The sequence below is a fragment of the Homo sapiens genome, chromosome 16 (assembly GCF_000001405.40).
Source record: "Homo sapiens chromosome 16, GRCh38.p14 Primary Assembly".
Lineage (NCBI taxonomy): Eukaryota > Metazoa > Chordata > Mammalia > Primates > Hominidae > Homo > Homo sapiens.
Genome location: NC_000016.10, coordinates 34,042,926 through 34,115,014, shown reverse-complemented (window position 1 = coordinate 34,115,014; position 72,089 = coordinate 34,042,926). Strand labels below are relative to the sequence as shown.

At 38.0% G+C, this 72,089-nt stretch overlaps 11 annotated features.

The window, feature by feature from the left end:
* Positions 15,335-16,175: an enhancer, noted in NCBI's record as "OCT4-NANOG hESC enhancer chr16:33901307-33902147 (GRCh37/hg19 assembly coordinates)". NCBI's record gives its function as "activates a minimal SCP1, AML or CMV promoter by ChIP-STARR-seq in naive H9 embryonic stem cells {active_cell/tissue: H9 hESC(naive)}" and the evidence as "EXISTENCE:reporter gene assay evidence [ECO:0000049][PMID:30033119]".
* Positions 16,505-17,128: an enhancer, noted in NCBI's record as "OCT4-NANOG hESC enhancer chr16:33900354-33900977 (GRCh37/hg19 assembly coordinates)". NCBI's record gives its function as "activates a minimal SCP1, AML or CMV promoter by ChIP-STARR-seq in naive H9 embryonic stem cells {active_cell/tissue: H9 hESC(naive)}" and the evidence as "EXISTENCE:reporter gene assay evidence [ECO:0000049][PMID:30033119]".
* Positions 44,805-45,329: an enhancer, noted in NCBI's record as "OCT4-NANOG hESC enhancer chr16:33872153-33872677 (GRCh37/hg19 assembly coordinates)". NCBI's record gives its function as "activates a minimal SCP1, AML or CMV promoter by ChIP-STARR-seq in naive H9 embryonic stem cells {active_cell/tissue: H9 hESC(naive)}" and the evidence as "EXISTENCE:reporter gene assay evidence [ECO:0000049][PMID:30033119]".
* Positions 47,055-47,571: an enhancer, noted in NCBI's record as "OCT4-NANOG-H3K27ac-H3K4me1 hESC enhancer chr16:33869911-33870427 (GRCh37/hg19 assembly coordinates)". NCBI's record gives its function as "activates a minimal SCP1, AML or CMV promoter by ChIP-STARR-seq in naive H9 embryonic stem cells {active_cell/tissue: H9 hESC(naive)}" and the evidence as "EXISTENCE:reporter gene assay evidence [ECO:0000049][PMID:30033119]".
* Positions 47,572-48,089: an enhancer, noted in NCBI's record as "OCT4-NANOG-H3K27ac-H3K4me1 hESC enhancer chr16:33869393-33869910 (GRCh37/hg19 assembly coordinates)". NCBI's record gives its function as "activates a minimal SCP1, AML or CMV promoter by ChIP-STARR-seq in naive H9 embryonic stem cells {active_cell/tissue: H9 hESC(naive)}" and the evidence as "EXISTENCE:reporter gene assay evidence [ECO:0000049][PMID:30033119]".
* Positions 48,568-49,324: an enhancer, noted in NCBI's record as "OCT4-NANOG hESC enhancer chr16:33868158-33868914 (GRCh37/hg19 assembly coordinates)". NCBI's record gives its function as "activates a minimal SCP1, AML or CMV promoter by ChIP-STARR-seq in naive and primed H9 embryonic stem cells {active_cell/tissue: H9 hESC(naive and primed)}" and the evidence as "EXISTENCE:reporter gene assay evidence [ECO:0000049][PMID:30033119]".
* Positions 49,325-50,082: an enhancer, noted in NCBI's record as "OCT4-NANOG-H3K27ac hESC enhancer chr16:33867400-33868157 (GRCh37/hg19 assembly coordinates)". NCBI's record gives its function as "activates a minimal SCP1, AML or CMV promoter by ChIP-STARR-seq in primed H9 embryonic stem cells {active_cell/tissue: H9 hESC(primed)}" and the evidence as "EXISTENCE:reporter gene assay evidence [ECO:0000049][PMID:30033119]".
* Positions 50,083-50,839: an enhancer, noted in NCBI's record as "OCT4-NANOG-H3K27ac hESC enhancer chr16:33866643-33867399 (GRCh37/hg19 assembly coordinates)". NCBI's record gives its function as "activates a minimal SCP1, AML or CMV promoter by ChIP-STARR-seq in naive and primed H9 embryonic stem cells {active_cell/tissue: H9 hESC(naive and primed)}" and the evidence as "EXISTENCE:reporter gene assay evidence [ECO:0000049][PMID:30033119]".
* Positions 50,840-51,598: an enhancer, noted in NCBI's record as "OCT4-NANOG hESC enhancer chr16:33865884-33866642 (GRCh37/hg19 assembly coordinates)". NCBI's record gives its function as "activates a minimal SCP1, AML or CMV promoter by ChIP-STARR-seq in primed H9 embryonic stem cells {active_cell/tissue: H9 hESC(primed)}" and the evidence as "EXISTENCE:reporter gene assay evidence [ECO:0000049][PMID:30033119]".
* Positions 51,656-52,554: an enhancer, noted in NCBI's record as "OCT4-NANOG hESC enhancer chr16:33864928-33865826 (GRCh37/hg19 assembly coordinates)". NCBI's record gives its function as "activates a minimal SCP1, AML or CMV promoter by ChIP-STARR-seq in primed H9 embryonic stem cells {active_cell/tissue: H9 hESC(primed)}" and the evidence as "EXISTENCE:reporter gene assay evidence [ECO:0000049][PMID:30033119]".
* Positions 63,391-63,541: a silencer, noted in NCBI's record as "fragment chr16:33853941-33854091 (GRCh37/hg19 assembly coordinates)". NCBI's record gives its function as "represses an EF-1alpha promoter that drives an FKBP-Casp9 reporter gene in an ReSE screen in phorbol 12-myristate 13-acetate-treated (for megakaryocytic differentiation) K562 erythroleukemia cells {active_cell/tissue: K562(+PMA)}" and the evidence as "EXISTENCE:reporter gene assay evidence [ECO:0000049][PMID:32094911]".

The window sequence follows — 72,089 nt, the reverse complement described above, 5'->3', positions numbered from 1 at the left end:
TATCCCTTTGCAGATTCTACAAAAAGACTCTTTACACACTGCTCAATGAAAAAAATGTTTCAACTCTGTGAGATGAATGCTCACATAGCCAGGATGTTTCTCAGAAAGCTTCTGTGTAGTTTTTATGTGAAGATGTTTCCTTTTTCACCATAGACTTCAAAGGGCTCACAAATATCCCTTTGCAGATTTTACTAAAAAAGAGTTTCCAATCTTCTCAATGAAAAGAAACAGAAAACAGACACATCTGGGAGATTAATGCACATATCACAAAGCAGTTTCTCAGAAACATTCTGTCTAGTTTTCATGTGAAGGTATTTCCTTTTTCACCACTGGACACAAAGCACTCAAAATTGTCCCTTTGCAGATTCTACAAAAAGTCTGTTTCCACACTGCTCATCAAAAGAAAGGTTCAACTCTGTGAGATGAATGCACACATCAAAAAGAAGTTTCTCAGAAAGCTTCTATTAAATTTTTATGTGAATGTTTCCTTTTTCACCATGAGCCTCAAAGTGCTCACGTATATTCACTTGAAGAATATTAAAAAAGACTGTTTCCAAACTCCTCAATCAAAAGAAAGGTTGAACTGTATGAGATGAATGCACACATCACAGAGAAGTTTCTCAGAAACCTTCTTTATAGTTTTTCCGTGAAGATATTTCCTTTTTCACCATAGGTCTCAAAGCCCTCACAAATATCTCTTTGCAGATTCTACAAAAAGACTGTTTCCAATCCGCTCAATAAAAACAATTATTGAACTTTGTGAAATGAATGCACACATCTCAAAGAAGTTTCTCAGAAACCTTCAGTCTAGTTTTTATGTGAATATATTTCCATTTTCACCATAGGCCTCAAAGTGCTCCAAATATCCATTTGGAGGTTCTACAAAAAGACTGTTTCCAAACCGCTCAATAAAAAAAATTATTGAACTTTGTGAGATGAATGCACACATCTCAAAGAAGTTTCTCAGAAGCCTTCAGTCTAGTTTTTATATGAACATATTTCCTTTTTCACCATAGGCCTCAAAGTGCTCGAAATATCCATTTGCAGGTTCTACAAAAAGACTGTTTCCAAAGGGCTCAATGAAAAGAAAGTTTCAACTCTGTGAGATAAATGCACACATCACTAAGAAGTTTCAGAGGAGGCTTCTATCTAATTTTTATATGAAGACATTTCCATTTTCACCATAGGCCTCCATCTGCTCACAAATATCCCTTAGCAGATTCTACAAGAACAGAATTTCCAGACTTATCAAAGAAAACAAAAGTTTTACTCTGTTAGATGTATGCACACATCATAAAACTGTTTCTCAGAAACCTTCTTTATACTTTTTATGTGATGATATTTCTTTTTTCTCCCTAGGACTCAAAGTGCTCAAAAATATCCCTTTGCAGATTCTACAAAAAGATTATTTCTAAACTGCTCAATCAAAAAAAAATAGTTCAACTCTGTGAGATGAATGCATACATCACAAAGAAGTTTATCAGAAACCTTCTTTATAGTTTTTATGTGAAGATATATCCTTTTTCACCATGGGCCTCAAAGTGCTCAGCAATATCCCTTTGCAGATTCTGCAAAAAGACTGCTTCCCAACTGCTCAATCAAACAAATGTTTGAACTCTGTGAGATGGATGCACACATCACAAAGAGGTTTCTCAGAAATCTTCTGTCCATTTTTTATGTGAAGATATTTCCTTTTTCACCATAGCACTCAAAGTCCTGACAAATATCCCTTGCAGATTCTACAAAAAGATTGTTTCCAGACTGTTCAATCAAAACAATGGTTCAACTCTGTGAGATGATTGCACACATCACAAAGAAGCCACTAAGAAAGCTTCTGTCTAGTTTTTATGTGAAGATATTTCCTTTTTCACCATAGGCCTCAAAGCACTCACAAATATCCCTTTGCAGATTGTAGAAGAACAGAGTTTCCAGACTAATCAGAGAAAATAAACTTTTACCTCTGTGAGATCAATGCACACATCACAAAGCTGTTTCTAAGCAACCTTCTTTGTACCTTTTATATGAATACATTTCCTTTTTCACAACTGGCCTCAAAGCACTCATAAATATCCCTTTGCAGATTCCACAAACAGTTTCCATATTGCTCAATCAAAAGTAAGTTTCATCTTTGTGAGATAAATGACCACATCACAAAGAGGTTTCTCGGAAAGCCTCTCTCTAATTTTGATGTGAAGATATTTCCTTTTTCACCATAGGCCTCAAAGCCCTCCAAATATCCTCTTGCAAATTCTACAAAAAGAATGTTTCAAAACTGCTCAATCAAAAGAAAGGTTCAACTCTGTGAGATGAATGAACACATCACAAAGATGTTTCTCAGAATGCTTCTGTCTAGTTTTTATGTGAAGATATTTCCTTTTCCACCGTACACCTCACAGTGCTTCAATTATCAACGTGCATATTCTACAAAAAGAGTTTTTCAAAACTGCTCAATCAAAAGAAACGTTTATATCTGTGAGATAAATGCACAAATCACAAAGAAGTTTCTCAGAAATCTTCTGTCTAGTTATTATGTGTAGACATTTCCCTTTCCACTAGAGGCCAAAAAGCACTCCAAATATCCACTTGCAGGTCCTACAAAAAGAGTGTTTCAAAACTTTTCAATCAAAAGAAAGGTTCATCTCTGTGAGATGAATGCACACATCACAAAGTTGTGTCTCAGAATGCTTCTGTCTGGTGTTTATGTGAAGATATTTCTTTTGGACATTAGGCCTCTAAGGACTCCAAATATCCACTTGCAGATTCTACAAAAAGTGTTTGAAAACTGCTCAATCAATAGAAAGTTTCAACTCTGTGAGATGAATGCACACATCACAATGAAGTTTCTCAGAATTCTTCTGTTTAGCTTTTATATGAAGATATTTCCTTTTCCACCATAGGCCTCAAAGTGCTCCAAATATCCACTTGCAGATTCTACAAAGGAGTGTTTCAAAACTACTGAATCAAAAGAAAGTTTCAACTCTGCGTGGTGAGTGCACACATCATAAAGAAGTTTCTCAGAATGCTTCTGTCTAGTTTTTATGTGAAAATATTTCCTTTTGCACCATAGGCCACCAATCGCTCCAAATATCCACTTTCAGTTTCTACAAAAAGAGTGTTTCAAAACTGCTCCATCAAAAGAAAGGTTCATCTTTGTGAGTTAAATGCACATATCACTAAGAAGTTTCTCAGAATACTTCTGTCTAGTTTCTGTGTGAAGATATTTCCTTTTCCACCATATGCTGCGTAGCGCTAGAAATATCAAGTTGCAAATTCTACAAAAAGAGTGTTTCAAAACTGCTCAACCAAAAGAAAGGTTCAAATCTGTGAGATGAATGCACACATCACAAAGTAGTCTCTCAGAATGCTTCTGTCTAGTTTTTATGTGAAGATATTTCCTTTTTCACCATAGGCTGCATAGCGCCCCAAATACCCACTTGCAGAATCCACAGAAAGAGGGTTTCAAAACTGCTCAATCAAAAGAAAGGTTCAACTCTGTGAGATGAATGCACACATTACAAAGACGTTTGTCAGAATGGTTCTGTCTAGTTTTTATGTGAAGATATTACCTTTTCCACCACAGGCCTCAAAAAGCTCCAAATATCCACTTGCAGATTCCACAAAAACAGGGTTTCAAAACTGCTCAAACAAAAGAAAGGTAGAACTCTGTGAAATGAATGTACACATCACAAAGTAGTTTCTGAGAATACTTCTATCTAGTTTTTATGTGAAGATAATTCTTTTCCACTTTAGGCCTCAAAGTGCTGCAAATATGCACTTTAAAATTCTACAAAAAGAGTGTTTCTAAAATGCTCAATCAAAAGAAAGATTCAACTCTGTGAGATGAATGCACACATCACAAAGAAGTTTCTCAGAATCCTTCTGTCTAGTTTTAATGTGAAGATATTTCCTTTTCCACCATAGGCCACAAGCGCTCCAAATATCCACTTGCAGAATCGACAAAAAGAGTGTGTCAAAACTGCACAATCAAAAGAAAGGTTCAACTCTGTGAGATGAATGCACACATCACAAAGTAGTTTCTCAGAATGATTCTGATTAGTTTTTATGTGAAGATATTTCCTTTTACTCTATAGGACTGAAAACGTTCCAAATATCCATTTTCAGATACTACCAAAAGACTGTCTCCACACTGTTCAATCAAAAGAATGGTTCAACTCTGTCAGTTGCATGCACACATCACAAGGGAATTTCTCAGAATGCTTTTGCCTAGTTTTTATGGGAAGATATTTCCTTTTCCATCATAGGCCTCAAAGCGCTCCAAGTATCCACTTGCAGATTCTACAAAAAGAGTGTTTCAATACTGATCAATCAAAAGAAAATTTCAACACTGTGAGATGAATGTACACATTAAAACCAGCTTCTCAGAATGCCTCTGTCTAGTTTTTATATTAAGATATTTCTGTTTCCAATGTAAGTCTCAAATCGCTCCAAGTATTCACTTGTAGATTCTACAAAAAGTGTGCTTCAAAACTACTCAAGCAAAAGAAAATTTCAACTCTGTGAAATGAATGCATAGATCACAAAGAAGTTTCTCAGAATGGTTGTGTCTAGTTTTTAGGTAAAGATATTTCCTTTTCCACTATTGGCCACAAAGTGCTCCAAATATCCACTTGCTGACCCTTTAAAAAGGGTGTTTCAAAACTGGTAAATCAAAAGACATTTTCAACTCTGTGAGATAAATGCACACATCACAAAGAAGTTTCTCAAAATGCTTCTGTCTAGTTTTTATGTGAAGATATTTCATTTTCCACTATAGACCTCAAAGCGCCCCAAATAACCATTTGCAGATAGTACAAAAAGACTGTTTCTAAACAGCTCAATCAAAAGAAAAGTTCAACTCTTTGAATGGAATGCACACATCACAAAGAAGTTTCTCAGATTGCTTCTGTCTAGTTTTTATGTGAAGATATTCCTTTTTCCACCATAGGCCTCAAAGCTCTACAAATATCCAATTGCAGATTCTACAAAAAGAGTGTTTCAATACTCCTCAAACCAAAGAAAGGTTGAACTCCTTTTTTTTAAGTTTTTTTTTTCTTTTATTATTATACTTTAAGTTTTAGGGTACATGTGCACATTGTGCAGGTTAGTTACATATGTATACATGTGCCATGCTGGTATGCTGCACTCACTAACTTGTCATCTAGCATTAGATATATCTCCCAGTGTTATCCCTCCCCACTCCCCCAACCACACAACAGTCCCCAGAGTGTGATGTTCCCCTTCCTGTGTCTATGTGATCTCATTGTTCAATTCCCACCTATGAGTGAGAATATGCGGTCTTTGGTTTTTTGTTCTTGCGATAGTTTACTGAGAATGATGATTTCCAATTTCATCCATGTCCCTACAAAGGACATGAACTCATCATTTTTATGGCTGCATATTATTCCATGGTGTATATGTGCCACATTTTCTTAATCCAGTCTATCATTGTTGGACATCTGGGTTTGTTCCAAGTCTTTGCTATTGTGAATAATGCTGCAACAAACATACGTGTGCATGTGTCTTTATAGCAGCATGATTTATAATCCTTTGGCTATATACCCAGTAATGGGATGGCTGGGTCAAATGGTATTTCTAGTTCTAGATCCCTGAGGAATCACCACACTGACTTCCACAATGGTTGAACTAGTTTACAGTCCCACCAACAGTGTAAAAGTGTTCCTATTTCTCCACATCCTCTCCAGCACCTGTTGTTTCCTGACTTTTTAATGATTGCCATTCTAACTGGTGTGAGATGGTATCTCATTGTGGTTTTGATTTGCATTTCTATGATGGCCAGTGATGATGAGCATTTTTTCATGTGTTTTTTGGCTCCATAAATGTCTTCTTTTGAGAAGTGTCTGTTCATGTCCTTCACCCACTTTTTGATGGGGTTGTTTGTTTTTTTCTTGTAAATGTGTTTGAGTTCATTGTAGATTCTGGATATTAGCCCTTTGTCAGATGAGTAGGTTGCGAAAATTTTCTCCCATTTTGTAGGTTGCCTGGTCACTCTGATGGTAGTTTCTTTTGCTGTGCAGAAGCTCTTTAGTTTAATTAGATCCCATTTGTCAATTTTGTCTTTTGTTGCCATTGCTTTTGGTGTTTTAGACATGAAGTCCTTGCCCATGCCTATGTCCTGAATGGTAATGCCTAGGTTTTCTTCTAGGGTTTTTATGGTTTTAGGTCTAACATTTAAGTCTTTAATCCATCTTGAATTGATTTTTGTATAAGGTGTAAGGAAGGGCATTCTTATACACCAACAACAGACAAACAGAGAACCAAATCATGAGTGAACTCCCATTCACAATTGCTTCAAAGAGAATAAAATACCTAGGATTCCAACTTACAAGGGATGTGAAGGACCTCTTCAAGGAGAACTACAAACCACTGCTCAATGAAATAAAAGAGGATACAAACAAATGGAAGAACATTCCATGCTCATGGGTAGGAAGAATCAATATCGTGAAAATGGCCATACTGCCCAAGGTAATTTACAGATTCAATGCCATCGCCATCAAGCTACCAATGCCTTTATTCACAGAATTGGAAAAAACTACTTTAAAGTTCATATGGAACCAAAAAAGAAAGGTTGAACTCTTTGAGCCGAATGCAGACATCACATGGTAGTTTCTCGAATGCTTCTGTCTAGTGTTTATGTGAAGATATTTCCTTTTCCACCATTGGCCTCAAAGCTCTCTAAATAACCTTTTCCACATTCTACCAAAAGAGTGTTTCAAAACTTTTCAGTCAAAAGAAAGCTTCAACTCTGTGAGATGAATGCTCACATCACAGAGAAACTTCTCAGAATGCCTCTGTCTGGTTTTTATGTGAAGATATTACCATAGGCCTCAAAGCGCTCCAAATATCCATTTGCAGATACTACAAAAGACTGTTTCCAAATTGCTCAATCAAAGGAAAGGTTCAACTCTGTGAGTTTAATGCACACATCACAACGAACTTTCTAAGAATGCTTCTGTCTAGTTTTTATGTGAAGATATTTCCTTTTCCACTATAGGCCTCAAAGTGCTCCAAATATCCAATTGCAGACACTACAAAAAGACTGTTTCCAAACTGCTCAATCAAAAGAAAGGTTCTACTCTGTGAGATGAATGCACACATCAGAAAGAAGCTTTTCAGAATGTTTGTGTCTAGTTTTTAAGTGAAGATATTTCCTTTTCCATCCTAGGCCTTAATGTGCTCCAAATATCCACTGGTAGATACCACAAAAAGATTGCTTAAAAATTGCTGAATCAAAAGAAAGTTTCAACTCCGTGAGATGGATGCACACATCACAAACAAGTTTCTCAGAATTCTTCTGTCTAGTTTTTATGTGAAGATATTTCCTTACCACCATAGGCCTCAAAGCACTCAAACTGTCCACTTGCAGATTCTACAAAAAAAGAGTTTCAAAACTGCTCAATCAAAAGAAAGGGTTAACTCTGTGCAATGAATGCACATATCACATAGAAGTTTCTGAGATTGCTTCTGTCTAGATTTTACATGAAGATATTTCATTTTCTACCATAGGCCACAAAGCGCACCAAATGTCCACTTGCAGATTCTACCAAAAGAGTGTTTCCAAACAGCTCAATCAAAAGAAAGGTTCATCTCTGTGAGGTGAACGCACACATTACAAAGAAGTTTCTCAGAATTCTTGTGTCTAGTTTTTATGTGAAGACATTTCCTTTTCCACCATGGGCTTCAAGTCTCTTGAAATGTCCACTTGCAGATTCTACAAAAAGATTATTTCAAAACTGGTCCTTCAAAAGAAGGGTTCAACTCTGGGAGATGAATGCATACATCACAAAGAATTTTCTCAGAATTCTCATATCTAGTTTTTATGTGAAGACATTTCCTTTTCCACTATAGGCCTCAAAGCGTTCCAAATGTGCACTTGCAGATTCTACAAAAAGAGAGTTTCAAAACTGCTCAATCAAAAGAAAGGTTTAACTCTGTGAGATGAATGCACACATCACGAACAAGTTTCTCAGATTGCTTCTGTCTAGATTTTATATGAAGATATTTCCTTTTCTAACATAGGCTGCAAAGCACTCCAAATGTCCACTTGCAGAATCTACAAAAAGAAAGTTTCAAAACTGCTCAATCAGAAGAAAGGTTTAACTCTGTGGGATGAATGCACACATCACAAAGTAGTTTCTCAGATTGCTTCTGTGTAGTTTTTATGTGAAGACACTTCCTTTTTTTCCATAGGTCTCAATGCACTCCAAATGTCCACTTGCAGATCCTACAAAAAGAGAGTTTGAATATTGCTCAATCAAAAGAAAGATTTAACTCTTTGAGATAAATGCTCACATCACAAAGAAGTTTCTGAGATTGCTTCTATCTAGATTTTATATGAAGACATTTCCATTTCTACCAGAGGATGCAAAGCGCACCAAATGTCCACTTGCAGATTCTACAAAAAAAGTGTTTCCAAACTGCTCAATGAAAAGTGAGTTTCAACTCTGTGAGATGAATCCACACATCACAAACAAGTTTGCCAGAATACTTCTGTCTAGTTTTTCTGTAAAGATATTTCCTTTTCCAAGATAGGCCTCAAAGTGCTCCAAATGTGCACTTGCAGATTGTACAAAAGGAGTTTTTCAAAGCTGCTCAATCAAAAGAAAGGTTCAACTCTGTGAAATGAATGCACACTTCACAAAGAAGTTTGTCAGAATGCTTCTGTCTAGTTATTATGTGAAGATATCTCATTATCCACCATAGGCCTCAAAGTGCTCCAAATGTCCACTGGCAGATTCTACAAAAAGTGTGTTTCAAAGCTGCTCAACCAAAAGAAAGTTTCATTTCTGCGAGATGAATGGACACATCACAAAGTAGTTTCTCAGAATGCTTCTGTCTAGTTTTTATGTGAAGATATTTCCTTTTCAATCACAGGCCACAAAGCGCTTCAAATGTCCACTTGCAGATTCTACAAAAAGAGTGTTTCAAAACTACTGAATGAAACGTTTCAACGCTGTGAGATAAATACACACATCACAAAGAAGTTTGTCAGAATGCTTTTGTCTAGTTTTTATGTGAATATATTTCCTGTTCCACCGTAGGCCTCAAAGCGCTCCAAATGTCCACTTGCAGATTCTGCAAAAAGAGTGTTTCAAAACTGCTCAATGAAAAGTGAGGTTCAACTCTGTGAGATTAATGCACATGTAAGAAAGAAGTTTGTCAGAATGCTTCTGTCTAGTTTTTATGTGAATATATTTTCTTTTCCACCATAGACTTCGAAGTGCTCCAAATGTCCACTTGCAGATTCTACACAAAGAGAGTTTCAAAACTGGTCAATCAAAAGAAAGGTTCAAGTCTGTGAGATGATTGCACACATCACAAAGAAGTTTGTCAGAATGCTTCTGTCTGGTTTTTATGTGAAGATAATTCCTTTTCCACCACAGGCCTCAAAGCACTACAAATGTCCACTTGCAGATTCTACAAAAAGAGGGTTTCAAACTGCTCAATCAAAAGTAAGTTTCAATTCGAAGAAATGAATGCACACATCACAAAGAAGTTTGTCAGAATGCTTCTGTCTAGGTTTTATTTGAAGATATTTCCTTTTCCACCATAGGCCACAAAGTGCTCCAAATGTCCACTTGCAGATTCTACAAAAAGACTGTTTCAAAGCTGCTCAATGAAAAGTAAGGCTCAACTCTGGGACATGAATGCACATATCAAAAAGTAGTTTCTCAGAATGCTTCTGTCTAGTTTTTATGTGAAGATAGTTCCTTTTCCACCATAGACCTCAAAGTGCTCCAAATGTCCACTTGCAGATATTTCAAAAAGAGTTTTTCAAAGCTGCTCAATCAAAAGAAAGGTTCAACTCTATGAAATGAATGCACACATCACAAAGAAGTTTGTCAGAATGCTTCTATCTAGTTATTATACGATGATATTTCGTTATCCACCATAGGCCCCAAAGTGCTCCAAATGTCTACTTGCTGATTCTACAAGAAGTGTGTTTCAAAGCTGCTCAATCAAAAGAAAGTTTCAACTCTGCATGATGAATGCACACATCACTTAGAAGTTTGTCAGAATACTTTTGCCTAGGTTTTATGTGAAGATATTTCCTCTTCCACCATAGGCCACAAAGCACTTCAAAAGTCCACTTGCGGATTCTACAAAAAGAGTGTTTCAAAACTGCTGAATGAAATTTAAGTTTCAATGCTGAGAGATTAATGCACACTTCACAAAGAAGTTTGCCACAATGCTTCTGTCTAGTTTTTATGTGAAGATATTTCATTTTCCACCATAGGCCTCAAAGCGCTCCAAATATCCACTTGCAGATTCTACAAAAAGAGTTATTCAAAGCTGCTCAATCAAAACAATGTTTCAACTCTGTGAGATGAATGCACACATCACAAAGAAGTTTGTCAGAATGCTTCTGTCTAGTTTTTATATGAAGATATTTCCTTTTCCACCATAGGCCTTAAAGCGCTCCAAATGTCCACTTACAGATTCTACAAAAAGAGTGTTTCAAAGCTACTCAATCAAAAGAAAGGGTCAACACTGTGAGATGAATGCCCACATCACAAAGGAGTTTGTCAGAATGCTTCTGTCTAGTTTTCATAAGAAGATATTTCCTTTTCCACCATAGGCCACAAAGCGCTCCAAATATCCACTTTCACATTCTACAAAAACAGTGTTTCAAAACTGCTCAATGAAAAGTAAGTTTCAACTCTTTGAGATGAATTCAAACATCACAAAGAAGTTTGTAAGAATGCTTCTTTCTAATTTTTATGTGAAGATCTTTCCTTTTCCCCCATGAATAGTGAGGTTCAACTATGTGAGGTGAATGCACACATCACAAAGAAGTTTGTCAGAATGCTTCTGTCTAATTTTTATGTGAAGATATTTCCATTTCCACCATAGGCCTCAAAGTGCTCCAAACATCCACTTGCAGATTCTTCAAAAAGAGTGTTTCAAAGCTGCTCAATCAAAAGAAAGTTTCAAGTCTGTGAGATGAATGCTCACATCACAAAGAAGTTTGTCAGAATGGTTCTGTCTAGTTTTTATGTGAAGATATTTCCTTTTCCACCACAGCCATCAAAGCGCTCCAAATGTCCACTCGCAGATTCTTCAGAAAGAGTATTTCAAAGCTGTTAAGTGAAAAGTAAGTTTCAAAGCTGTGAGATGAATGCACACATCACAAAGTAGTTTGTCAGAATGCTTCTGCCTAGTTTTTATGTGAAGATATTTCCTTTTCGACCATAGGCTTCAAAGCACTCAAAATGTCCTCTTGCAGATTCTTCAAAAAGAGTGTTTCAAAACTTCTCAATGAAAAGTGAGTTTCAACTCTGTGAGATGAATGCACACATCACAAAGAAGTTTGTCAGAATGCTTCTGTCTAGTTTTTATGTGAAGATATTTCCTTTTCCCCAGTATGCCTCAAAGGGCTCCAAATATCCACTTCCAGATTCTAGAAAAAGAGTTTTTCAATGCTGCTCAATCAAAAGAAAAGTACAGCTCTGTGAGATGAATGCACACATCACAAAGAAGTTTCTCAGAATGCTTCTGTCTAGTTATTATATGAAGATATTTCGTTATCCACCATAGGCCTCAAAGCACTCCAAATGTCCACTTCCATATTCTACAAAAAGAGTGTTTCAAAACTGTTCAATGAAAATTAAGTTTCAAAGCTGTGAGATGAATGCACACATCACAAAGAAGTTTGTCAGAATGCTTCTGTCTAGTTCTTATGTGAAGATATTTCCTTTTCCACCAGAGGTCTCAAAGTGCTCCAAATGTCCACTTACAGATTCCAGAAAAAGAGTATTTCAAAGCTGCTCCATCAAAAGAAAGTTTCAATTCTGTGAGAGGAATGCACACATCACAAATAAGTTTGTCAGAATGCTTCTGTCTAATTTTTATATGGAAATATTTCCTTATCCACCATAGGCCTCAAAGTGCTCCACACGTCCACTTGCAGATTCTACAAAAAGAGTTTTTCAAAGTTGCTCAATCAAAAGAAAGGTTCAACTCTGTGAAATGAATGCACACATCACAAAGAAGTTTGTCAGAATGCTTCTGTCTAGTCATTATATGAAGATATTTCGTTATCCACCACAGGCCTCAAAAAGCTCCAAATATCCAATTGAAGATTCTACAAAAAGAGTGTTTCAAAACTGCTCAATGAAAAGTGAGGTTCAACCCTGCGAGATGAATGCACACATCACAAAGTAGTTTGTCAGAATGCTTCTGTCTAGTTTTTATGTGAAGATATTTCCTTTTCCACCATAGGTCACAAAGTGCTCCAAATGTCCACTTGCAGATTCTACAAAAAGAGTGTTTCAAAGCTGTTCAATCAGAAGAAAGATTCAACTCTGTGAGATGAATGCACAATTCACAAAGAAATTGTCAGAATGCTTCTGTCTAGTTTTTATGTGAAGCTATTTCCTTTTCCACCATAGGCCTCAAAGCGCTCCAAAAGTCCACTTGCAGATTCTACAAAAAGAGTGTTTCAAAGCTGCTCAATCAAAAGAAAATTTCAACTGTGTGAGATGAATACATACACCACAAAGAAGTTTGTCTGAATGCTTCTGTCTAGTTTTTCTGTGAAGATACTTCCTTTTCCACCACATGCCTCAAAGTGCTCCAAATATCCACTTACAGATTCTACAAAAAGAGTGTTTCAAAGCTGCTCAATCAAAACAAAGTTTGAACTCTGTGAAATTTGGAGTGCTTTGAGGCCTATGGTGCAAAAGGAAAAGTCTTCACATAAAAACTAGACAGAAGCATTCTGACAAATTACTATGTGCTGTGTGCATTCATCACACAGAGTTGAACCTTTCTTTTGATTGAGGAGTTTTGAAACTCTCTTTTTGTAGAATCTGCCAGTGGACATTTGGAGCGCTTTGAGGAGTATTGGGGAAAAGGAAATAGCTTCACATAAAAACTAGACAGAAGCATTCTGATGACCTTCTTTCTGATGTGTGCATTCATTTCACAGAGCTGAACATTTCTTTTGCTTGAGCAGTTTTAAAATACTCTTTTTGTAGAATCTACAATTCGACATTTGGAGGGCTTTGTGACCTATGTTGGAAAAGGAAATATATTCACATAAAAAGTATACAGAAACATTCTGAAAAACTTCTTTCTGATGGGTGCATTCATCTCACAGAGTGAACATTTCTTTTCGTTGAGCAGTTTTCAAACACCCTTTTTGTAGAATCTACAAGTGTACATTTGGAGCGCTTTGAGGCCAATGGTGGAAAGGAAAATATCTTCACATAAAAACTAGACAAAATCATTCTGAGAAAATTCTTTGTGATGTGTGCATTCATCTCACGCACTTGAAACTTTCTTTTGATTGAGCAGTTTTGTAACACTCTTTTTGTAGAATCTGCAAGTGGACATTTGGAGCACTTTGAGGCCTCTGGTTGAAAAGGAAATATCTTCACATAAAAACTAGACAGAAGAATTCTGAAGAACTTCTTTGTGATATGTGCATTCATCTCACAGAGTTGGACCTTACATTTGATTGAACAGTTTTGAAACACCCTTTTTGTACTATCTGAATATGGATATTTGGAGTACTTTGAGGCCTATGGTGGAAAAGGCAATATCTTCAAATAAAAACTAGACAGAAGCATTCTGACAAACTTCTTTGTGATATGTGCATTCATGTCACAGAGTTGAACCTTTCTTTTGATTGATCAGCTTTGAAACACTTTTTTTTGTGGAATCTGCAAGTGGACATTTGAAGCACTGTGAGGCCTATGGTGGAAAAGGAAATATCTTCGCTTAAGGACTAGACAGAAGCATTCTGAGAAACTTCTTTGTGATGTGTGCATTCATTTCACATAATTGAAACTTTCTTTTGATTGAGGTGTTTTGAAACCCTCTTTTTATAGAATCTGCAATTGGACATTTCGAGGGATTTCCTATGTTGGAAAAGGAAATATTTTCACATAAAAACTGGACAGAATCATTCTGAGAAATTTCTTTGTGATGTGTGCATGCATCTCACAAAGTTGAACCTTTCTTTCGATTAAGCAGTTTTGAAACACTGTTTTTGTAGAATCTGCAAGTGTATGTTTGGAGAGCCTGGAGTCCCATGGTGGAAAAGGAAATATCTTCACAAAAAACTAGACGGAATCATTGTGAGAAAACGCTTTGTGTTATGTTCATTTATCTCACAGAGTTGAACCTTACATTTGATTGAGCAGTTTTGAAGCACCCTTTTTGTACTATCTGCAGGAGGACATTTGGAGTGCTTTAAGGCCTATGGTGGAAAAGGAAATATCTTCACATAAAAACTACACAGAATCACTCAGACAAAATTCTTTGGGATGTTTGCATTCCTCCCACTGAATTGAACCTTTCTTTTGATTGGAGTAGTTTGTAAACTCTCTTTTTCTAGAATCTGCAGGAGGACATGAGACTTAAGGAGTGCTTTGAAGCCTATGGTGGAAAAGGAAATATCTTCACTTAAGAACTAGACAGAAGCATTCTGAGAAGCTTCTTTGTGATGTGTGCATTCAACTCACAGAGTTGAACTTTTCTTTTGTTTGAGGTGTTTTGAAACACACTTTTTGTAGAATCTGTAAGTGGACATTCGGAGTGCTATGAGGACTTTAGTGGAAAAGGAAATATCGTCGCAAAAAAACTAGGCAGAAGAATTCTGATAAATTTCTTTCTGCTGTGTACATTCATCTCACAGACCTGAACCTTTCTTTTTTTTGAGCAGCTTGGAAACACTCTTTTTGTATAATCTGCAAGTGGATATTTGGAGCACTTTGTGGCCTATTGTGGAAAAGGAAATATCTTCACATAAAAATTAGACAGAAGCATTCTGAGAAACTTCTTTGTGATGTGTGCATTCATCTGACAGAGCTGAACCGTTCTTTTGATTGAGCAGTTTTGAAACACTCTTTTTGTGGAATCTGCAAGTGGATATTTGGAGCTCTTGAGGCCTATTGTGGAAAAGGAAGTATCTTCACATAATAACCAGACAGAAGCATTCTGAGAAACTTCTTTGTGATGTGTGCATTCATCTAACAGGGTTGAAACTTTCTTTTGACTGAGTAGTTTGGATATTGTCTTTTAATAGATTCTGCAGAGGGAACCTTGGAGCACATTACAGCTTCCTGAGTATAAGGAAATATCCTCTCATAAAAACTAAACAGAAGCATTCTGAGAAACAACTTTGTGATGTGTGTGGATTGGAGTGGAATGGAATGGAATGGAATGGAATGGAGTGGAGTGGAGTGGAGCGGAGTGGCATGGAGTGGAGTGGAATGGGATGGAGTGGAGTGGAAAGGAGTGGAATGGATTGGGATGGAATGGAATGGAGAAGAGGGGAGTGGAGTGAAGTGGAGTAGAATGGAATGGAATGGAATGGAGTGGAGTGGAGTGAATTGGAGTGGAATAGAATGGAAAATAATGGAAAGGAATGGAATGGAATCAAACATAATGGTACAGAATAGAATGTAATTGAATGGTGAAATGAAATGGGAGCTGAGATTGTGCCACTGCACTACAGCCTGTGTTACAGTGTCAGATCCTGTCAAAAGGAAGGAAGAGAATGGAATGCAGTGGAATGGAATGGAATGGAGTGGAATGGAGGGAGTAGAGTGGAGTGGAAAGGAGTGGAATGGAATGGGATGGAACTGAAAGGAGTGGAGTGGACTGGAATGGAGTGGAGTGGAGCGCAGTGGAATTGAGTGGAGTGGAGTAGAGCACAGTGGAATGGAATGGAATGGAATGGAATGGAATGGTAAAATGAAATGTGAGCTGAGATTGTGCCACTGCACACCAGCCTGGGTGACAGAGTGAGATCCTGTCAAAAGAAAGGAATGGAATGGAATGGAATGGAGTGGAGTGGAGTGGAAATGAGTGAAATGGAATGGGATGGAATGGAAAGGAGTTGAGTGGACTCGAATGGAGTGGAGTGGAGTGGAATGGAATGGAATGGAATGGAATGGTGAAATGAAATGTGAGCTGAGATTGTGCCACTGTGCTCCAGGCTGGGTGACAGAGTGAGACACTCTTGAAAGAAAGGAATGGAATGGAATGCAGCAGAATGGAATGGTATGGAATGGAATGGAGTGGACTGGAGTTGTATGGAGTAGAGTGAAGTGGAGTGGAGTGGAATGGAGAAGAATGGAATGGAATGGAATGGAATGAAATGAAGTGGAGTGCAGTGGAATGGAGCGGAGTGGAATGGGATGGAGTGAAATGAAGTGGAGTGCAGTGGAATGGAGCAGAATGGAATGGGATGGAGTGAAATGGAGTGGAGTGGACTGCAGTGGAGTGGAGAGGAGTGGAATGGAATCAGATGTAATGGAATGTAGTGGAGTGGAGTGGATTGGAGTGGAACGGAATGGAATGGAAAGGAACAGAATGGAACGGAACGTAATGGAGGAATGTGTGCTGAGATTGTGCCACTGCACTACAGCCTGTGTGAAAGAGGGAGATCCTATCGAAAGAAAGGATTGGAATGGAATGGAATGGCATGGCATGGCATGGCAAGCATGGAATGGAATGGGATGGAATGGAATGGAATGGAATAAGCGTGCTCAGGTTGTGCCACTGTGCTCCATGCTGGGTGACAGAGTGAGATACTCTCAAAAGAAATGAATGGAATGGAATGCAGGGGAATGGAATGGAATAGAATGTAGTGGACTGGAGTGGAGTGGAGTGGAAAGGAGTGGAATGGAATGGGATGGGACAGAAAGGAGTGGAGCTGGACTGGCATGGAGTGGAATGGAGTGCAGTGGAATTGAGTGGAGTGGAGTGCAGTGGAATGGAATGGAATGGAATGGAATGGAATGGTGAAATGAAATGTGAGCTGAGATTGTGCCATTGCACACCAGCCTGGGTGACAGAGTGAGATCCTGTCAAAAGAAAGGAATGGAATAGAATAGAGTGGAATGGAATTGAATGGAGTGGAGTGAAGTGGAGTGGAAATGACTGGAATGGGATGGAATGGAAAGGAGTGGAGTGGAGTGGAATGGAGAGGAGTGGAGTGGAATGGTTTAGAGTGGGGTGGAGTGGAGTGGAGTGGAGTGGAATGGAATGGAATGGAATGGAATGGAATGGAATGGTGAAATGAAATGTGAGCTGAGATTGTGCCACTGCGCTCCAGGCTGGATGACAGTGAGATACTCTTGAAAGAAAGGAATGGAATGGAATGCAGTGGAATGGAATGGTATAGAATGGAATGGAGTGGACTGGAGTGGAGTGGAGTGAAGTGGAGTGGAGTGGAATGGAGAGGAATGGAATGGGATGGAATGAAATGAAATAAAGTGGAGTGGCGTGGAGTGGAGTGCAGTGGAATGGAGCAGAATGGAATGGGATGGAGTGAAATGGAGTGGAGTGGACTGCAATGGAGTGGAGAGGAGTGGAATGGAGTGGAATGGAATCGGATGTAATGCAATGTAGTAGAGTGGAGTGGAACGGAACAGAACGTAATGGAGAAATGTGTGCTAAGATTGTGCCACTGCACTACAGCCTGTGTGACAGAGGGAGATCCTGTCAAAAGAAAGGAGTGGAATGCAATGGCATGGCATGGAATGGAATGGAATGGAATGGCATGGAATGGAATGGAATGGAATGGCATGGCATGGAATGGAATGGAATGGAATGGCATGGAATGGAATGGAATGGAATGGAATGGAATGGAATGGAATGGCATGGCATGGAATAGAATGGAATGGAATGGAATGGAATGGAATGGCATAGAATGGAATGGAATGGAATGGAATGGCATAGAATGGAATGGAATGGAATGGAATGGAATGGAATAGGCTTTCAGGTTGTGCCACTGCACTCCATGCTGGGTGACAGAGTGAGATACTCTCGAAAGAATGGAATGGAATGGAATGCAGTGGAATGGAATGGAATGGAATGGAATGGAATGGAATGGACTGGAGTGGAGTGGAGTGGAGTGAAGTGGAGTGGAGTGGAATGGAGAGGAATGGAATGGGATGGAATGGAATGGAATGAAGTGGAGTGGGGTGGAGTAGAGTGCAGTTGAATGGAGCGGAATGGAATGGGATGGAATGGAAAGGAGTGGAGTGCACTGGAGAGGAGAGGAGTGGAATGCAGTGGAATGGAATCGGATGTAATGGAATGTAGTGGAGTGGAGTGGAGTGGAACGCAGTGGAATGGAATGGAATGGAATGGAATGGAATGGAATGGAATGGAATGCAATGGAGTGCAATGGAATAGAATGCAGTGCAATGGAAAGTTGACATGTAATCTGAGCTGAGATTGTGCCACTGCACTCCAGCCTGGGTGACACAGTGATATCCTTTCAAAAGAAAGGAATGGAATGCAATGGAGTGAAATGGAATGGAATGGAATGGAATGGAATGGAATGGAGTGGAGAGGAGTGGAGTGGAGTTGAAGGGAGTGGAATGGAATGGAATGGAATCAAATTGAATCGAAAGGAATGGATTGGAATCAAATGGAATCGAATCAAATGGAATCAAATGGAATGGAATGGAATAGGAGCTGAGATTGTGTCACTGCGTTCCAGGCTGGGTGACTGGGTGACATACTCTCAAAAGAAAGGAATGGAATGGAATGCAGAGGAATGGAATGGAATAGAGTGGACTGGAATGGAGTGGAGTGAAGTGGAATTGAGTGGAGTGGAATGGAATGGAATGGAATGGAGTGGGATGGAGTGGAATGGAGTGGAATGGAGTGGAGTGCAGAGGAGTGGGGTGAAGTGGAGTGGAATGGAATGGAGTGCAATGAAATTGCAATGGAATGGAATGGAATAGAATGCAGTGGAGTGGAGTGGAGAGGAGTGGAGTGGAGTGGAGAGGAATGGAATGGAATGGAATAGAATTCATTGGAGTGTAGTGGAATGGAGCGGACTGGAGAGGATTGGAATGGAATGGGATGGGCTCGAATGGAATGGACTCAAATGGAATGCAATGGACTCAAATGGAATCATCATTGAATGGACTCAAATGGAATCACCATCGAATGTACTCGAATGGAATCATCATTGAATGTACTCGAAAGGAATCATCATCCAATGGACTCAAATGGAATCATCACTGAATGGACTCGAATGGCATCATCAATGAACGGAATCGAATGGTATCATCATTGAATGGAATCGAAAGGCATCATCATCGAATGGAATTGAATGGCATCATCATCGAATGGAATCAAATGGCATCATCATCAAATGGAATTGTACGGAATCATCATTGAATAGAATCGAACGGAATCATCAACGAAAGGAATCGAATGGAATCATCATCGAATGTACATGAATGGAATCATCACCGAATGGACACGAATGGAATCATCATTAAATGTAATAGAATGGAATCATCATTGAATCAATTCGAATGGAATCATCATTGAATGGACTCAAAAGGAATCATCATCCAATGTAAACGAATGGAATCATCATTGTATGGAATCCAATGGAATCATCATCGAATGGAATCAAGTGGAATCAACATCGAATGGACTCAAATGGCATCATCATCGAATGGAATCTTCATATGGAATCGAATGGGATCATCAAATGGAATCAAATGGAATAATCATCGAATGGAATCGAATGGTATCATCAATGAAAGGAGCGAATAGAATCATCATCGAATGGAATCTTATGGAATCATCAAATGGCATCCAATGTAATCTTCAAATGGAACTAAATGGAAGCAAATGGAATCATCGAAAGGAATCGAATGGAATCATCATCAAATGGAATTGAATGGAATCATCGAATGGAATTGAATGGCATCATCATCGAATGGAATCGAATGGAATCATCATCGAATGGAATCATCATCAATTGGAATTGAATGGAATCATCGAATGTAATTGAATGACATCATCATCGAATGGAATCGAATGGAATCATCATCAAATGGAATAGAATGGAATCATCAACGAATGGAATCAAATGGAATAATCATCTAATGGACTCGAAAGGAATCATTATCGAATGGAATCAAATGAAATCATCATTGAATGGAATCAAATGGAGTCATCCAATGGAATCGAATGGAAACATCAAATGGAATCGAATGGAATCGAATGGAATCATCATTGAATGGAATCGAATGGAATCATCAAATGGAATTAGATGGAATCATCATTGAATGGAATCGAATGGAATCATCACCGAATGGAAACGAATGGAATCATCATCAAATGGAATTGAGTGGAATCGTCAAATGGAATTGAACGAAATCATCATCGAATAGAATCGAATGGAATCATCAAATGCAATCAAATGGAATCATCATCAAATTGAATCGAATGCAATCATGAAGTGGAATCGAATGGAATCATCGAATGGAATCAAATGAAATCATCGTCAAATGTACTCGAATGGAATCATCATCAAATGTACTCGAATGGAATCATCATCAAATGGACTCGAACGGAATCATCATTGAAAGGAATCGAATGGAAACATCATCGAATGGAATCAAATAGAATCATCATTGAATGGAATCGAATGGAATCATCACTTAAAGGAAGCAAATGGAATTATCATTGAATGGAATCGAATAGAATCATCATCGAATGGCATCAAATGGAATCACCATCGAATGTACTCGAATGGAATCATCATCGAATGTACTCGAATAGAATCATCATCAAATGGACTTGAATGGAATCATCATCGAATGGAATAGAATGGAATCATCATCGAATGGCATCGAATGGAATCACCATCGAATGTACTCGAATGGAATCATCATCGAATGTACTCGAATGGAATCATCATCGAATGTACTCGAATGGAATCATCATCAAAAGGACTCGAATGGAATCATCATCAAATGGACTCAAATGGAATCATCATCAAATGGACTCGAATGGAATCATCATCAAATGGACTCGAATGGAATCATCATCAAATGGAATCGAATGGAATCATCATCAAATGGAATCGAATGGAAACATCATCAAATGGAATCAAATAGAATCATCATCGAATGGCATCGAATGGAATCACCATCGAATGTACTCGAATGGAATCATCATCGAATGTACTCGAATGGAATCATCATCAAATGGACTCGAATGGAATCATCATCGAATGGAATAGAATGGAATCATCATCAAATGGACTCGAATGGAATCATCATCGAATGGAATAGAATGGAATCATCATCGAATGGCATCGAATGGAATCACCATCGAATGTACTCGAATGGAATCATCATCGAATGTATTCAAATGGAATCATCATCGAATGGACTCGAATGGAATCATCATCAAATGGACTCAAATGGAATCATCATCGAATGGAATCGAATGGAATCATCATTGAATGGAATCGAATGGAAACATCATCGAATGGAATCGAATAGAATCATCATCGAATGGAATTGAATGGGATTATCATTGAAAGGAAGCAAATGGAATTATCATAGAATGGAATCGAATAGAATCATCATCGAATGGCATTGAATGGAATCACCATCGAATGGACCCGAACGGAATCATCATCCAATGGACACGAATGGAATCATCATCGAATGGACCCGAATGGAATCATCACTGAATGGACTCAAATGGAATCATCATCGAATAGATTCGAATGGAATCTTCAAATGGAATCGAATGGAATCATCATTGAATGGAATCGAATAGAATCATCGAATGGCACCCAATGGAATCATCGAATGGAATCAAATGGAATCGAATGGAGTCACTGAAAGGAATTGAATGGAATCATCATCAAATGGAATCAAATGGAATCATCGAATGAAATCGAATGGAATCATCATCGAATGGAAATGAATGGAATCATCATCAAATGGAAATGAATGGAATCATTGAATGGAATCATTTGGAAACATCATCGAATGGAATCGAATGGAATCATCGAATGGAATGGAATGGAGTCATCGAATGGAGTCGAATGGAATCATCAAATGGAATCGAGTGGAATCATTGAATGGAACTAAATGGAATCTAAAGGAATCATCGAATGAAATTGAATGGTATCACTATCGAATGGAATTGAATGGAATGATCTTCAAATGGAATTGAAAGAAATCATCATTGAATGGAATGGAATGGAGTCATTATCGAATGGAATCAAATGGAATCATCATCAAAAGGAATGGAATGGAATCATCATCAAACGGAATCATCATCAAATGGAATCGAATGGAATCATCATAGAAAGGAATCAAATGGAATAATCATTGAATGGAATCGAATGTAATCATTGATTGGGATCGAATGGAAACATCGTATGTAATTGAATGGATATGAACGGAATCATCATTGAATGGAATCGAATGGAATCATCGAATGGAATTGAATGGCATCATCATCAAATGGAATCAAATGGAATCATAATCTAATAGACTGGAATCAAATCATCATCGAATGTACTCGAATGGAATCATCATTGAATGGACTCAAATGGAGTCATCATAGAAGGCATCGTCAAATGGAATTGAATGGAATCATCATCGAATGGAATCTAATGGAATTATCATCAAAAGGAATCGAATGGAATCATCATCAAATGGAATCGAATGGAATCATCAAATGAAATTGAATGGAATAATCATCGAATGGAATTGAATGTAATCATCATCAAATGGAATCGAATGGAATCATCAAAAGGAATCGAATGGAATCATCATGGAATGGAATCGAATGGAATCTTCGAATGGAATCAAATGTAATTATCATCGAATGAAATCCAAAGGAATCATCGAAGGGAATAATCAAATAGAATCAAATGGAATAATCATCGAATGTACATGAATGAAATCAACATCAAATGGACACGAATGGAATCATCATCAAATGTAATCAAATGGAATCATCAACAAATAAATTTGAATGGAATCATCATCGAATGGACTCAAATGGAATCATCATCGAATGGAATAGAATGGAATCATCGTCAAAAGGAAGCGAATGGAATCATCATCGAATGGAATCAAATAGAATCATCATCCAATGTTATCGAATGGAATCATCATCGTATGGAATCCAATGGAATCATCATGGAAAGGAATCGAGTGGAATCACCATCAAATGGACTCGAATGGAATCATCATTGAATGGAATCTTCATATGGAATTGAATGGGATCATCAAATGGAATCGAATGGAATAATCATCGAATGGAATCGAATGGTATCATCATCAAATGGAGAGAATAGAATCATCATTCAATGGAATCTTATGGAATCATCATTGAATGGAATCAAATGGAATCATCATCGAATAAAATCGACTGTAAACATCATCGAATTGAATCGAATAGAATCATCGAATGGAATCGAATGGAATCATCATCGAATGGACTCAAATGGAATCCTCATCAAATGGACTCGAATGGAATCATCATCGAATGGACTCGAATGGAATCATCATTGAATGGAATCGAATGGAATCATCAAATGAAATTGAATGGAATAATCATTGAATGGAATTGAATCGAATCATCATCAAATGGAATCGAATGGAATGATCAAAAGGAATCAAGTGGAGTAATCATGGAATGGAATCGAAAGGAATCTTTGAATGGAATCAAATGCAATCATTGAATGGAATCGAATGGAATCATCGAATGGAAACAAATTGAATCATCATCGTATGTACACTAATGGAATCATCATCAAATGGACACGAATGGAATCATCACCAAATATAATCCAATGGAATAATCATCGAGTCAATTCGAATGGAATAATCATCAAATGGACACGAATGGACTCATCATCGAAAGGAAGTGAAGGGAATCATCATTGAATGAAATTGAATAGAATCATCATCAAATGTAATCAAATGGAATCATCATCATATGGAATCCAATGGAATCATCATCGAATGGAATCGAGTGGAATCAACTTTGAATGGACTCAAATGGAATCATCATCGAATGGAATCTTCATATGGAATCAAATGAGATCATCGAATGGAATCGGATGGAATAATCATCGAATGGAATCGATTGGTATCATCATTGAAAGGACGGAATAGAATCATCATCAAAGGGAATCTTATGGAATCATCGAATGACATCCAATTGAATCATCGAATGGAATTAAATGGAAGCAAATGGAATCATCGAAAGGAATCGAAGGGAATCATCATCAAATGGAATCGAATGGAATCATCGAATGGAATCAAATGGCATCACCATCAAATGGAATTGAATAGAATCATCATCAAATGGAATCGAATGGAATCATCAACGAATGGAATCGAATGGAATAATCATCGAACGGACTCGAAAGGAATCATCATCCAATGGAATCATCATTGAAACAGATAGAAAGGAATCATTATGGAATGGAATCGAATGAAATCATCATTGAATGGAATCAAATGGAATCATTGAATGGAATCAAATGGAATCATCAAATGGAATCGAATGGAATCATCATCGAATGGAATCGAATGGAATCATTGAATGGAATTAGATGGAATCATCAGTGAATGGAATCAAATGGAATCATCATCGAATGGAATCGAATGGAATCATCACTACATGGAATCGAATGGAATCATCATTGAATGGAATCAAATGGAATCATCACTACATGGAATCGAATGGAATCATCATCAAATGGAATTGAATGGAATCATCGAATGGAATCGAATGGAAACATCATCGAATGTACTCGAATGGAATCATCATCAATTGGAATCGAATGGAATCATCATCAAATGGAATAGAATGGAAGCATCATCGAGTGGAATTGAATAGAATCATCACTGAATGGAATTGAATGGAATCATCATCGAAAGGAAGTGAATGGAATCATCATCGAATGGAATAAAATAGAATCATCATCGAATGGCATCGAATGGAATAATCATCTAATGGACCCAAACGGAATCATCATCCAATGTACACGAATGGAATCATCATCGAATGGACTCAAATGGAATCATCATCAAATGGATTTGAATGGAAACTTCGAATGGTATCGAATGGAATCATCATCGACTGGCATCCAATGGAATCATAGAATGGAATCAAATGGAATCGAATGGAATCATCAAAAGGAATCAAATGGAATCATCATTGAATGAAATCAACGGTAAACATCATCGAATGGAATTGAATGGAAACATCATTGAATGGAATCGAATGGAATCATCATCAAATGGAATTGAATTGAATCATAATCTAATGGAATCAAATGGAATCCTCATCAAATGGACTCGAATGGAATTATCATCGAATGGACTCGAATGGAATCATCATCGAATTTAATCGAATGGAATCATCATTGAATGGAATCGACTGGAATGTTCGAATGGAATTGAATGGAGTCATCGAATGGAATTGAATGGAATCATCGAATGGTAAAGAATGAAATCATCATTGAATGGAAGCCAATGCAATCATCGAATGGAATCAATAAGGATCATCATCAAATGGAATCAAACGGAATCATCAAGTGGAATCAAATGGAATCATCATCAAATGGAATTGACTGGAATTATTTAATGTAATCAAATGGAATCATCATCTAATTGAATCAAATGGAATCATTGAATGGGATCGATCAGACTCTTCATCGAATGGAATTGAACGGAATCATTAAATCGAATTGAACGAAATCATCATCGAGTGGGATCGATCAGAATCATAGAATGGAATCAAACGGAATCATCATTGAATTGACTTGAACGGAATCATAATTGAATGGACACGAATGGAAACAACATCGAATGGACTCAAAGGGAATCATTATCGAATGGACTCGAACTGCATCATCATCAAATGGAATCAAACGGAATCATCATCCAATGGAATCGAACGGAATCCTCATCGAATGGAATCGAACAGAATCATCCACGAATGGAATTGAACAGCATCATTGAATGGATTCGAATGGAATCACTGAATGGAATAAAATGGAATCATTATAGAATGGAGTTGAATATCATCGAATGGAATCGAGTGGAATCATCGAATGGAATGGAATCAAATGGAATGGAATCAAAAGGAATCATCAAATGGAATCGTATGGAATCACTATCAAATGCAATTGAATGGGATCTTCAAATGGAATCAAATGTCATCATCATCGAATGGAATCGAATGGAATCATCATGGAATGGAATTGAACGAAATCATCATCGAATGGAGTCGAACGGAGTCATTATTGAATGGAATCAAATGGAATCATCATAGAAAGGAATCAAATGGAATCATCATCAAAAGGAATCATCATCAAATGGAATCAAATGGAATCATCATGGAATGGAATCAAATGGAATAATCATTGAATGGAATCAAATGTAATCATCAATGGGAATTGAATGGAATCATTGAATGTAATTGAATGGAATCAAATGGAATCATCATTGAATGGAATCAATTAGAATCATCGAATGGAATTCAATGGAATCATCATCAAATGGAGTCGAACGGAATCATCAAATGGAATCGAATGGAAACATCAAATGAAATCGAATTGAATGATCGAAAGGAATCAAATGGAATTGAAAGGAATCGTCGAATGGAATTGAATGGAATCATCATTGAATGGAATCAAATGGAATAATAATGAAATAGACTCAAATGGAAACATGATAGAATGTACTCGAATGGAATCATCATTGAATGGAATCAAATGGAATCATCATCAATGCATCATTGAATGCAATCAAACAGAATCATCATTGAAGCGAATCTAATGGAATTATCAACAAATGGAATCGAATGGAATCATCATCGAATGGAATCGAATGGAATCATCAAATGAAATTGAATGGAATAATCATCGAATGGAATCAAATGGAATCATCATCGAATGGAATCAAATGGAATAATCAAAAGGAATTGAATGGAATCATCATGGAATGGAATCGAATGGAATCTTCAAATGGAATCATCATCAAATGGAATCAAATGCAATCATCGAATGGAATCAAATGGAATCACTGAACGTAATCAAATGGAATCATCATCGAATGTACACGAATGGAATCATCATCAAATGGACACGAATGGTATCATCATCAAAGATAATGGAATGGAATCATCATTGAATTGATTTGAATGGAATCATCATCAAAAGTAAGCAAATGGAATCATCATCAAATGGAACTGAATAGAATCATCATCAAAAGGAATCAAATGGAATCATCATCGAATGGAATCGAATGGAATCATCATCGAATGAAATTGATGGTAAACATCATCGAATGAAATCAAATAGAATCATCATCGAATGGAATCATCATTGAATGGAATCGAATGGAAATATCATTGAATGGAATCGAATGGAATCATCATCGAATGGAATAAAATTGAATCATCATTGAATGGACTCGAATGGAATTATCATCAAATGGACTTCAATGGAATCATCATCTAATGGAATCGAATGGAATCATCATTGAATGGAATCGAATGGAATCATCATCAAATGGAATCGACTGGAATGTTCAAATGGAATTGAATGGAATCATCGAATGGAATCAAATGGAATCATCAAATGGTATCAAATGGAATCATCATCGAATTGAAGCGAATGCAATCACTGAATGGAATCGATAGGGATCATCATCAAATGGAATCGAATGGAATCATCGAATGGAATTGAACGGAATCATCATCAAATTGAATCAAATGGAATCATTGAATGGGATCAAATGGAATCTTCATCGAATGGCATTGAACAGAATCATTGAATGGAATCGGACGAAATCATCAAGTGGGATCGAATGGAATGATAGAATGGAATCGAACGGAATCATCATTGAATTGACGTTAACAGAATCATAATCGAATGGACACGAACGGAAAAAACATCGAATGGACTTGAATGGAATCATTGAATGGAATATAATGGAATCATTATAGAATGGAATCAAATGGAATCATCGAATGGAATCGAGTGGAATCACTGAATGGAATGGAATAGAATCGAATGGAATCATTGAATGGAATCGAATGGAATCACTATCAAATGGAATCATCGAATGGAATCAAATGGCATCATCATTGAATGGAATCAAATGGAATCATCATCGAATGGAATCTAATGAAATCATCATCTAATGGAATTGAACAGAGTCATTATTGAATGGAATTGAATGGAATCATCATCAAAAGGAATCGAATGGAATCATCATCGAAAGGAATCATCATCGAATGAATCGAATGGAATCATCATAGAATGGAATCAAATGGAATAATCATTGGATGGAATCAAATGTAATCATCAATTGGAATCGAATGGAATCATCGAATGGAATCAAATGGAATCATCATCGAATGGAATCAGTTGGAATCATCGAATGGAATTCAATGGAATCATCATCAAATGGAGTTGAATGGAATCATCGAATGGAATCAAATGGAATCATCGAATGGAATCAATTGGAATCGTCATCAAATGGAATCAAATGGAATCATTGAATGGAATCGAATGGAGGAAACATCGACTGGAATCGAATGGAATCATCAAATCTAATCGAATGAAATCTTCATGGAATGGAATTGAATGGAAACATCGTCGAATGGAATCAAATGGAATCATCATCAAATGGAGTCAAATGGAATCATCAAATGGAATTGAATGGAATCAACATTGAATGGAATCGAATGGAATCATCATTGAATGGACTCGAAAGGAATCATCATCGAATGGACTCGAGTGGAATCATCATCAAAAGGAATCGAATGAAATCATCCTCCAATGGAATCTAATGGAATCATCATCGAATGGAATCTAATGGAATCATCAAGTGGAATCAAATGGAATCAAAAGGAATGGAATGGAATGGGAATTGAGATTGTTCCACTATACTCCAGGCTGTGTGACAGAGTGAGATACTGTCAAAAGAACGGTATAGAATGGAATGCAGTGGAATGGAATGGAATGAAATGGAATGCAGTGGAGAGGAGTGGAGTGAAGTGAAGTGGTATGGAGTGGAATGGAATGGAATAGAATGGAGTGGAATGGAATGGAATGCAGTGGAGTGGATTGGAATGGAATTGAGTGGAGTGGAGTGGAATGGAGTGGAGTGGAGTGGAGTGGAATGGAATGGCAAGGAATGGAATGGACTCGAAAGAATTGGAATGGACTCTAATGGAAAGGAATGGACTCAAATGGAATGGAATGGACTCGCATGGAATAATCATCAAATGGACTCGAATGGAATCATCATAGAATGGAATCGAATGGAATCATTGAATGGAATTGAATGGTATCATCATCTAATGGAATCGAATGGAATCAAAAAATGGAATTGAATGGAATCATCACAGAATGGAATCAAATGGAATCATCAAATGGAATTGAAAGGAATCATCACCGAATGGATTCGAATGGATTCATTGTATGGAATCAAATGGAATCATCATCGAAAGGAATCGAATGGAATCATCAAAAGGAGTTGAATGGAATCATCGAATGGAATCAAACGGAATCATTTAATGGAATAGAAGGAATGGAATGGAATGGAATGGAATGGAATCAAATAGAATGGAATCGAAACAAATGGAATGGAATGGAATGGGAGCTGAGATTGTGTCACTGCACTCCAGGCTGGGTGACAGAGTTAGATATTCTTGAAAGAAGGTAATACAATGGAATGCAGTGGAATGGAATGGAATTTAATGGAATGGAGTGGAGTGGAGTGGAGAGGAGTGTAATGGAGTGGTATGGAGTGGAATGGAATGGAATGGAACTGAGTGGAACGGAATGGAATGGAATTGAGTGGAAAGGAATGGAATGGAATGGAATGCAGTGGAGTGGAATGGAATGGAATGCAGTGGAGTGGATTGGAATGGAAAGGAGTGGAGTGGAGTGGAGTGGAATGGAGTGGAGTGGAATGGAATGGAATGGAATGGAATGGAGTGGAGTGGAGTGGAGTGGAGTGGAATGGAGTGGAGTGGAATGGAATGGAACGGAATGGAATGAAATGGAATGGACTCGAATTGAATGGAATGGACTCAAATGGAAAGGAATGGACTCGAATGGTATGGAATGGACTCAAATGGAATCATCATCGAATGGACTTGAATGGAATCATCATTGAATGGAATCAAATGGTATCATCATCTAATGGAATCAAATGGAATCATCATCGAGTGGAATCAAATGGAATCATCATCGAATGGAAACGAATAGAATAATCATCAAATGGAATTGAATGGAATCATCATTGAATGGAATCGAATGGAAGAATCATGAAATGGAATTGAATGGAATCATCGAATGGAGTCCAAAGAAATCATCATCGAATGGAATCAAAAGGAGTCATCCAATGGAATCAAAAGGAATCATCAAAGGGAATCGAATGGAATCATTGTCGAATGCACTCATGTGGAATCATCTTCAAATTGACTCGAATGGCATCATCATTGAATGGAATCGAATGCAATCATCATCAAATGGTATCAATTGGAATCATCATCGAATGGAATCGAATGGAATCATCATCGAATGGAATCAAATGAAATCATCATCGAAAGGAATTGAATCGACTCATCATCAAATTGCCTCGAATGGCATCATCATCGAAGGGATTCGAATGCAATCATCATCGAATGGTATCAATTGGAATCATCACTGAACGGAATCAAATGGAATCATCATCAAATGGAATCGAATGAAATCATCATTGAATGGAATCGAATTGACTCATCATCAAATGGAATCGAATGGAATCATCATCGCATGGAATCGAATGGAATCATCAAATGGAATCAAAGGGAATCATCGAATGGAATTGAATGGAATCATCATCGAATGGACTCGAATGGAATCATCGTTGAATGGAATCGATTGAAATCATCATCGAATGGACTCAAATGGAAGCATCATCGAATTGACTCAAATGGAATCATTGAATGAATTCGAATGGAATCATCATCAAATAGACTCGAATGGAATCATCATCGAATCAACTCTAATGGAATCATCATAGAATGGACTCGAATGATATCATCACCGAATTGACTCGAATGGAATTATCATTGAATGGACTCAAATAGAATCACCATCGAATGGAATCGAATGGAATCATCGAATGGAAATGAATGGACTTGGATGGAATCATCATTGAATGAAATCAAATAGAATCATCATCAAATGGAATCAAAAGGAATCTTTGAATGGAATCGAATGGAATCATCAATGGCTGGAATCGAATGGAATCATCATCAAATGGATGTTGATTCCATTCGTTTCTGGCCAATTATGATTCCTTTCATTTCCATTCAATGATTCCATTCGATCTCATTTGCTTCCATTTGATGATAACATTCAATTCCATTCGATGATGATTCCATTAGTTTCCTTTCCATGTTGGTTCCAATCGATTCCAATCGATGATGATTCCATATGATTTCATTCTTATATTCCATTGGATTCCGTTCGATGATGATTCCATTCGATTCCATTTGATGATTCCATTCGATTCCATTCGATTAGATTTGATGATTGTATTTGATTCCATTTGATGATTCCATTTGAATCCATTCGATGATGATTCTATTCGTGTCCATCTAATGATGATTCCATTCTAGTCCATTCGAGGATGATTGCATTCGAGTCTATGCAATGATGATTTCATTTGAGATCAATCGATGATTCCATTCGAGTCCATTTCATGATGATTCCATTCAATTAAATTCGATGATTCCATTCGATTCCATTCAATGACCCCATTCGATTCCATTCGATGATTCCATTTGATTACATTCGATTATGATTCCATTCTATTCCATTTGATTATGATTCCATTCTATTCCATTCGATTATGATTCCAATCTATTCAATTAGATGATTCCATTCCATTCCATTCAATGATTCCATTTGATTCCATTCGATGATTCCATTCGATTCCATTCCATGATGATTCTGTTCAATTCCATTCGATGATGATTCCATTAGATTCCATTCAATGATGATTCCCTTCGATTCCAACCGATGATTATTCCATTTGATTCCATTGGATGATGATTCTGCCTGATTCCTTCCGGTGATGATTCCATTCGATTCCATGAGTTTATCATTCTATTCGATTCCATTCGATGATGATTCCATTAGATTCCAACCAATGATGATTTCATTCAAATCCATCCAATGATGATTCCATTCTTGCCCATTCGGTGATGATTCCATTAGATTCCATTCGATGATTCCATTCGATTCCATTCCATGATTACATTCAATTCCATTCTGTGATGATTCCATTCGATTCCGTTCAATGGTGATTCCATTTGATTCCATTTGATGATTCCATTCAATTCCATTCAATTCCATTCAGTGATGATTCCATTCGATTCCATTCGATGGTGATTCCATTTGATTCCATTTGATGATTCCATTCGATTCCATTCAATTCCATTTGATGATTCCAATCGATTCCATTAGATGACTCCATTCGGTTTCATTCGATGATTCCATTCGATTCCAATCAATGATGATTCCAATCGATTCCGTTCAATGATGGTTCCAATTGATTCTACTCGATGATGATTCCCTTCAATGCCATTCGATGATTCCATTGGATTCCATTCGATGATGATTCCATTAGATTCCATTCGATGATTCTATTCTATTTCATTTGATGACGATTCCTTTCCATTCCATTCAATGATTGCATTCGTTTCCATTTGATGAGGATTCCATTCTATTCCATTTGATTATTCCGTTCGATTCCATTTGATGCTGATTCCATTCGATTCCATCCGATGATGATTCCATTTGAGTCCATCCAATGATGATTCCATTCTTCTTCATCCAATGATGATTCCATTCGTGTCCATCCAATGGTGATTCCATTTGAGTCCATCCAATGATGATTCCATTCGAGTCCATCCAATGATGATTCCATTTGAGTCCATCTGATGATGATTCCATTCGGGTCCATCCGATGATGATTCCATTAGAGTCCATCCAATGATGATTCCATTTGGGTCCATCTGATGATGATTCCATTCGAGTCCATTCGATGATGATTCCATTCGATGATTCCCTTTGATTCCATCTGATGATGATTCCATTCAATTCCATCCGTTGATGATTCCATTCGATTCCATTTGATGATGATTCCATTCGATTCCATCCGATGATGATTACTTTCGAGTCCATCTGATGATGATTGCATTTGAGTCCATTCGATGCTGATTCCATATGAGTCCATCCAATGATGATTCCATTCATGTGCATTGGAAGAAGATTCTAATTGATGATTCCCTTCCATTTCATTCAATGATGATTCCATTCAATCTCATCCGATGATGATCCCATTTGATTCCATCTGATGATGATTCCATTCAATTCCATCTGAAATTGATTCCATTCGATTCCATGTGATGATGATTCCATTCAATTCCACCGGATGATTATTCCATTCGATTCCATCTGACAATGATTCCATTAGATTCCTTCTGACAACATTTGATTCCATTGGATGATGATTCCATTCGATCCCGTTTGATGATGATTCAATTAAAATCCATCCGATAGTGATTCCAACAGATTCCATCCGATGATGATTCCATTTGATTCCATCTGATGATCTTGCCATTCGATTCCAACCCATGAAGATTCCATCCAATTCCACCCAATGATGATTCCATTCGAGTCCATCCTATGATGATTCCATTCGAGTCCATCCAATGATGATTCCATTCAAGTCCATTCGATGATGATTCCATTCGATTCCATTCGATGATTCCATTCGATTCCATTCTATGACTCCATTTCATTCCGTTTGATTATTCCATTCGATTCCACTTGATGATTCCATTTGATTCCTTTTGATGATTCCATTAATAATCAATTCGAAGATGATTCCATTTCATACCATTCGATGATGATTCCTTTCAATTCCATTTGATGATTCCATTGGATTCCATTTGATGATGATTCCATTCAAGTCCATTTGATGATGATTCCTTTCGAGTCCATTCGATTGTGATTCCATTCGAGTTCATTTGATGATTCCATTCGATTCCATTCGATGATGATTCCATTTGATTCCATTCGATGATGATTCCATTTGATTCCATTCGATGATGATTCCATTCGATTTCATTCTATGATGATTCCATTCATTTCCATTAGGTGATTCCATTGAATTCCATTCCATAATGATTCCATTCAATTGCTTTAGATGATGATCCCATTCAATTCTATTTGATGATTCCAGTGGATTCCATTCGATGATGATTCCATTCAAGTCCATTCGATTGTGATTCCATTTGAGTCAATTTGATGATGATTCCATAACAGTCCATTCGATGATGATTCCATTTGATGATTCCATTAGATTCCATATGATGATTATTCCATTAGAGTCCATCCGATGACAATTCCATTCAAGTCAATCTGATGATAATTCCATTCGTGTCCATCCGATGATGATTCCATTCTATTCCATTCAATAATTCCATTCGATTCCATTTGATGATGATTCCATTTGATTCCATTCAATGAAGATCCCATTGGATTCCATTCGATGATTCCATTCGAGTCCATTCGATGATTCCATTCGATTCCAGTTGATGATTCCATGGGACTCCATTCGATGATGATTCAATTTGATTCCATTCGATGACTCCATTCGATTCCATTTGATGATGTTTCCATTTGATTCCATTCGATGATTCCATTCGACTCCATTCGATTCCATTTGATGATGTTTCCATTTGATTCCATTTGATGATGTTTCCATTTGATTCCATTTGATGATTCCATTCGATTCCATTTGATGATTCCATGGGATTCCATTCGATGATGATTCAATTTGATACCATTTGATGACTCCATTCGATTCCATTTGATGATGTTTCCATTTGATTCCATTTGATGATTCCATTCGACTCCATTTGATGATGATTCCATTTGATTCCATTCAATGATTTGATTTGATTCCATTCATTTCCATTCGATGATGATTCCATTCGATTCCATTCGATGATTCCAATCGATTCCATTTGATGATTCCATTCGAATCCATTTGATGATGTTTCCATTCGATTCAATTTGATAATGAGTCCATTCGATTATATTTGGTGATGATTCCATTCGATTCCATTCGACGATTCCTTTGGATTCCATTAGACCACGATTCCATTTGATTCCATTCGATGATTCCTTTCGTTTCCATTCAATGATGATTCCATTTGATTCCATTAGATGATTCCATTAGAATCCATTTGATGATGATTCCATTCGATTCCATTCAAAGATTACTTTAGATTACATTTTATTCCATTCAATGATTCCATTAGGTTACATTCAATGATTCCATTTGATTGCATTTGATGCTGATTCCATTTGATTCCATTCGATGATGATTCCATTCGATTCCATTCAATGATGATTCCATTTGATTCCATTCATTGATAATTCCATTTGATTCCATTCGATGATTCCGTTCGAGTTCATTTAATGATGACTCGATTCCATTCAATGATGATTCCATTCGATGATGATTCCATTCAATTCCATTTGATGATGATTCCATTCAATTCCATTCGGTGATTCCATTGGATTCAATTCTATGATGATTCCATTCGAGTCCATTTGATGATGATTCCTCTCAAGTGCATTCAATGATGATCCCATTCTTGTCCTTTCGATGATGATTCCATTCGATGATTCCATTCAATTCCATCCGATGATGATTTCATTAGAGTCTATCCGATGACGATTCCATTTGAGTCAATCCGATGATGATTCCATTCGTGTCCATCCAATGATGCCATTCGATTCCATTCGATGATTCCTTCGATTCCATTCGATGATGATTCCATTTGATTCCATTTGATGATGATTCCATTCGATTCCATTTGATGATTCCATTGGATTCCATTCTAGGATGATTCCATTCTATTCCATTCTATTCAATTCAATGATGATTCCATTCAATTCCATTCGACGATAATTCCATTTGATTCCATTCGATGATGTTTCCATTCGATTCCATTCGATGATGATTTCATTCGATTCCATTCGATGATTCCGTTCGATTCCATTCAATGATGATTCCATTCGATTCCATTCGATGATGATTTTATTCTATTCCATTCGATGATGATTCCATTCAATTCCATTCAATGATTCCTTTGAATTCCATTTGATGATGATTCCATTTGATTCCTTTCAATGATTCCATTCGATTCCATTCGATGACAATACCATTTGATTCCATTCAATGATACCATTCGATTCCATTGGATGATGATTCCATTCGAATCGATTTGATGATTATTCCATTCGATTTTTTTCAATGATGATTCCATTCGATGATGATTCCACTCGAGTCCATTCGAAGATGATTCCATTCGATTCCATTCGATGATGATTCCACTGAATTCCATTTGATGATGATTCCATTCAATTCCATTCAATGAGGATTCCATTTGATTCCCTTCAATGATGATTCCTTTCAATTCCATTCGATGATGTTTCCATTCAATTCCATTCGATGATTCCATTCAATTCCATTCGTTGCTTCCATTCGATTCCAATCGATGATGATTCCATTCGATTCCATTCGCTGATGATTCCATTTGAATCAATTCGATGATGATTCCATTTGAGTCCATCTGATGATGATTCCATTAGAGTCCATCTGATGACGATTACCTTTGAGTCCATCTGATGATGATTGCATTTTTGTCCATTTGATGATGATTCCATTTGTGTCCATCCGATCATGATTTCATTCGATTCCATTCGATGATTCCATTTGATTCCATTCAATGATGATTCCATTCGATTCCATTCGATGATTCCACTGGATTCCACTCGATGATGATTTCATTCGAATCCATTCCATGATTTCATTCGATTCCATTCGATGATGATTTATTTCGATTCCATCCAATGACGATTGCATTCGATTCGAACCAATGATAATTCCATTCGATTGCATTCCATGATTCCATTCAATTCCATTTGATGAGGATTCCATTCGATTCCATTCACTGTTGATTCCACTCGATTCCATTCGACGATGATTCTATTCCATTCCATTCTATGATGATTCCATTCGTTTCCATGCAATGATGACTACATCCATTTACATTCGATGATGATTCCGTTCAATTCCATTTGATGATTCCATTGGATTCCATTCAATGATGATTCCATTTGATTCCATTCAAAGATTCCATTAGATTCCATTCGACGATGATTCCATTTGATTCCAATCGATAATTCCATTCGATTCCATTGGATGATTATTCCATTCGATTCTGTTTGATGATTCCATTCGATGGTTCCATTTGATTCCATTTGATGATTCCATTCAATTCTATTCAATGATTCCATTCGATTCCATTTGATGATGATTCCAATCAATTCCATTCAATGATGACTTCATTCGATTCCATTCGATGATGATTTCATTCGATTCCATTCGATGATTCCATTCGATTCCAATTGATGATGATTCAATTCCATTCCATTTGATGGTGATTCCATTCGATTCCATTCGATGATGATTCCATTCAATTTCATTCGATGATAATTCCATTCGAATTCATTTGACGATGTTTCCATTCGATTCCATTCGATGATGATTTCATTGGATTCCATTCGATGATTCCATTCGATTACATTCGACGATGATTTCATTCGATTGCATTCAATGATTCCATTCGTTTCCATTCGATGATGATTCCTTTTGATTCTATTCGATGTTTCTATTTGATTCCATTTGCTTCCATTCGATGATTCCATGTGATTCCATTTGATGATTCCATTCGATTCCATTCAATGATGATTCCATTCAATTCCATTCGATGATTCCTTTGGATTCCATTTGATGATGATTCCATTTGATTCCTTTTGATGATTCCATTTGATTCCATTCAATGATGATTCCATTCGATTCCATTCAATGATACAATTCGATTCCATTCGATGATGCTTCCATTCGATTCCTTTCGATGATGGTCCCAATGAATTCCATTCGATGATGATACCATGCGATTCCATTCGATGATTCCATTGGATTTCATTTGATGATGATTCCATTTGATTCCATTCAATGATTCCATTTGTTTCCTTTTGCTTCCATTTGATGATTCCATTCGATTCCATTCAATGATTCCATTTGATTCCATTTGATGATGAATGCATTCGATTCCATTCGGTGATGATCCCATTCAATTCAATTGGATAATGATTTCTTTCCTTTCCATTTGATGATAATTCCATTTGAATCCATTCAATGATGTTTCCATTCAATTACATTCAATGATGATTCCATTCAATTCCTTTTGATGATGATTCCATTCGAGTCCATTTGATGATTCGATTCGAGTCCATTCGATGATGATTCCATTAGAGTCCATTTGATGATGATTCCATTCAATTCCATACCACGATTCCATTTTGATTCCACTCGATAATTATTCCATTCATTTCCATTCGATGATTCCATTCGATTTCATTTGATGATACTTCTGGTCAATTCCATTAGATGATTCCTTTAGATTCCATTCAATGATGATTCCATTCGATTCCATTTGATGATTCCATTCAATTCCAGTTGATGATTCCATTAGATTCAATTCAATGATTCCATTCGATTCCTTTTGATGATGATTCCATTTGATTCCATTCGATGATGATTCCATTCAATTCCATTCGATGATGATTCCATTTGATGATGATTCCATTCGATTCGATTCATTCATGATTCCATTTGATTCCATGCAATGATGACTCCATCCATTTACATTCGATGATGATACCAATTGATTCCATTCGATGATGATTCCATTCGATTCCATTAGAAGATTCCATTCAATTCCATTCGATGATGGTTCCATTAGATTCCAATCGATGATACCATTCGATTCCATTCTATGATGATTCCATTTAATTCTATTCAATGATTTCATTCAATGATTCCATTTGCTTCCATTCGATGATTCCATTTGATTCTATTCAATGATTCCATTCAATTCAATTTGATGATGATTCCATTCAATTCCATTCGATGATGATTCCATTCGATTCCATTCGATGATGGTCCCTTTTGATTCCATTCGATGATAATTCCATTCGATTCCACTCAATGATTTTATACGGTTCCAATATATGATGATTCCGTTCGATTCCATTTGATGATGATTCCATTCGATTCAATTCGATGATATTTCCATTCAATTCCATTCGATGATAATTCCATTTGATGCCATTCGATGATGTTTCCATTCGATTCCATTTGATGATGATTTCATTTGATTGCATTTGATGATTCCATTCGATTCCATTCAATGATGATTTCATTCGATTCCATTCAGTGATTCCATTTGATTCCATTCGATGATTCCTTTGGATTCCATTTGATGATATTTCCATTTGATTCCTTTCTATGATTCCATTCGATTCCATTCGATGATGATTCCATTCGATTCCATTCAGTTATACCATTCGATTCCATTCCATGATGATTCCATTCGATTCCTTTCGATGATGGTTCCAATCAATTCCATTCGATGATGATACCGTTAGTTTCCATTCGATGATTCCATTGGATTCCATTTGCTTCTATTTGATGATTCCATTTGATTTCATTCAAAGATTCCATTCTGTTCCATTCAATGATGAATCCATTCGATTCCATTTGATGATTATCCCTTTCAATACAATTGGATAATGATTCCTTTCAATTCCATTTGATGATAATTACATTCGATTCCTTTCAATGTTGATTCCATTTGATTACATTCAATGATGTTTTCTTTCAATTCCTTTTGATGACGATTCCATTCGACTCCATTCGATGGTGATTCCATTCGTGTCCATTCGATGATGGTTCCATTAGGGTCCATTCGATGATGATTCCATTTGATTCCATTCGATGATGGTTCCATTAGGGTCCATTTGATGATGATTCCTTTTGATTCTATTCGATGATTCCATTTGATTCCACTCGATAATGATTCCATTAGGTTCCATTTGATGATGCCATTCAACTTCATTCAATGATACTTCTGGTCGATTCAATTGGATGATTTCATTTGATTCAATTCGATGATATTTCCATTCGATTCCATTCCATGATTCCATTCGATTCTAGTTGATGATTCCATTCTATTCTAGTTGATGATTCCATTCGATTCCATTCAATGATTCCATTCGATTCCATTTGATGATTATATTCGATTCCTTTCAATGATTCCATTCGATTCCATTCAATGATGTCTCCATTCGAGTCCATTCGGTGATGATTCCATTCCAGTCCATTCGATGGTGATTCCTTTTGAGTCCAATCGATGATGATTCTATTCGAGTCCATTCGATGATGATTCCATTTGAGTCCATTCGATGATGATTCCATTCGATAATGATTACATTTAATGATGTTTCCATTTGAGTCCTTTTGATGATGATTCCATTTGATTGGATTTGATGATGATTCCATTGGATTTTTTTTGATGATGATTCCATTGGATTTTTTTCGATGATGATTCCATTTGATGATGATTCCACTCGAGTCCATTCAATGATGATTCCATTCCATTCCATGATGATTCCGTTCAATTCCGTTTGATGATGATTCCATTCGATTCCCATCGATGATGATTCTTTTTGATTCTATTCGATGATGATTCCATTCGATTCCCATCAATGATGATTCCTTTTGATTCCATTCAATGATGATTCCATTCCATTCCATTCGATGATTCCATTCGTTTCCATTTGCTTCCATTCAATGATTCCATTTGATTCCATTCATTGCTTCCATTTGATTCCAATCGATGATGATTCCATTTGATTCCATTCGATGATAATTCCATTCGATTCTATTCAATGATTTCATTCGATTCAATTCTATGATGATTGCATTCGAATCCATTCGATGATGATTCCATTCAATTCCATTCGATGATTCCTTTCGATTCCATTTGATGATGATTCCAATCGATTACATTTTATAATGATTCCATTCGATTCCATTCAATGATGATTCCATTCAATTCCATTTGATGATGATTCCATTCAATTCCATACAAAGACGATTCCATTTGATTCCATTTGATGACGATTCCATTGGAGTCCATTCGATGATGAATCCATTCGAGTCCATTCAACGATGATTCCATTCAATTCTATTCGATGACGATTCCTTTCGACTCCATTCTAGCACGATTCTATTCGAGTCCATTCAATGATGATTCCATTTGAGTCCATGTGATCACAATTCAATTCGAGTCCATTCGATGATTATTCCATTCGAATCCATTCGATGATGATTCCATTTGAGTCCATTTGATGACACTTCCATTCGAGTTCATTCGATGATGATTTCTTTGGTGTACATTTGATGATGATTCCATTCGAGTCCATTTGATGATGCTTCCATTTGAGTCTATTCGAGGATGATTCCATTCGTGTCCATTTCATTCCATTCGAGTCCATTCCAATCCATTCGAGTCCATTCCATTCGATTCCATTCCATTCCAGTCCATTCCAGTCCATTCTATTCCATTCCATTCCACTACTTTCCATAACATCCGATTCCATTCCACTCCATTCCACTCCACTCCACTCCACTCCACTCCACTCAGGTTCACTCCATTCCGTTCCATTCCATTCCACTCCATTCCATTCCATTACTTTCTTTCGAGAGTTTCTCACTCTGTCACCCAGGCTGGAGTGCAGTGGCACAATCTCAGCTCCCATTCCATTCCTTTCCATTCCATGCAATTCCATTTGATTTGATTCCATTCTGTTCGATTTGATTCGATTCATTTCAATTCCATTCCATTCCATTCCATTCCATTCCATTCCATTCCATTCCACTCCACTCCACTCCACTCCACTCCATTCCATTCCATTCCATTTCACTCCATTGCATTCCATTCCTTTCTTTCGACAGGATATCACTGTGTCACCCAGGCTGGAGTGCAGTGGCACAATCTCAGCTCACATTACATGTCAACTTTCCATTGCATTGCATTCTATTCCATTGCATTGCATTGCATTGCATTCAATTCCATTCCTTTCCATTCCATTCCATTCCATTCCATTCCACTGTGTTCCTTTCCACTCCACTCCACTCCACTACATCCCATTACATCCGATTCCATGCCACTCCATTCCACTCCTCTCCACTCCACTGCAGTCCACTACACTCCTTTCCATTCCATCTCATTAAATTCCACTCCATTCCACTGCACTGCACTCCACCCCACTCCACTCCACTTCATTTCATTTCATTCCATCCCATTCCATTCCTCTCTATTGCACTCCACTACACTTCACTCCACTCCACTCCACTCCAGTCCACTCCATTCCATTTCATTCCATTCAACTGAATTCAATTTCATTCCTTTCTTTCGAGTGTATCTCACTCTGTCACCCAGCCTGGAACTCAGTGACACAGTCTCAGCTCCCATTCAATTCCATTCCATTTGATTCCATGCGATTCCATTCGATTCAATTCCATTCTATGATTCCATTCAATTTCATTTGATGACTCCCTTCGATTCCATTCAATGATTCCATTCGATTCCATTTGATGATGATTCCATTCGATTCCATTAGATGATGACTCCATTCCATTCCATTCGATGATGATTCCTTTTGATTCCATTCAATGATGATTCCATTCGATTCCGTTCAATGATGACTCCATTCAACTCCGTTCGATGATGATTCCATTCTATTCCATTCGATGATGATTCCATTCAACTCCATTTGATGATTCCATTCAATTCCATTTGATGATGATTCCATTCGGTTCCATTTGAAGATGATTCCATTTGAGTCCATTCGGTGATGATTCCATTCGAGTCCATTCGATGATGATTCCATTCGAGTCCATTCGATGATGATTCTATTCGAGTCCGTTCGATGATGATTCCATTCAAGTCCCTTCCATTCCATTCGAGTCCATTCCATTCGAGTCCATTCCATTCCATTCCATTTAATCCAGTTCCATTCCACTACATTCCACTCCTCTCCACTCCACTCCACTTCACTCCACTCCACTTCACTCCAGTCCACTCCATTCCATTCCATTCCATTCCAATGCATTCCATTCCAATGCATTCCATTCCATTCCTTTATTTCAAGAGTATCTCACTCTGTCACCCAGCCTGGAGCACAGTGGCATAATCTCAGCTCCCATTCCATTCCATTCCATTCCATGCCATTCGATTCCATTCGATTCCATTTGATTTGATTCCATTCGATTCCAATCCATTTGATTCCATTCTATGCTATTCGATTCGATTCCATTCCATTTCATTCCATTCCACTCCACTCCACTCCACTCCATTCCATTCCATTTCACTCCATTGCATACCATTCCTTTCTTTCGACAGGATATCACTGTGTCACCCAGGCTGGAGTACACTGGCACCATCTCAGCTCAGACTACATGTCAACTTTCCATTGCATTGCATTCTATTCCATGACATTCAATTGCATTCCATTTCATTCCATTCCATTCCATTCCATTCCATTCCATTCCATTCCATTCCATTCAATTCCATTCCGTTCCATTCCATTTAATTCTATTCCATTCCATTCCATTCCACTCTGTTCCACTCCACTCCACTACATTTCATTACACCGATTCCATTCAAATCCATTCCACTCCTCTCCAATCTACTGCACTCCAATCCACTCCTTTCCATTCCAACCCATTCCATTCTGCTCCATTCCACTGCACTCCAATCCACCCCACTCCACTCCACTTCATTCTATTCCATTCCATCCCATTCCATTCCACTGCTTTGCACTTCACTCCAATCCACTCCAGTCCACTCCATTCCATTCCATTCCTTTCCACTGCTTTCCATTCCATTCCCTTCTTTCGAGAGTATCTCAGTCTGTCACCCAGACTGCAGCGCAGTGGCAGAATCTCAGCTCCCATTCCATTCGATTCTATTCGATGCCATTGGATTCCATTCTAGTCGATTCCATTCGAGGATTCCATTCGATTCCATTCGATGATGATTCCATTCGATTCCTTTCGATGATGATTCCATTTTATTCCATTCAATGATGATTCCATTCGAGTCCATTCGGTGATGATTCCATTTGTGTCCTTTTGATGATGACTCCATTCGAGTACATTCGATGATGACTCCATTTGAGTCCATTCAATGATGATTCCATTCGATTCCATGCGATGATGACTCTATTCGTTTTCCTTCAATGATAATTCCATTCGAGTTCATTCGATGATGACTCCATTCAAGTCCATTCCATGATGACTCCATTTGAGTCCATTCGATGATGATTCCATTCGAGTCCATTTGATGATGATTCCATTTGAGTCCATTCCATGATGATTCCTTTTGGGTCCATTCGATGATGACTCCATTCGATTCCATTCGATGATTATTCCATTCGAGTTCATTGGATGACGATTCCATTCGAGCCATTTGATGATGATTCTATTCGAGCCCATTCGATGATGATTCCATTCGAGTCCATTGGATGATGATTCCACTCGATTCCATTCAATGATGACTCCATTCGAGTCCATTTGATGATGATTCCATTCGAGTCCATTCGATGATGATTCCATTCGAGTCCATTCGATGATTCCATTCGATTCCATTCGATGATGATTCCATTCGAGTCCATTGGATGACGATTCCATCTGAGTCCATTCGATGATTATTCTATTCAGGTCCATTCGATGATGATTCCATTCGAGTCCATTGGATGATGATTCCACTCGATTCCATTCAATGATGACTCCATTCGAGTCCATTTGATGATGATTCCATTCGAGTCCATTCGATGATGATTCCATTCGAGTCCATTGGATGACGATTCCATCCGAGTCCATTCGATGATTATTCTATTCAGGTCCATTCGATGATGATTCCATTCGAGTCCATTGGATGATGATTCCACTCGATTCCATTCGATGATGATTCCATTCAAGTCCATTCGATGATGATTCCATTCATGTCCATTCCATGATGATTCCATTCGAGTCCGTTCAATGATTGCAGTGTATTCCAATCAATGATTCCATTCGATTCCATTCAATAATTACATTCGATTCCATTCAATTCCATTCAATGATTCCATTCGATTCCTTTTGATGATGATTCCATTCAATTCCATTTGAAGATTCCATTCGATTCCATTTGATAATTCCATTTGATTCCATTCGATGATGATTCCATTCCATTCCATTCCATTCGATGATTCCATTCGATTCCATTCGATGATCCATTCGATTCCATTCGATGATGGTTCCATTCGATTGCATTCGATAATGATTCCATTCGATTAAATTTGATGATTTCATTCGATTCCATTCGATGATTCCATTCGAGTCCATTCAATGTTGATTCCATTCGAGTTCATTCGATGATGACTCCATTCAAGTCCATTCCACGATGACTCCATTTGAGTCCATTCGATGATGATTCCATTCGAGTCCATTTGATGATGATTCCATTCGAGTCCATTCCATGATGACTCCATTCGAGTCCATTTGATGATGACTCCATTCGAGTCCATTCGAAGATGATTCCATCCGAGTCCATTTGACGATGATTCCATTCGAGTCCATTCGATGATGATTCCATTCGAGTCTATTCGATGATGGTTCCATTCGATTGCATTCGATAATGATTCCATTCGATTAAATTTGATGATTCCATTTGATTCCATTCGATGATTCCATTCGAGTCCATTCAATGTTGTTTCCATTAGATTCCATTCGATGATGACTCCATTCAAGTCCATTCGATGATGGCTCCATTCGATTGCATTTGATAATCATTCTGTTCGATTAAATTTGATGATTCCATTCGATTCCATTCGATGATTACATTCGAGACCATTTGATGTTGATTCCATTCGATTCCATTCGATGATGACTCCATTAGAGTCCATTTGATAAGGATTCCATTCGAGTCCATTCAATGATGATTCCATTCGAGTCCATTTGATGATGATTCCTTTCATGTCCATTCGATGATGATTCCATTAGAGTCCATTCAATGATTGCTTTCAATTCCATTCAATGATTCCATTCGATTCCATTCAATAATTCCATTCGATTCCATTTGATGATGATTCCATTCGATTCCATTTGATGATTCCATTCGATGATGATTCCATTCAATTCCATTTGACGATTCCATTTGATTCCATTTGATGATTCCATTCGATTCCATTCGATGATGATTCCATTCGATGATTCCATTCGATGATTCCATTCGATTCCCTTTGATGATGATTCCATTCGACTGCATTTGATAATGATTCCCTTTGATTAAATTCGATGATTCCATTCGATTCCTTTCGATGGTTCCATTGGAGTCCATTCGATGTTGATTCTATTCGATTCCATTAGATGATGACTCCATTCGAGTCCATTTGATGATGATTCCATTCATGTCCATTCGTTGATGAATCCATTCGAGTCCATCAATGATTGCCTTCGATTCCATTCAATGATTCCATTCAATTTCATTCTATAATTCCATTCGATTCCATTCAATCATGATTCCATTCGATTCCCTTCAATGATTCCATTCGGTTCCACTTGATGATTCTGTTCAATTCCATTCAATGATGATTCCATGTGATTGCATTTGATAATGATTCCATTCAATTCCATTCGCTGATTCCTTTTGATTCCATTCGATGATTCCATTCGATTCCATTTGATGATTGTTCCATTAGATTCCATTCGATGATTCCATTCGATTCCATTCGATGATTCCTTTCGATTCCATTTGATGATGATTCCAATCGATTACATTTTATAATGATTCCATTCGATTCCATTCAATGATGATTCCATTCAATTCCATTTGATGATGATTCCATTCAATTCCATACAAAGACGATTCCATTTGATTCCATTTGATGACGATTCCATTGGAGTCCATTCAATGATGAATCCATTCGAGTCCATTCAACGATGATTCCATTCAATTCTATTCGATGACGATTCCTTTCGACTCCATTCTAGCACGATTCTATTCGAGTCCATTCAATGATGATTCCATTTGAGTCCATGTGATCACAATTCAATTCGAGTCCATTCGATGATTATTCCATTCGAATCCATTCGATGATGATTCCATTTGAGTCCATTTGATGACACTTCCATTCGAGTTCATTCGATGATGATTTCTTTGGTGTGCATTTGATGATGATTCCATTCGAGTCCATTTGATGATGCTTCCATTTGAGTCTATTCGAGGATGATTCCATTCGTGTCCATTTCATTCCATTCGAGTCCATTCCAATCCATTCGAGTCCATTCCATTCGATTCCATTCCATTCCAGTCCATTCCAGTCCATTCTATTCCATTCCATTCCACTACTTTCCATAACATCCGATTCCATTCCACTCCATTCCACTCCACTCCACTCCACTCCACTCCACTCAGGTTCACTCCATTCCGTTCCATTCCATTCCACTCCATTCCATTCCATTACTTTCTTTCGAGAGTTTCTCACTCTGTCACCCAGGCTGGAGTGCAGTGGCACAATCTCAGCTCCCATTCCATTCCTTTCCATTCCATGCAATTCCATTTGATTTGATTCCATTCTGTTCGATTTGATTCGATTCATTTCAATTCCATTCCATTCCATTCCATTCCATTCCATTCCATTCCATTCCATTCCATTCCACTCCACTCCACTCCACTCCACTCCATTCCATTCCATTCCATTTCACTCCATTGCATTCCATTCCTTTCTTTCGACAGGATATCACTGTGTCACCCAGGCTGGAGTGCAGTGGCACAATCTCAGCTCACATTACATGTCAACTTTCCATTGCATTGCATTCTATTCCATTGCATTGCATTGCATTGCATTCAATTCCATTCCTTTCCATTCCATTCCATTCCATTCCATTCCACTGTGTTCCTTTCCACTCCACTCCACTCCACTACATCCCATTACATCCGATTCCATGCCACTCCATTCCACTCCTCTCCACTCCACTGCAGTCCACTACACTCCTTTCCATTCCATCTCATTAAATTCCACTCCATTCCACTGCACTGCACTCCACCCCACTCCACTCCACTTCATTTCATTTCATTCCATCCCATTCCATTCCTCTCTATTGCACTCCACTACACTTCACTCCACTCCACTCCACTCCAGTCCACTCCATTCCATTTCATTCCATTCAACTGAATTCAATTTCATTCCTTTCTTTCGAGTGTATCTCACTCTGTCACCCAGCCTGGAACTCAGTGACACAGTCTCAGCTCCCATTCAATTCCATTCCATTTGATTCCATGCGATTCCATTCGATTCAATTCCATTCTATGATTCCATTCAATTTCATTTGATGACTCCCTTCGATTCCATTCAATGATTCCATTCGATTCCATTTGATGATGATTCCATTCGATTCCATTAGATGACTCCATTCCATTCCATTCGATGATGATTCCTTTTGATTCCATTCAATGATGATTCCATTCGATTCCGTTCAATGATGACTCCATTCAACTCCGTTCGATGATGATTCCATTCTATTCCATTCGATGATGATTCCATTCAACTCCATTTGATGATTCCATTCAATTCCATTTGATGATGATTCCATTCGGTTCCATTTGAAGATGATTCCATTTGAGTCCATTCGGTGATGATTCCATTCGAGTCCATTCGATGATGATTCCATTCGAGTCCATTCGATGATGATTCTATTCGAGTCCGTTCGATGATGATTCCATTCAAGTCCCTTCCATTCCATTCGAGTCCATTCCATTCGAGTCCATTCCATTCCATTCCATTTAATCCAGTTCCATTCCACAGGATATCACTGTGTCACCCACGCTGAAGTTCAGTGGCACAATCTCAGCTCACATTACATGTCAACTTTCCATTGCATTGCATTCTATTCCATTGCATTCCATTGCATTCCTTTCCATTCCATTCCATTCCACTCCATTCAATTCCATTCTATTCCACTCCATTCCACTCCACTCAACTCCACTCCACTATATTCCATTACATCCGATTCCATTCCACTCCATTCCACTCCTCTCCACTCCACTGCATTCCACTCCACTCCGTTCCACTCCATCCCATTGCATTCCGCTCCATTCCACTGCACTCCACTCCACCCCATGCCACTCCGCTTCATTCCTTCCCATTCCATTCCTGTCCATTCCACTCCACCCCACTTCACTCCACTCCAGTCCACTCCATTCCATTCCATTCCACTGCATTCCATTCCATTCCTTTCTTTCGAGATTATATGACTCTGTCACCCAGCCTGGAGTGCAGTGGCACAATCTCAGCTCACATTTCATTTCACCATTCCATTCCATTCCATTTCATTCCACTCCTCTCCACTCCACTCCACTCCAATTCATTCCACTCCACTCCCCTCCAATCCATTCCACTCTTTTCCATTCCATCCCACTCCATTCCACTCCTTTCCACTCCACTCCACTCCATTCCACTCCACTCCATTACATTCCCTTCTAAATTCATTCCATTCCATCCCTTTTTTTTCACAGGATCTCACTCTGTCTCCCAGGCTGGTGTGCAGTGGCACAATCTCAGCTCACATTTCCTTTCACCATTCCATTCCATTCCACTGCACTCCACTCCACTCCACTCAATCCCACTCCACTCCACTCCAATCCATTCCATTTCATTCCATTCGAATCCCTTCAATTCCACTCCTTTCTTTCGACAGGATTTCCCTCTTTCACACAGGTTGTAGCACAGTGGCACAATCTCAGCACACATTTCTTTTCTCCATTCCATTCCATTCCACTCCACTCCACTCCATTCCATTCCACTCTATTCCACTATGTCCCATTCCATTCCATTCCATTTCACTCCATTGCATTCCATTCCTTTCTTTCGACAGGATATCACTATGTCTCCCAGGCTGGAGTGCAGTCGCACAATCTCATCTCATATTACATGTCAACTTTCGTTTGCATTGCATTCTATTCTATTGCATTCCATTGCATTCCATTCTATTCCGTTCCATTCCATTTAATTCAATTCCATTCCATTCCTCTCTGCTCCACTCCACTCCACTACATTCCATTACATCCGATTCCATTCCACACCATTCCCCTCCTCTGCACTCCACTGACCTCCACTCCACTCCATTTCACTCTGTCCCATTCCTTTCCGCTCCTTTCCACTGCACTCCAGTCCACCCCACTCCACTCCACTTCATTCCATTCCATTCCATCCCAGTCCATTCCTCTCCATTCCACTCCACTCCACTCCAGTCCACTCCATTTCATTCCATTCCATTCCATTCCATTCCACTGCATTCCATTCCATTCCTTTCTTTCGAGAGTATCTCACTCTGTCACCCAGCCTGGAGCACAGTGGCACAATCTCAGCTCACATTTCATTTCACCATTCCATTCCATTCCATTCCACTCCACTCCACTCCATTCCAGTCCACTCCACTCCTTTCCATTCCATCCCATTCCATTCCACTTCATTCCACTCCACTCTGCTCCACTCCATTCCTCTCCACTCCACTCCTTTCCATTCCATCCCATTCCATTCCACTCCATTCCTCTCGACTCCACTCCATTCCATTCCATTCCATTCCTTTCTTTGGACAGGATCTCACTCTGTCATCCAGGCTCGTGTGCAGTGGCACAATCTCAGCTCACATTTCCTTTCACCATTCCATTCCATTCCACTGCACTCCACTCCACTCCACTCAATCCCACTCCACTCAACTCCAATCCATTCCATTCCATTTCATTCCAATCCCTTCCATTCCACTCCTTTCTTTGACAGGATCTCCCTCTGTCACACAGGTTGTAGTGCAGTGGCACAACCTCAGCACACATTTCTTTTCTCAATTCCATTCCATTCCATTCCATTCCATTCCATTGCATTCCATTCCATTCCATTCCATTCCATTCCATTCCATTCCATTCCATTCCATTCCGCTCCACTCCAGTCTATTCCACTCCACTCCATTCCACTCCATTCCATTCCACTCCACTCCAATCCACTCCACTTCATTCCACTCCACTCTACTCCATTCCTCTCCATTCCATTCCATTCCACTCCATTCCATTCCACTCCACTCCACTGCATTCCATTCCACTCCATTCCACTATGCTCCATTCCATTCCACTCCACTCCACTCCACTGCATTCCATTCCACTCCATTCCACTCCACTCCATTCCACTCCCCTCCATTCCACTCCACTCCACTCCAGTCCACTCCACTCCACTTCACTCCATTCCATTCCATTCCACTCCATTCCATTCCATTTCTTTTTTTCCACAGGATCACACTCTGTCACAAAGGCTGGAGTGCAGTGGCACAATCTCAGCTCACATTTCTTTTCACCATTCCACTACATTCCATTCCATCCCCTTCCATTCCAGTCTGTTTCACTCCACTCCACTCCACTCCATTCCATTCCACTCCATCCCATTCCATTCTACTCCATTCTACTCCACTCCACTCCACTCCATTCCATTCCATTCCATTTCACTCCATTGCATTCCATTCCTTTCTTTCAACAGGATATCACTGTGTCACTGAGGCTGGAGTGCAGTGGCACATTCTCAGCTCACATTACATGTCAACTTTCCATTGCATTACATTCTATTCCATTGCGTTCCATTGCATTCCATTCCATTCCATTCCATTCCTTTACATTCAATTCCACTCCTTTCCACTCCACTCCACTCCACTCCAGTATATTCCATTACATCCTATTCCATTCCACTCCATTCCACTCCTCTCCACTCCACTGAACTCCACTCCACCCCACTCCACTCCACTTCATTCCATCCCATTCCATCCCTCTCCATTCCACTCCACTCCACTTCACCCCACTCCACTTCACTCCAGTCCATTCCAGTCCATTCCATTCCATTCCACTGCATTCCATTCCATTTCTTTCTTTCGAGAATATCTCACTCTGTCACCCAGCTTGTAGCACAGTGGCACAACCTCAGCTCACATTTCATTTCACCATTCCATTCCATTCCATTCCATTCCATTCCATTCCATTCCAATCCACTCCACTCCACTCCAATCCATTCCACTCCACTCCACTCCATTCCAGTCTACTCCACTCCTTTCCATTCCATCCCATTCCATTCCACTCCTTTCCGCTCCACTCCACTCCATCCCTTTCCATTACACTCCATTCCATTCCATTCCTTTCTTTTGACAGGAACTCACTCTGTCACCCAGGCTGGTGTTCAGTGGCACAATCTCAGCTCACATTTCATTTCACCATTCCATTCCATTCCACTCCACTCCACTCCACTCAATTCCACTCCACTCCACTCCAATCCATTCCATTCCAATCCCTTCCATTCCACTCCTTTCTTTCGACAGGATCTCCCTCTGTCACACAGGCTATAGCGCAGTGGCAGAATCTCAGCACACATTTCTTTTCTCCATTTAATTCCATTCCATTCCATTCCTTTCCACTCCACTCCACTACAGTCCACTCTACTCCATTCCACTCCACTCCACTCCACCCCATTCCATTCCACTCCACTCCACTAAACTCCATTCCACTCCACTCCACTCCACTCCACCCTATTCCTCTCCATTCCACTATATCCCATTCCATTCCATTCCATTCCATTTCACTCCATTGCATTTCTTTCCTTTCTTTCAACAGGATATCACTGTGTCACCCAGGCTGGAGTGCAGTGGCCCAATCTCAGCTCACATTACATGTCAAATTTCCTTTGCATTGCATTCTATTCCATTGCATTCCATTGCATTCCATTGCATTCCATTCCATTCCGTTCCATGCAATTCCATTCCATTCCACTCTGTTCCACTCCACTGCACTCCACTACATTCCATTACATCCAATTCCATTCCACTCCATTCCCCTCCTCTGCACTCCACTGACCTCCATTCCACTCCATTCCACTCCGTCCCATTCCTTTCCGCTCCTTTCCACTACACTCCAGTCCACCCCACTCCACTCCACTTCATTCCATTCCATCACATTCCATTCATCTCCATTCCACTCCACTCCACTTCACTCCAATCCCTTCACTCGAGTCCACTCCATTCCATTCCATTCCATTCCACTGCATTCCATTCCATTTTTTTTTTGTTTCGAGAATATCTCACTCTGTCACCCAGCCTTGAACTTAACAGTTAAGATTCAAGTAGTGAAAAATGATAGTATTTAGGAAGATCTAGAAAATTTAATCTGTATCTGTGTTGTGTGAGAAGTATTAGAATAATGCTTGAATTCCTGGTTGGGCAAAGATTTCTACTGAGACTGGAAACATAATAGAAGTGAGCGAAAAAGAATTTAAATTGTAGATACTTGAGTTTTATACCTAGGAGTTCGAGAAATACATTTTGTTAATATCAAAGCTGTTCTCACAAGAGTGTACAAAATTCCCTAATTGTGTCTATGTGGAGAAGACATAGACAAACAGAGAATAGCAAAACAGAAATATCAAAAAAGCACAAATAAACTTTACCTGTATTTTTATGTAAAAGTCAATTAGAGTAGGAAAACATGAAATTTGTGTTTTATCAAAATTTTTCTTTCTCATAATATAGTTGATTATATTACTGGAAAAAAATTGAAGCATTGATATGTTCACAAAAAATAGTAAAATATAATATCAAAACCATGGGAACGCAGCGAGCAGACAAAATATACCTAAACACCGAAACTGATTTTGCCCTATGGACATGTACCAAAATGAATGAGTGCAGATTCCTACTGTCATACATCACATAGGACAGTAAAGAAAAACATAGTTTTTCCCAAGATAAGGCATCACACAGGAGCTCCTCCCTAAAGCTAGGACCAAAATTTCTATCCTCAGTATAAAGAAGAATCAGAGGTAAATTAATCCCATTTCACATTCCCTGGAAATGGCAAATAAAAATGTCTTGAGATTGAACAGATTTGAAGAAACCCAATCATTAATGATTTACAGCAATTAATTTAAAAATAGTTTAGATATGCAGTCCGAACATACGTCCAAACACCTTTAGGCCAAGAATTAACATAATGAGGTCCCAGAATGGTGGTGCCTTTAGTAGACTCATAAAAAAATTCAAATTCTCTCTGGAAAGTTTTCTTCTTACTAATACACAAAAGTGCACAAAAATAATTTTCAGAGAAAAATAAATATTTGTCATTCAAAGGCATCTAAGTACGCAAGGAAATGATATTCCACCATTTGAAAGGAAAGCAGAAAAAGAGTACAAACAGATCCACAAAGGTTCATTAGTAGAAATATCACTGTTAGATTATAAAGCACATTTGCTTTAAAAAATTTTAAAATAAAGAGAATATATTTTAGGAGACTAAAAAATTGATGTAGCAAATTTGAAAAGTAGTTTGTATAAAAATATAGTATTTTAAATTAAAAACTCAAAAATGAACTCATCAGATTAGACATGGCCATGGTGAGAGTTCATAAATATTTCAGAATGCATTACAGAAAATTTAAATAAAGGCACAATGTAGACAGAATCATGAAGAGACATGGAACATACAGTGAGAAAGTGTAGCATGTGTTTAGTGAGTGTTCTCATAGAAGAAGGGAACTGGGAAGGGACAATATGTGATGGTATTTTGGCTGAAAGTTCTCTAGACTTTTGTAAGACACTAATCTGCATATTCAAAAATTCCATGCATGCTAAGCAAGCTACAATGGAGATAAACCTACACCTACCTATCTCCTAGAGAAATAGTAAACAATCAGGAAGGGAAAAGTATCTCAATTAGCACTAGAAAAATCAAATTACTTTTAATCAAATTGAAATCTGAAAGAATGAAAGGTAAAATAAACAATATTATTTGTTTGTTAAGAATAATAATGCCATTCTGAAATTCAAAACCAAGAAAAATATTCATCAACCTATGGCTAAATAACATATTTAGAGACAAAAAACAAAACGCCTCCAGCAGAATTCCACTAAAGAAACTAAAAAGAAACTCTGAAAACATGCTTCAGAAAAGTTAAAGTTCTGAAATCAAAGTATGAACACAGAGCAAAATATATTGTAAACATACAGACAGATCTAAAGAAAAAATTAGGTGTTGAAACAAAAAGATATTTAAAATTAGATAAGCACTGCAATATGTATGTTAGGAAGCAAATTATTAGGGCTGAAGTATTCAAAGACCCCTTAATTGTCTGACAACAGCAGAAAGGTGAGTATGACGTTGCAACTCTTTATTTATTTATTTATTTTAAGAAGGAGTCTCACTCACTCTTTCGCCCAGGCTGGAGTGCAGTGGCGCCATCTCGGCTCACTGCAACCTCTGCCTTCCAGGTTCAAGCAATTCTCCTGCCTCAGCCTCCTGAGTAGCGGGGATTACAGCCACGTGCCACAATGCCTGGCTAATTTCTGTATTTTTAGTAGAGACGGGGTTTCACCATGTTGGTCAGGCTAGTCTCCAACCCCTGACCTCGTGATCCACACGCCTCGGCCTCCCGAAGTGTTGAGATTACAGGCATGAGCCATGCGGGCGACCGACTTTGGAATTTTAATAAATTCACTGGACATTATGCATTTCTCTGTTGTTATTTTTGAAAACAATAAAAATAAAAGTCATAATTTAAAAACAAGAAGACAGAAACTGATAGGAGAAATGAGACATTATATATATATATATATATATATGCAACAAATTAATAAAACGAATTAAGTATAAATGATCAAAGATTAACTTAAACCTAAGTAGACAATGTTTTTGTTAAAATACAAAGATTGGCAAAATTAAAAAAAAATCTCTATCATAATTACAAGAGAGGCAACTAATATATAAATTTACAGAAACTTTGAAGTTCAAACAATACAGATACTGCGTATATATGATATACATACAAACATACTACATGAATATTTTTTAAAACTTGCTATATAGACAAAATAGAATGTAAGTTAGAAACATTTATTAAAATAAGTTAGTCTAACCAGTGTGACAAAAGTTTTAAGTTATTAAGAAGATGTGATGACTTAAATGTGCATTAGCCTGATACATATATACATATATGCACACACACCACACACTCTCTCACACACACGCACACACGTATTTAGAGAGAGAGTCAAATTATATAAAGCAAAAATATCAGAAAGTAAGTAGAAATGAATAAGCTCTCAAATCATTATAGACATTTCAAACACATCTTTCAGTAATACATAAAAGAAAAAATTAAAAGAGTAAGTTTTAAAAAAAGCTAGTGGATTTTAAAAAGGGCAAATGTTATATAAGAAACATGAATATTATAATTCATGTTATTTTCATGTTCATACAGAATACTTACAAAAATTAACATTTTCTAGACCATACCACAAATTCAAACAATTTTCACGGAAATAACGTGACACAGAATATATTTCTTAAACAGCAATGAAGGTAGATAACAATACAAAAAAGAAAGCTAGAAACGTAGGTCTAATAATATTGGTTCGAAGCTATTTTAATGAATATTGAAATATTTTAAAGTCAATACAAATGAACCAAACACTTTTGTAAGGCCACTAAGATGCATGTGTAATGTGTAATGCCTCCTTTTATAAGGAGTAAATCTGTAACATCACCTGGGCTATTTGACAACTGCAAAGTGAATGTGAGAAGGAGAGAAACAGTGAGAGAGAGAGAGAGATAAAACCAGTAAAATAAACATAAAGAATGAAATAGCCAGGCTCCATGGTTCACACCTGTAATCCCAGCACTTTGGGAGGCCGAGTCAGGTGGATCACCTGAGGTCAGGAGTTCGACAACAGCCTGGTCCAACATGGTGAAACCCACTCTCTACTAAATATGCAAAAATTAGCCTGGCATGGTGGTATGCATCTGTAATCCCAGCTACTCGGGAGGCTGAGGTGGGAGAATTGCTTGAACGTGGGGGTTGGAGGTTGCAGTGAGTTGAGATCACGCCACTGCACTCTAGCTTGGGTGACAGAGCAAGACTCCGCCTCAAAAAAAAAAAAAAAAAAAAGGAGGAAGCAGTACATGAAAAAGCAGAATTAAAGCAACTGAGTATATATTTAAAAATGCAAAAGCTCACTTTTTCAGAAAAATATTAAAATATTAAATCTAACAAATATCTAGGTAGAGTGATGAAGAAAAATACAGAAAACGCACAAAAAACCAATTACCTGGAATGCGAAGGTTACAAAACGTCAGCAGTTGTAGATTTTAAATAAGCAATGACTTTGAGTTCAACCATGATGGGGTATATTGAAAAGAATCTCTCAGAAAAAAAGAAAAAGAAAACTGTTATAAAGCTATGTACAAAATGTTAAGCACTATTAACGTCTTCCAATTCTACCAGTTATGGAGTTATTGGTCTTGGACTAACTCTCCTGAAAAGAAAACAAAACAAAACAAAACAAAACAAAAAACTAAAAACCTGGATAAAATAGCCTACTGTGGGCACTGGCAATGCAACCAAGCAGGTAGGACATGGGTGCTACATTCTCTTTGTCAGAACACAAAGCATTCATACATTCTTCTCACCCTCACTCTCACCTTTTAATCTTAGATCTACTATTAAATGTATTCAACATTACTATCAATCCTTTGGTCAAAATTTCTTTACTCACATCTTGCTTGATGCACTTGGATAGACTGTTCAAGAAAGTGTGAGTAGCGAATTCCTCAAACTCTTGCATATTTAAAATTACATTTTTGAACTTTGATACTTGAAGTGTAGCTTGGGTAACGGGTGGGCCTTAAGCCAATTTTGGCATACAAGGGGTTGAGTTTATTAGGCATCATCAACTCTGAAAATCGTGGGGATTCAGGCTTAATTTGAACACTATTCTAAATACTTGAAAGATATTACATAATTCCTTAATAAACTCCTGTGTCTATCAATGGTTCACATTTGCTCAGTATCCATGATTAAACATCTATAAAATCAAGGCACTCTTATTTAGTGGAGACTTGCTGGCTATTCTATGAGAGGAGGTATTGTTATTGTAATCTCATCCTCTCATAAAAGTGTATCATATTACTCATAACCAGCCCTTCATATTCTATTCCTATTGTGGTATTTTAAAATAAGATATCTTTGAAACACTTCAATTCAAAGAGGGAATCTGAATAGTTTTTAAAATGTCAATGAAATTCCATTTCTTCATGCTTGAACAAATAAAAATTGACTAAAGTGCTTCTCTTCAAACTTTCTGGAACATTTTTTATCTAAATTCTAAGAACAATCACAATAGGTTTTAACCACAAATGTGAGAATGTTCTAAATGTTAGGGTGGAAAAATTTTTTAAATAATTTTATAGTATTTTTTTCATCATAGTGACAGTGTGCTAAATTTTTTTAAGTCAAATATTACTGTGGACATTTAAGTCAAGATTCTAAGAAGCTGTTCTAAAGTCCAAAATTTAGTTTCATATACAGTGATGTTATATACATATTTGCATATAAAATTAATATATGTGAGCCATGTTTCAAATAGTTGAGAGATTAGTATATCAAAGATTCTTGATTATATAAAATGCCAATTACTTATAGGCACACATGCCTTACATAATTACAAAGGCAGTTGTGGTTGATTCTACTCTTGCTACTGGCATTTATATGGACATCATATTATGGTCTGAAGAATATTTAGGCAAATTTATCCCTCATATGATCAGAAGAACAATGCAAGATAGTTTATATCTGAAAGAAAAAAATCTTTATATGGTTCTGAAAGCCTAAATCATTAACAACTTGGATAATAATTAGCATAAAAATACACAAACATGCCCTCTTCCTAGCATTAAGTACACAGTGATAAGAGAATCAAAGCACTTGGCTATGTGCATGTTTATATTTCAAGATGCAGAGCACTCCATTCCTCTTCTCTGCCCTTTCTAGATGGCACAATTCCTCATGAATCTAGGTGCAGTCATAGGGTGGATTAGAGTGACCTGCCATTTGTTTGCAACTGATCTCTATTTTGGAAGTAATTAAAGTAAAAATATATTTTTAAAAGATAATTTCAAATTTCAGTGCAAACTAGCATGGTTTCACCCCTTTTCTTTGTAACATTTTTTCTAAGGTTGGAAAAGTAAGGTAGGCTTTAGTACGATTTTTAATAATGAGTTTTCAAAGTGAGACGCAAAATGGTGGCGCCAACACATTTCAGGTCTGCTACATTTTGAATACACTTATTGGAGAAAAGAACTTCTCCTCATTTTTCTCTTACAGGAAAGGAAATAACATGTACAGTTGACCCTTAAGCAACATGGAGGTTGGGGTGCTGGCCCCACTGCACAGTAGAAAATTCACTATAACTTTGACACCCCCAAAACTTAACTACTAATAGCCTACTGTAAGCCTTACAAATAACACAAACACTCAATTAACCCATATTTAATATGTTATATGTCTTATATACTGTATTCTTAACAAACATGCCAGAGAAAAGAAAAAGAAAATCAGAAGGAAAATATATTTACTAGTTATTAAATGGAAGTAGATGATAAAACAGGTCTTCATCCTCATCCTTTTCATGGGCAGGGTGTGGAGAAGGATGTAGAATTGTTGGTTTTGCTAAGTGGACCTGCACAGTTCAAACCCCTGTGGTGCAAAGGCCATTTGTATAGCCATTGAATAGCAATTTGTTTTTAGAAATTAACCTCACTAAAATACTCTTAGAAGGATGCCAAGAAAAAAATGAATAAGTATTTTTGGTTCATCTATTTCATCATTTCATTTCATTTCCTCATTTCATCATTTCATTTCATTTCATCTTTTCATTTCATCATTTCATTTCATCTCATCATTTCATCTCATCACTTCATTTCATCATTCCGTTACATCATTTCATCTCAACATTTCATTTCATCATTTCACTTCATCTCATCATTTCACTTCCTCTCATCATTTCATTTCATCTTTTCATCTCGTCATTTCCTTTCATCAATTCATCATTTCATTTCATTTATTTCATCATTTCATCATCTCGTTTCATCATTTCATTTGACTTCATTTCATCATTTTATATCATTTCATCATTTCATCTTTTCATTTAATCATTTCATCATTTCACCTCATCATTTCATCTCATCGTTTGCATTTCATCATTTCATCATTTCATTTCATCATTTCACTTCATCTCATCTTTTCATTATTTCATCTCATGATTTCATTTCATCTCATGATTTCATTTCATCTCATTTCATTTCATCTTTTAATCTCATCATTCATTTCATCATTTCATTTCATTTCATCTTTTATCTCGTCATTTCATTTGATCATTTCATTTCATCTCCATCATTTCATCATTTCATTTCATTTCATTATTTCATCATTTAATCATTTCACTTCATTTCATCATTTGATTTCATTTCATCATTTCATATCATTTTTTCATTTTATCATTTGAACTTTTCATTTCATTTTATCATTTCATCATTTCATTTCATCATTTTACTTCATCATTTCATTTCATCATTTCATTTCATTTCCTCATTTCATTTCACCATTTCATCATTTCATCATTTCATTTCATCATTCCATTTCATCATTTCATTTCATCTCATCATTTCATCCTTTCATTTCCTTATTTCATTTCACTTCATCTCATCATTTCATTTCATCATTTCACTTCATCTCATCATTTCATCATTTCATCTCATGATTTCATTTCATCTCATCATTTCACCTCATGACTTCATTTCATCTCATCAATTCAACTTTTCATCTCCTCATTTCATTATTTCATTTCATTTCATCTTTTCATCTCGTCATTCATTTCATTTCATCAATTCATCATTTCATTTCCTCATTTCATCATTTCATCATTTCATTATTTCACTTCATCATTTCACATCATTTCTTCATTTTACCATTTCATTTCATCATTTCACTTCATTTCATCATTTCATTTCATTTCACCATTTCATCATTTCATTTCTTCATTTCATCAGTCGTTTCATCATTTCATCATTTCATTTCATCATTTCATTTCATTTCGTCTTTTCATAATTTCATTACATTTCAGTGATACATGTATTTAAGTGCTAATGCGATGCCCAGGAGACACCCTATTTCCCTTTGTAAAACACCTCCTTCAACAAAAAGCAACCTCTCATGGCTGGCTAAGTCTACAGGGATACCAGCCTCTCTTCAACCACCCAATTTCATTTAGAACCTCAAACAGCACCTCAGTTTCATAAAAACCTAAAACATAAACACAACACTTGGTTGTAAGTGAGGCAACAGTTTCTTGTCTCTTTCTCTGCTCAAGGCTTAAGGCCATGTCTCCCCAAATACTTTCAGTGGAAGAAAAGATCCCCTGAACAAATAAATTTGAGAACTGTTGTTGCAGTCTTCTCAGAACCTTCAAAACACCAATCCTCATCCGCAGGGATCTTCAGGAGGGAGATGGCTGATGCAGCACAACTTTCTTTCACAGGAGCATCTTGCAGAATACAGTATGAGATACAGAAAGGCTGCACTGAGCCTTTTTAAGGGCCCAGGCCTTGGTGGGGGTGGGGTAGGAGCTCTCCAGATAGCATCTAATGAGTGGAAACATTCAGGTTGCTTTTTTTTATCCTTACTGGCAAAACTGTGTGTGCACCATGAATGAAGCTCGTCTCCCTTATACATATCAAAACTAAACCCTAATTATTTGGCTAAATTGGGACTGAACACCTCCAGGAGCCACGTGGAAGAAAGCCCCACCACACATTAAAGTAGCTTACCTCATCATATTTGAGGAAAGCAAAACGCTTATGACCAGTATGCTGCTAATACAAGTCTACAGATAATGCTGTAGGAAAAATTATTTTTCCCAATCATAGCTGGCATAGTCCGCATTTTGCATTACGCTTCCCCCCTTTTCTTAAATTTGAAACACAGGTCTTTTCCTCTTTTTTTTTTTAAATTTTAATTTAATTATACAAGACAGAGTCTCAATATGTTGCCCAGGCTGGTCTTGAACTCCTGAGCTCAAGCGATACATCCGTCTCTGCCTCCCAGAGTGCTGAGATTACAGGCCTGAGACACTGTGCCCGGCCTTAAACACAAATCTTAATTCATTCTTACAATTATCCTGAGGTTAGAAAAATGAAAGGGGAAGAAACATGGCAAGCAGGTAGGCTGACTTCGGCTTCATTATTTGAAGGACAGTTTGCTCGGTTAAAACACACTACTGCCCACAAAGGCCAAGAAAACAGAAAAATACAGACTTACATAAATAGGTTTTATATGTGACAGCAGTTTGAATGGAGAGTTTTTCAATGCAGATGACAAACAGCTGTGCTTGGGAATAAATGACAACGAATTTTTTTATCTCAATAGCTGTCCTGAGAGCATGTCTCTACATCTCTACCTGCATTCTGGAATCAGGGAGAAAGCCAAAACGGATGACAAGACACTAGATCAGCCGTGTCCAACCCTTTGACTAAAAGGACTTTTCCGCCTATCTGTGGTGGTGGGTATCATGAAAATTATGCATAAACCTTTTTTTTAAGCTCATCAGCTGTTGTTAGCATTAGGGAACTTTTTGTGTGGCCCAGGAGCATTCTTCTTCCAATGTGGCCCTGAGAAGCCAAAAGACTGGACACCTGTGCACTAGATCAAAAGGCTACTCCTTCTGGAAGCAATTGTAAAGAATTTCTGACATTATCTTGACATGAAAACCAATGGATAGTGGGACAGAATGCAAAATCTTCAAGAATATTTTTGTTTTTTTTGTTTTTTTTGTTTTTTTTTTGAGTCAAGTTCTTGCTCAGTGGCCCAGGCTGGAGTACACTGGTGAGATCACAGCTCAGTGCAGGCTCAAGTGCTCCGCCCACCTCAGCCACAGTCGTAGCTGGGACTACAGATGCGCACAACCACCTCTGGATAATATTTTATTTTTCATAGAGACGTGGTCTCATTATGTTGTCCAGGTTGGTCTCAAACTCCTTGACTCAAGGGATCCAGGACAGGGTAACAGGTGTGAGCCACCACACCTGGCCATGTGCATGAACTTTTAAGACAAACACAAGGCCCCATGAAAGTTAAGGTTTTCTCAACTAATTTCCAGGGGATCTTTTGGTGCAAGGATGAGAAGCCCTTAAAAGTACACAGACAACTCCAAAGATTCAAGAGAGTTCATTCAGGCTGAGCCAGCCCACTGGGCAGACTGACCTTCAAAAAAGGCCCACCCATGACATACACCAGATGGCTCTCCAAGAATCTCTTCAGTCCTCAGGGTCCCTAAGGTACTGGACAGAGCTAGGAAAGCAAACCCATCTGCTTCTTCCTGCAGGAAACCCCTTGAGGTTAAGACCCCCACAATCAGACGAGGATGGAGTGGCTCAGCCTCAGTCAACAGGCCAGACTCAAAGTCGTATAATGTCTTAACCAAGGGTGCGGGCCTCCAGGTCTGACTCCCAACTCAGTTCTCCTTTAATAACCACACTTTGTTAATTCTCCTTAACAGCGGTTCCTGGCAAGTCAGTTCTCACTCAGGCCTTCAGTTTCCTCACCTACAAGATGAGAGGGCTGGACCAGATGGAAATTCTGGGGGTAAGGGGATGTCCACGCGCAGCCAAACCCCTCCACAGGACCCTGGAGCCTCCATCCCAGTTCCCACCATGCACCCGCCCCACAAATCCTGCCCAAGGTGAGGGCTGGTCCCGGGTCCTCCAGCTGCCGCATCAGCGAGTGCAGGAGGGAGGGAAAGTCTCCAAGGGTGTGACGCGGGCTCAAGGATGCAACTCGGCCAGGAGTGAACTGGGGCCCTGAGGGTGGTGTCTGGGCCGCTCCTAGAGCCCAGCCCAGGTCCCCAAACCCCTTATCTCCAGGGTCTGTATCTCCTGCTGGGTGAGGTCGTTGGACACAGTGCACTTGGTGCACAGCCTGTGCAGGCTGCCAATGGAGATGCCGATGAGCTTTTGGAGCTGCCCCCACTGCTGCAGCGCCCAGCTGGCCGCGGCCCCTGCGCCACCCTCCGAGGCCTTCGTATCACCCCCGCCACTGCCCTACTTCTTCTCTCCCATCGCTCCGCGCACAGCGCCGCTCTATGCAGGCCTCAGCGGCCAAGGTAGGGAGCCCGGGGCTCGGGCGCCTAGGCAAGGAAGCCCCGAGCCGGGAGAGCTGGACCAGGAGTGCCCCTCAGCTCTACCATTGCCAGGACGCCAGTAGAGCTGGCAGCCGAGTCTGCCCTTCCCGCCCTCAGAGCCGCGGCGGCTGGGGCAAAAAGCCGCGGTGGAATAAAGCCCCGTCAGTGGGCACAAAAAGCAGTGGCGGTGGGGGCAAAAAGCCGGGCCGGCGGAGGCAAAAAGCCAGCCGGCGGGGGCAAAAAGCCGCATCGGCGGGGGCAAAAAGCCGGCCGGCGGGGGCAAAAAGCCGCCAAGGCGTGGGAAAAAAGATGCAAAAAGCCGCGGCGGCGGGGGCAAAGAGCCGCAAAAAGCTGCAGCAGCGAGGGCAAAAAGCCGCGATGGCAAAAAGCCGTAGCGGCGAGGGCAAAAAGCCGCAAAAAGCAGCGGCAGCGGGGGCAAAAAGACGCAAAAAGCCGGGCCAGCGGGGGAAAAAGCCGCAAAAAGCCGCGGCGGCGGGGAAGAAGCCGCGGCGGCGGGGGCAAAAAGCAACGGTGGCAAAAAGCCGCGGCGGCAAAATCCGTGGCGGCGGGGGCAAAAAGCCGCGGCGGCGGGGGAAAAAAGATGCAAAAACTGTGGCGGCGGGGGCAAAAAGCCTCAAAAAGCCGCGGCAGCGAGAGCAAAAAGCCGTGGCTTAGGGGACAAAAAGCCGCGATATCAAAAAGCAGCAAAGGCTGGGGCAAAAAGCCGCGGCGGCAAAAAGCCACGGTGGCAAAAAGCCACAGCAGCGGGGGGCAAAAAGATGCAAAAAGCCCCGGCAGCGGGGGAAAAATCAGCGGGAGCAGGGGCAAAAAACCACAAAAAGCCGCGGCAGAGGGGGGAAAAAGCCGCGGAGGCGGCGGCAAAAAGCCGCGGAGTCGCGGGGGAAAAGCCGCGGAGGCGGCGGCAAAAAGCCGCGGAGTCGCGGGCAAAAAGCCGCGGCGGCGGAAGCAAAAAGCCGCGGCAGCGGGGGCAAAATAGTGGAAATGGGGTAGAAGGCCCGCACAGCTTGGCATTGCTGTAGTGTGATGTGATAGGAAAAGTGCAGCCAAAGACAAAAAAAAGATGTAAGTAGGCTTGACTCAGTGCAGCTAAGAACCCAGATGTTATCTGGAGGGTATTAACTAATAAGCAGTTTAAATCAGAATGGTGCGTTCTGATTTGTTTTTTGTATGTTCACATTTGGCAGGCATAGATACTGTTTGAAGAGAGGAAAGTCAGTAGATAGAGGTAACAAACTTAAATATGTGCCAAGTCTAGAAACAAGAGACTAGGGGGATAAGGACCTTTCAAAATAAAATGCAAGATTTGAAAACTGATTGGCTGGGGGATGACGAAAAGGCAGGTCTTTAAGATCAATCCCTGTTTTGCTTTAAGTTGTCAGGTGGTGGTTTTATCACATACTGTAGAATATGTCATTTCAGTTTTGAACATCTTGAGTTAAATTGTCCTAACATATCTTATGAATTTGATTTTCTTCCCTGGGAAGCTAATATTTCAAAAACTTAAAGAGTATAGATTTCCAACTTGTATCCAATTTATAAAATTATCCCTAGGCTGCTGGTTTCAGGAGGAGGCTCATGAATATTCTATTTGCAGAGAATGTATCAGGAGTTAACAACAGCTTCAATATTTGTGGATGACCAGTTAACTAAGCCACCTCTTAGTGTCTTCAGATGGGAAATCTTAACTGAAGATATTCAATAATGAACCAACAGTGACTAAAAAATTCAATATTTAAGTATATTTCATTGTAATTAATTTGAATTTAAGTAGCCATGTACAGCTAGTATTTACTACATTAAACAATGCAAATAAGAGGAAAAAATTAATAACCATCTCTAATACCACATGCCAAAATCCTCATCAATTTATTCTAGCTAAAGGAGTTTATCAGAAGCAGCAATTGAAAGCACCAACTAAACCAGCTGGGGTCAATTCACTGTCATTCTCTCAGAACCATCTCTTCTCTGAACAAAAGAAGTAGAAGAGTTAATTGTGAATCTGCATTTTCCTTGCCTATTTTAAGGTTTTGATGTTGACACTAATTTGTGAAATCCCTCCTGTGGTGTGATATTTCATTTTCCTTGCTTTTTGTTAGTACAAGACTGCTTCAGCTCTTAATTTAAAATTATGTTTCTCCCTCCTAGGTTGAGTGAACTTAGAATGCATTCTCTGAGATATCCAAGTTTTTGTTAATATGAATTTGGGGGAAAAAGCATACTTAATTCGCTAAGACTTCTTATTCTAGGCTTGACCCTGTGTTCGACATCTTTTGAATTCATAGTTGCATAGGCTGCTCTCTGACACTGGTTAGTGATCTGGAAGCTATATTAACGTTAGGGGAGGTGGTGTATGAGCATTAGAGGTATCCTTGCAAGGAAAGACTTGTCTTATCTCAATACATCTTTTTTTTTTGCACACAAGATAGTCAATGTTTGAGTCTTCTAAAATCTTCCTATTTCCAAGTTGCAGAGTACCATTGATTCCTAAACAAAGATCTAATTTTTGATGCAGAGACGTGGCAAGGTAGTGAATCACCTTTATAATTTAACAATCTTCAAGATAAAATTATCTCTCTGACATTTAGATTTTGCCCAGTTATTAAGATATTTGGCTGTTTCGTTAAGAATGGAAGACTCTAGTCTCTTGAGCAGAGACTATAAAGGCCTCAGATGATCATTTTTAATTTTATGCTCTTTTCTTTAACATCTTCAACACAGTTGGAAGCAGCCAATATTCCCCAGAGTTGTTGTGTTTTTGAAAACAAATGCATGGTTCAGTGGTAGAAAACTGGGCTGATCCAAGCTGTTTTCAGTAAACACTTCATTTTGGGTGACCTAATTCATATTAAATAATCTCTAGATCCTGTCTTCAAAACTAACTAGCTAAGATAACCTACCCTAGATTTTCCCCTTTTAGGGTCTATGCAGTCACTTTTGTGAAAATGATTGCAAAGAAAAAATAGAGATGTAGATGGGGAAAATGTTTTGACTAATTTAAGCATAGTGGTATTTCATATGAGAATTTATGTTACACACATTTGAAAATTACAATGGAGTCTCCTGGCTGACCTTTTAAAAAAAATAGCATTTAGGCTAAAAAGGGAAGTGCTACCTCTCCTAAAATCAGAAAGATGTTACAGTAATTCTCCATTCTCTAGAATTATCAGGAAACACATTTGTGATGATTTACTTTTGCTCTTGGGAGTGTGAGCCTGTGTAGTCGTGGAACCATCAATTAGAACGATGGCTTTCTGATCCCAAAGTCATTCGTTCTGAAAACAATATTTTTCATAAATTTGAAAGTGAGAAGTTTTGATCTTGCCATTCCCAAGTAACTCTCTTAATAAGAGGCATCAGCATGCTTCAGTGACAGCTGTCACCTTCCAGTGCTGAGAGTCATCTTTGAGTTCTCCATTTCACTCCCTACCCTCCAATTTAGCTGCAGTTCTCTTGGCCAGTCCTACGAAATACATCCACGGCCTAACGACTTCTCACCACTAATACCACTCATACTCACAACATTTTCACCTAAGTCACTACCTTTTTTCTCTGGATTACAATAGCCTCCCAATTTATTTGCTCACATAACCTATTTATTCTACAGAGTGCACCAGATACACCCCTTTGAAATGCAAACACAATCATGTTATTCTCTGGTGAAATTATCTCATATATTCCTATCGCATTTAAAATTAATTCAGAATAATCCCATGATTATCAAAACCCTACATGCTCTTCCACAACATGGTTTACTTCCAAGATATCTCTTCAACTTTTTTTTCACTGTACTGGATTGGTGACTAATAGTCATATTTTTGTTTTTGCTCAAAAAATCTTGACTTGTAAATTTTTCAGTTTCTCCTTTATCCACAGGTAACTCTTTCCTCATAAGACGAATTGCTTGCTTCCTTGAGTTCTGCTCTCAAAGATACCCTTCATTTTCTACCTAATATTAATAACTTTAATCACTCATTATTCCATTACTATGCTCTATAGTGTATACAATTTCTGTTCTTTACCATGTTATTAAATTATTTATTGGTTCCAGTAATGTATTCCATAAATATGGTACACATAAAAATTATGTTATTTTTATTGCTGTATGCTCAGCTGCCCAATAACAGTTTGAGGATTAACATATTTGTTAAATGCACAAATACATTCTTTCACAAATATTAGTTTAATAATTTTATATTAAACTCCCTCTATACTTACAATATGAATTAGATAATTCAGAATAAACATTCCATTGGAAAAAACTAAACAATTTGTTATAAAACATCCTTAAAAGCATCAGAAAGTTAATACAGCGATGAAGAATTACAGCACCAAATTTAGAATGGTATGGAAGCCTGTTTGTGAGGCTTATGTTTGGGTTATCTCTTTACTTAGAGTGATTATAAATCTCAAAAGAGAACTAAAGGGAGAAATAACAATATCAATTCACATGGCAAGGGTATTTAAACATCTCTTAGTAATTGAGAAAATTAAAAGAAAAGAAAAAAGAGAAAGGGAGAAAGAGAAACAGAGCGAAAGGGATAATGAAGGAGAGAAAGAAGAAGAGAAAGGAAGAGGAAGAAAAGTAAAAAGGAAGAGGAGGGGGAGGGAGGAAGAAAGAAAGGTGAAAAGAAAGAATGGTAAAGTTTTTAACAACAAAATTTATCCTTCTAGAATATGAATGTTGGTCTATTTGATGATGTCCCACAGATTCCTTAGTCTCTGCTCATTTTTTATTTTTTATTCTTTCTGTTTCTCACAGTCAGTATTTTCCATTTTCTTATCTTCAAGCTCATGACTTCTGTGTGTGCAAATATACTCTTAAATCCCTCTGGTGATTTTTAAATTTTTATCATTGTAGTTTTCCACTCCAGAATTTCTGTTATCTCTTTGTTGATATTCTTACTTTTTAATATTTTTTCTGATTCCTTGATTTATTTGTTTATGTTTTCCTTTTGACATTTGAGTATAATTAAGAGAGGTGTCTTAAAGTCTTCATCTAGTAAGTTTGATGTCTGGGTTTCCTTAGGGATATTTTCTGTCAATTTATTTTGTTCCTTTGAATGAGCCACACTTTCCCATTCTTTGTATGCCTTGTACCTTTTTTTGAAAACTGGACATTATAATAATTATAATTACTATGTGGTTGCTCTGTAAATCAGACTCCACCCCCTACAAACACACTAATGTTTTGTGGTTTTAAATTTTATTTACTTATTATATTGTTAAGGTTTTTATTTTTAGTGAAATTTTCCAAAGTGATTTACAAAACTGTTTGCTTTATAAGGTGTGGTCACTGAAGTCTTTTTGTTTCCTTAACAAACGTTAAGCTAATGTTTTGACAGTGATTTTCTTGTATGTCAGGAACTAAGCAAACAGGCAAATACAAGAAAAACAAAAAGAAAAACAAATAATCCTTATCCAGCAAAATATTTCTCTAGGCCATGCAGACTGGCTTTGTGCTGGGTTCTTTAAAGCTGGCACAAAGTGTGTGTTCACTCTTGCACTGAGTGAAGTTCAAGTTCACTCTTGCACTGAGTGAAGTTCAAGTTCACTCTTGCACAGAGCTTGCTCTGAGGGGAGGGATCAGCCAAGGTAAAAGTGTAGGGTCTTCTTATGACATTTGTCAGCAAGCGGCTTAACCTATGCATACATGTGACTTTCTAGACTCTCCCATGTATGTGAATGACTTTGAATGTCTTAGTTTTTCAAATACTCTTCTCCAACTTTTCTTCCTGTGCTGAAGGTGATCTACTATATGTGTAAACTCTAATTTTTGCCCTAAGCATCTGTGGTTTGTTAGGTCTCCTTGCAGAGTTTCTTAATAATGTCCATTCCTTATCTGTTCTGTATTCTAGCAACACAGAAAAAGAAAAGCCTTTCATTAGTCCTTTAGGTATCCCCCAGACCAGTCAGAACAGACACATAATAATTTTTGGGTAAGATCTTCTCTTGTTCCTTTGGACAATGGACCAGGGTTCCTCACTGGGAACGTGGGCTTCTGACACTTCAAAACTGCCAATTTGCTGGGGCAAAGGCAAGTTAAAAATGTCATAAAGTTTTCCAGTTGTCTTTTTCTCGAATCTGCTTTCGCTTGGCTGTTATAATCTTTTGACCATTTTCCAGAGTTTTGGCAAAGTTTATTCGGACAGTTTCTCTTAGTTGTGTGATGTTTATGTGGGGAAATGAAAGATTGCAGCTGTCCCCATTGCCATTTTGCTGATGCTCCTCTTTTGCCAATTTTTGCTTCATGTTATTATGCTTTGTTATTAGTTCATGTATTAGTTTTCTAGGGCTGCCATAACCAAGTAACACAAACTGGGTGCCTTGAACAACATAAATTTATAGTCTTATAGTCCTGGAAGCTAAAAGTCTGAGATTGAGGTGTCAGCAGGGATGGTCCCTTCAAGGGCTATGAGAGAAAGTCTGTTCTATGCCTTGTTTCTAGCTTCTGGTGGTTTAGTGGCAGTCTTTGGCATTCCTTGGCTAATCTCTGCCCTCATAATCACATTGTACTCTCCCTGTGTGTATGTCTCCCTCTACTAAAATTTCTTCTTTTTATAAGGACATCAGTCATATTGAATTCAGGCTTATCTGATTTTATCTTAACTTGATCACCTGCAAAGAACCTGTTTCCTAATGAGGTCATATTCAGTGGTTAGGATTTCAGCATCTATATAGAGGAAACAATTTAGCTCATACCAGTGCATACATGATTGTAATAGCTATGTCTTCCTAAAGCGTTGACCCCCGTATTACTACAATATAAATTTTTAAAATCCTATTCACATTTTTAACAGTCTATATTGTGTGTTATGAGTATAATCAGTTCAGTGTTCTTATGATTGCTCTTTGCATGATATTTTTTGTCATCTTTTTACTTTCAATCCATTAGTGTCCTTGCATCTCAGCATATATTGGGATCACTTGTTTTAATCCAGTCTGACAATCTCTGCCTCTTGATTGGATTTTAATCTGCTCACATTTAAGATTATAATTGGAAAAAAAGATTATAATTGGTATAATTCTATTTATGTCTGCCATTTTACCGTTTGTTTTGTATATATCTCAAATATTTTTCTTTATTGTTTTATTTTGCAATGAATGAATATTTTCTAAAATAGGGAACTTTAGATTACTAATGAATTATTTTACTATATATTTTTGAGGATTTTTGTTGTTGTTGTAAGTTTACCATATAGGTATATGGAAAATTAATTATTCAAATCATCTTCCAACTTATACTAGAGAAATTTTAGTAATACAGAGAAATATCACTCTTATACAAATCTCTTTTATTTCCTCCATTTTAAAGTATGATCACTTTACACATTACATCTATTAAAGTTACAAAGCCAACAATACATTTTAGTAATTATTACTTTACCATCTAGAGTGATTACCTTATCACAATACATTTTTCTTCCAACTACCTCCTTTTTGATGTTACTGGAAAATATGTTATAGACATATTACATTCCTACATGTCAAATACTCAGAAATACATTATGCACATATTATCATTATTATTATTATTGAGACTGAGTCTCCCTTTGTCTCCCAGGCTGGAGTGCAGTGGCACAATCTCCGCTCACTGCAAGCTCCATCTCCCAGCTTCATGCCATTCTTCTGCTTCAGCCTCCCGAGTAGCTGGGACTACAGGCGCCTGCCATCACGCCCGGCTAATTTTTTGTATTTTTAGTAGAGACGGGGTTTCACTGTGTTAGCCAGGATGGTCTCGATCTCCTGGCCTCGTAATACACCCGCCTCGGCCTCCCAAAGTGCTGAGATTACAGGCTTGAGCCATCATGCCCGGCCATTATACACATTTATTTTATAAACAATTTATGATAAAGAGAAAATATGTATTTCTACTGTCTTTTATCACGTTAATATTATCTATACCAGTGCTTTTTAAAAAATGTGTATTCAAATGACTGTCTTGTTTAACTTGCTTTTAGCCTTAGGAATTTATTTTGATGTTTTTTTTTTTTTTTTTTTTTTTTTTTTTTTTTTTTTTTGTATGGTAGGTCTGCCAGCAACAATTTCAGTTAATATTTCTGTTTATCTGGGTAAATCTTTGTGTTATCTTCATTTTTGAAAACTAATAGCTGGATAAGGAATTGGCAGCTGACAGTTTTTTTTCCTTTGCATATT